General features: G+C 45.6%; 1 protein-coding gene and 1 non-coding gene across 3 annotated transcripts; one reads left to right on the top strand and one right to left on the bottom strand.

Moving 5' to 3' along the window:
• The first annotated feature begins 49,073 nt into the window (after positions 1–49,073).
• Positions 49,074–49,201, top strand: LOC144276316 (U6atac minor spliceosomal RNA). Its single transcript, XR_013348221.1, has one exon. It is a non-coding gene; the product is annotated as a U6atac minor spliceosomal RNA (small nuclear RNA).
• A 2,415-nt stretch (positions 49,202–51,616) lies between these two features.
• WDR5 (WD repeat domain 5) lies at positions 51,617–71,364 on the bottom strand. Of its 2 annotated transcripts, XM_077835699.1 has the most exons (15): positions 71,258–71,364; positions 69,709–69,866; positions 68,393–68,580; positions 66,762–66,870; positions 65,216–65,289; positions 63,714–63,803; positions 63,155–63,244; positions 62,106–62,189; positions 60,022–60,077; positions 59,773–59,819; positions 58,102–58,177; positions 56,829–56,862; positions 56,256–56,330; positions 54,991–55,078; positions 51,617–53,868 (listed from the first exon to the last, which is right to left on the bottom strand). In XM_077835699.1, exons 3-15 carry the CDS (start codon positions 68,471–68,473, stop codon positions 53,768–53,770), a joined length of 1,005 nt encoding a protein of 334 aa, XP_077691825.1. In that variant the 5' UTR covers positions 68,474–68,580; positions 69,709–69,866; positions 71,258–71,364; the 3' UTR covers positions 51,617–53,767. The 2 variants fall into 2 exon arrangements, with proteins under 2 accessions (XP_077691825.1, XP_077691826.1); XM_077835700.1 differs by lacking the exon at positions 69,709–69,866 and having other exon boundaries at positions 71,258–71,354.
• Between the last annotated feature and the right edge of the window lie 370 nt (positions 71,365–71,734).

The following is a 71,734-nucleotide window of genomic DNA, read 5'->3' as shown; positions in this document are numbered from 1 at the left end:
TTTGGTTTGGTGGCTATTCAGAAGAACAATAATAATAATTAATACAACTACTAGTTTCAGAGTAGCAGCCGTGTTAGTCTGTATTCGCAAAAAGAAAAGGAGTACTTGTGGCACTTTAGAGACTAACCAATTTATTTGAGCATGAGCTTTCATGAGCTACAGCTCACTTCATAGTTGTGAGTCATTATGATGTGAAAGCTTTTTGAAATTTTTGTTGAAACAAGAAGTTGAAAAAATAATTAGTTTTGGATGGAACAAAATGTTTCATTTGACCCAAAACAAATATTTGGGGTTTTTTTTCAGCATTTTGAAACTTTTAATGAAATTGAAGTAAATTTCAAAATGAAAAATTGTGTCAAAACAAAATGTTTCATTTTTTTCACAATTGTTTTTGGGGGTGGGGGGGGGAGAAAGCAGGAGTCAACCAAAATAATTCAGCAAAATCAACATGAATTCACGAAACATTTTGGTCAACCTGCATCTGAATTTTTCAGGAAAAAGAGCTTTGAACGAAAAATTTTACCCACTCTGCAACATTGCAATGGCTGTTGTTTCTCAAGACTGGTCCATCCAATTCCTTCAGGGCACCAGTTTGCTTGACAGCAAAACTTGCTGGAGTCTTCTCTTTCCAGCTCTTTTTCTTAATCTCTTTGAATAAACCTCTCTGGCTAGCAAGGAAAGCCCCTCTTTCCCACTCGGAATGTGAGAATCTCCTTTGGTGTCTGGCTATTTCCCTGGCTCACTGGCTAATTACAGTGGCTGCAAATAGCTCTGAGGCCTTATGTGTTGGGAAATGGAAGAAGTTCCACCCTTTGGAAGAGGCTGTGTCATTCATGGGGGCTTTTACTAGCCCCAGGATTGTGCTATGAGCTCTGTTAGCACCAAAGGACAAATTCTGAAGTCTCTAGGCTGGCAAAAGTCTCTATTGACTCCAAGGTCTTGAGTAATGACCATCGGATCAGATCTTACAATGGGATTGGGCCCTTTAAATTTATCTGCATTATTCATTAGTGCTGGAGAGAAACAAAGCTACACTGACTTTGATTTCTCACCCTACCATTCCCCTGACACCGGGGTGGCTAGTGGAGGGTTTGTCATTAATACGGGGGTGGGAAGAATGCATTGTTTAACATGTGATCATTGAAAAGGGAATGTTTTTGTTGCCAAGGAAGTATTTTTAATTGTAATGTAGATCCAGTTAGGACAATGACATAGCTGCTGTGTGAGAATAACAGGTTGTTTTTAGAATAAACTGGATTACTAGTCTCTAAAGTGCCACAAGTACTCCTTTTCTTTAAACCTTAAAGAGAAAGCTCCGGGCATATTCTATTCCCAGGTAGCCATGTGCAACCATCCTGACATGATCAGGTGTCAGTGAGTGAAATGTGGCCCTGTATCTGGATGCATACTAGGACAGTGGAAGTATATCCTTCTACAGCAATATTTGAAAAAGATGTGATCTAGTGGTCAGGAGGGCAGGGCTGAGAACCAGGAACTCCTCAAGTCTCATCCTGGCAATGATGCTGACACCTTTGAGGTAGTTGCTTCACCTCCCTAAAGGGGAGATTTTATGGGCTTAATAAAGTAATGACAAATCCATGTCCAACTATGCTGCACATCATGGCCAGTAGGGGTCGGTGAGGTTCTGTGGCCTGCAACGTGCAGGAGGTTAGACTAGATGATCACGATGGTCCCTCCTGAACTAAACGTCTATGAGCTTATGCAGGGCTACAACTCACATCCTTGTGTTCCATATATGCAGGATATTACCACATGAACTAGTGAAGAATCTCTGTTAGCAGAATGGGACCTATAACACACAGTTGAGCAATTCTGATTCCATCCAGTAGAGAGCAGCAGCACACGAGCCAATCCATCACAGTATTATTTATTTCCACCAGATCACTTAAAAAAAGAAGTGATGATAAATTTAATTTGAACAACGTGTGTTCATTTACCTGTTAGGGGACAATAATCTCCTCCACTGGAGGAATTACTGAGTGAAATCCTTTGGCCTGTGTTACACTGAAGAGATAATGCTGGCCCCATCTGGCCTTTAAAGTCTAGGAATTGTCTTCCATTGACTCCTTCAAGTGGGTAGATTATTTGTGACAGGAAAGTTAAGGGATTCTTGTTTATACATCTCGGGCCATGATCCAGCAGATTACACCTATGGCACCAGAGGAAATGACAGAGTTTTATATAGAATATACATTCCACGTACTATACGGCCTATAAATATGTGTGCAGGACATATTTGACACCACATATTCCTGTAAGTGATGTAATCTTTGGGAAGTTACTTAGCAACCATGGAAAATGTTTTGGAGGTTTTAATTTTTCAGGATGGGTATATTTATGCAGTTCAGCTAATCAGCTTGCTGGCAAGTCCGAGTCAATGATCTCATTTTCTTCATCATTATTTTATGTGAATTGGGCTTTTAGCACTAAAGAGACCACAAAGATTTAATTCAAAAAATGCGATTGCTTTATGTTCCCAGGGTATCGTTAACATGGCATCTACACTAATAACCATGGTAACAAACTGGTAATTAGTACATATATAGCACTTATTATTAATACAGAAACAGGATAAGTTCCAAATCAACACAGATTACAGTACATTATTACCATAGTAATTACCTACAGTAACACACACAAATTGAACTAAATGGCCAATTGAACTAGAGTGAATGGCTTTTTATTCCAGTCCCTAAATAATGTGCATTCTTGGCTGAATAGTTCAAGGTAAATAAAACTGTTTTTAATTTATTGCCAACTTCTTTTCTAGAGGGGAGGGGGCAGGAGTGACTAATTTTTAATTTAACTTTTAGCTAACTGCAGTATAATTACTGTATAGGCTCCACAGTGTAACTCTTCTGAAAGGACAAAAAGGCTAAAAGTTATTGGTTTTCCACTTTATTAGCAGGTTTATTTCTGTCATTCCAGCCATGAAGTAATATTGAACCTTTTTAAAGGGACAATGCCAAGTAATTTAGGCCCTAAATTCAGTCTTTTTCTTTTTCTTTTTTTTTTTTAAATAAAGGAGAGAGGGAGAATTTGTGTTTGGAGGGGTTTGAAAAAAGTATAGAACATGAATAAAAAAGCCATTGCGGTTGTATTAAAATCAGTAAAAACAGGGTCTTTTTTAACTGAACCATTCCCAGTTTTGGACACCAGCACAAAAGTATTGCACCAGTGCATTTGAAACAGGAAGTGAAATGGATTTTAAACAAAAAGTGAAACTGACCAGTCTAGTGACTTAGTTAAGTGAAGTGCAAAAAGTAAGCAAACTTCATAAAATTATATATAATTTTTAAATTATTTCTGTTTTAATAAGGTGTTACGTTATATTATGTTTCAGATCACAATCAAAATAAAATTTGGTGGCCTATATTTGTGGCAGGAGGGTAAAACTGAAACAATAAATAAATTAAAAATCTCAACCCCTACCACAGAGCCCCAGCACAGCCATCACTGCCCAGTCTTTGCTTGGCTATAGTCCAGGATTGAAATAGATGGATTGTTGATGTTCAGGACAATTGCTTGGCTGGTGGGCAGGGGGGACACTACTGATTATTATAAAGAATGCATTCATACGGTTACCTTGTCCTTCCCACCCATTTCCAAGCCTTATGTCTGTTTCTTCCATCCGCTGTGTCTTGTTATAACTCTAGACTATGAACTCTCTGGCAGAAGGAATGTCTTTTTGACCTGAAAAAGAGCTCTGTGGAGCTCAAAAGTTTGTCTTCCACCAACAGAAGCTGGTTCAATGAAAGATATTACCTCACCCACCTTGTCATCTTTTTGCTTGCACCTTGCACAATGCGGCCTTGAGAGGGCCTCTAGATTTTATCATCATGTAAATAAAAAGAATAGTGCTTTAGATTGTAAACTCTTCAGGGCAAGGACTTGTCTTTTACTGTGTGTATGTACAGCACTTAACACAATGGAGCCCTGATCTTCATGCAAAAAATAATCAAAATAAGTCTTGTCAGGTTGGAAGGGTCACAGCATTCCTCGGGAAACCTGCTGGCACTGGCAGAGCTGCACAGGTGTTGAGGAGGGACTGCATGACTTCTTCCTGCTATGTGTCTCCAGCGCTATTGCTTTCTTGCATTAGTCACTTTTAAGATTCAACAAATACCCAGCCAGGTTCTCAGCTAGGGTAAACCTAGCAAATGCTCGCTGAGAACCTTGCCCACATGCTTTAGAGATCAGTCCTGCCGCCTTTACTCATGTGAGTCTTCTCACGAAATGGAGCTGAGGCTGCTCTCAAACCACTGGTGTATGTGAAAGTGGAATCTCAACCCGGATGAGACTCCTCCCAGCAGACAGAACTATTAGCAGGAGTAAGGAGGGCCAGGCAGGGTAGGAACAAAGCAGCAGAGGAGAGCTTTAGAAACAGCAGCACGTCTGTTGTTGCACAAGGCAACGCTGCTGGCCATGTAAAATAGCCTCCTATCTCATTTGTCATGTCCAAGTATGTTTAGTTCTTATTTTATGGCTTGAAGACCTGTTGCCACTAGCAATGCAGTTAACATATCCAAGTCCTAATTCCTTTTAATAAAACGTGGGCAGCAAATAATTCTGCTGTGGGATTTTTTTCACAATGGGTAAAGTCCTACATATTCAGCATCAAGGAGGTTAAAAATAAAAACCACACACACACACACACACACACACACACACAAGCTTTTATCTTAAACAGAAGAACATTTATGGACTGATTTTTCCAACCAGTTTTGTACCTGGCCTTTTGTAAATTTGGGCATGCAGTTTTGCACACATAATCATTTGTGCACCCAAAATGCAATAACTAGATAGCTAGTATACTAATGCATGAGCAATGGGCTTCACACTCGCATGCTCTTTGTGCCCACTTGTGGGGTTCCGTGGGTAAAAATGTCAAGGTCTCTGTTAAAGTTTGCCTCTTAGAAATTATTATTCTGGGTTCTTTTGGTTTTGTATTATAGTCTCCTGGATTCTTCCTTCTTGGAAGGTATTTCTTAAATACTTTCTTTGACAGAAGAATGTAAGAATGGCCATACTGAATCAGACCAATGGTCCATATAGCCCGGTATCCTGTCTTCCAACTAACTCGTACCAGACCAGGGACCCTCTGAACAAATTTTTTTGTCATGGACCAAGTGGCTTTGTTCCCACTAAATGAAATGACCAAAGTTTCCTCTGAATAATAAAGAGGGAGAAGTGCAGAAGTTTTTTTGTTGTTTTACTGCCAGGGACAGAATAAAGATTGCACAGTTACTCAAAGCGCTTTTTCCCACTTTTCTCTAGATGAGCATTAGTATTTCAACTGGCTGTTGGTAATTCAGACAAGACTGCTTCTTGAGCCAATTAAGCGGTGCAGCACTGAAGTGTATATTGTGTTTCTGTGATAGGGACAAATGGCACACAAGGGACTATGGTGAAGTATGACTTTAGTTGCTAGCTCAGTGACCACAGAGGGCATAATCATTCTTTTTTAGCCTCACTGGGATTAGATAGATACACAGATAGACCTTTATGTGAGACCAGACAGACAGACCCTACTGCACAAAAATATTATTCTTTTTATTACTTTAAAAAAACCCAACAAGTCTTTAAAAGGCCTTGGCTCTTTATTAGTGTGTTTCCATTTGGCACACAGACTAAACTGTTCTTTTATCGGGGCCGTCTTTTATCGTGCGTTACCTTTTGATTTGCAGGAAAATTGTTATTTTAGCAGGCAAGCATTTAAATATGTCTCACGGTATTTGGTTTGGCTCTGGGAGCATGGAAAATATAATCCTTTAAAAAGCATTCATTTAACGTGGGTTTCAATAAAGCCAAATTGTCTGCAACTCAATTTTATGCAATCCCATCTGTATTCTCTATACAGCTCTTTCCAAATCCCAAACCCACCTAATATTGTTCCAGCGCTTTCTGGCTGGCCTGCCAGGCCAGAATTGTATGTGACTCCTTTTAGCATGCAACAGAAGCAGCAACACTTTCATTGCCATACAGTGCTGTCTGCTTAGGCCTTCCCACTCCATCCCTTCACTCCTGCTGCCTGACTCACATAGTGGATGCCACTTGAAATTAACAAGCATTAGGGCTTGCTTCTGCAGCCCTCTTCCCACACAGCTGCAGCCGATCATTACCTGGGTGCAAACTAAGCCTTTTGAACACTTGTTTGATGCTCAGTTTGTTGTTTCTTTCCCATTCATGTGGCTAAAAACATGACTTGCGGAGCAGGCGGTCATTACTTTGTGCTCCTTTAGTACCGTGCTGTGTGCTCTCGCTTCTTTCGAGCAGTTCTGCTTTTTTTTTTTAGTTTGATAACTCTCCTAAAAACACGCTCATCTGGTGCAAATACAAGTGCAAAGTATTATCCTTCTGGTCATAACGCTGCTGGAGAGAATGATTGTTCATTAGTGCTTAAGAATCTATTGTTATAATTAATTATGAACGTGTGTTTATTTATTAGGTGACTGTTAAGTAATTTTATCAGTAACGGCTGATGGAAACAAGTGATGGTCAGTGGAGTGGAGTAACAGAGATGCTTCAGCAGGTGTGATCCCTGCTCAACTGGAATGGCATACCTTGCACTGGGAGGGTAAAACAGCCTTTTTCATTATGGCAAACTTCACCACTTTGCAGATGAACTGGCCCATGCACCAATCAAGTCTCACTTAAGCACTACTTTGAGGGTTTACTTCGAATGTAATTGTATTGCATGGGGCTGGCCCCTCTGCAAAGAGGTGGGTTTCACCCTGACTCCTCATAGGGCTGATTGTCTCTCATTTGGTACTGCTGATCTCGCAGTTGCATTCCCAATTCTAGGGTCGCTTGGCTGGGAGTCGCAACCCTCTGGTTGGGCTGAGCATGAGTTTCACAAGCTATGTGCTGCAGCTTGGTTCAGAGAGGCTTGGAAAGCCGCCAACCCCTAGAGAGCCAATGGAGACAAACTCAAACAAATCAAGAGTGACCAACCTCAGCCAGATCCCCCCAAAATCCTCCAGCAAGCCCTGGGGACCACCATCATCACTACCAGAATTCTTACCTGGGAGGTCTTCAGGGACCAGCTTGAAACCTGTAGGGGGGATACTGGGTGCTGTAAGTAGGAGTGATAATTACAACGGAAGGGGCCGCTTGAAGATTACGATGCTCAGTGGCTTCCCAGCTATGAGGCCAAGCTCAGTTTATGTTCCATGAGGTCTCAAACACAGATCAAGTTAAAACCACGTCCAAGCATCTTTGTGGTTTGAGCTGAATATTTCAGACCGCTCCAACAGTAACACACGGCGGTCAGTGCGGTGAATCTCAGCTACAAGGACAGGGATTGCAGCTTTGCACTCTGAGCTGTGTGTTACGACACTTTCTAGGCTCGTTGGCTGTGGATTATAGAGCAGATCTTGGGCCAGATCCTCAGCTGGCTTCAATGGTGCTATGCTGATGCTGCTTAGCACATGGGCAACATGCCTCAGGTAGCACATGACCAGGATTCGTCGCCGAACTTGATCCGCTGGTTGGATCATTCGCTTTCCCGCCACAGGCCGGGTACTGACAGGGGGGCGACAGGAACGCTGCTGCATGCCTGCCGGTGCTATGCTGATGTACACCTACCAAGAGGCTGGTCCCTGATCTATCCATGAAGAATAAGAATGGTATTTGGGCGTGTGCACACGCGCACAGACTCACGGGACCTGGGGGGGGGGCGAAGATCAGAACAGATTCAGGAATCAGGAGTGTTCTGAGCTGTCCGTACTATTTTGTTATTTTAAATTCCAGAGGGGCTGCATTCCATGGTCCAATCTGTTCATTAAATCTACACAATACCCAGCTACTCAGGGGGTGGGCCTTGCCTGCATTATTGGTTCTCGAAAGACAATAAACCTTGGGATGTAATTGAAAACAGGATAACAAAGGAATTCATTATTATTTCTTTTCACTGATGTTGCAGCCTAGATGAGTGAGCATCGATCCCTCGGTGCTCTCATTCCATTTCCCTAATTGTTACGAGGATGAAGTAGTTTCAAGGTTACCTTGCTCCGAGAGAATGGAGGTACTGCAGAAGGGCTGAGTCATTCGGGCCTATACACGGAAACCAGTTACATGTTAGCTGCAGCTGTGCTGAAACGCAGCCACTGCTAGCAATTTGGGCGTCTGTCTGTACCACTTACGAACTCTGTGTCTTTACCAAACTGCAAATTCCATTCTGAATGTGGGGGCAAGTTGACCTCTCTGTTGTGCGTTTTACCTCCATGTTGGACTGAAATTCCAAGGCCTAGTCATACAGCAGTGACAAACAGAGAGTCATTAACTCCAGGTGTCAGAGTAACAGCTGTGTTAGTCTGTATTCGCCAAAAGAAAAGGAGGACTTGTGGCACCTTAGAGACGAACCAATTTATTTGAGCATAAGCTTTCGTGAGCTACAGCTCACTTCATCAGATGCAGGTGGTCCTCTCTACTCAGTTACAAACATCCTAGACAACAGACTGGCTCCCAGCCAGGAAAACTGGTTTGGGGCGGGGGGGAATACCTGGCAGTGAAGTCATCCGGTAGAGGTCTCGGATCACCTGAAAAGGCTGATCCAGGGATCATCTGACAGAACGACTGGAAAGGGCAGGAGTTAATCTGTTTTGAGGACTTCAGCCATTTTCACCACCTCAAGATGAGGGAGCCTGATGAGGTGGGGGACTATGCCTACTTACACTGAGATGGTCCAGGGCTCCCCAGGGAGGGTTGAGCTAGAGCGAGGGGCCTTGCATTCAGGATGTTTGTTTCTGTATGATTTGCATCCTGTGCTTTATCCATTCAGGAAAGAGAAATGTGTTAGAGTTCCGTGCATAGTGTCCGTGTGCGTAGGTGTTATCCCCTGGCACATGGGCCCTTGAAGACACAAACCAGAAGGCTCACCCCTTCTGCTGGGATTCTGGGAGAGGTGCTGTTGAAGCCTGGTTTCTCTGACCAGAGCAGACAGGGATTGTTTAGCTAAGTACTGCTGTGTAGATGCTAATACCCCTGATCAACATTGGCTCTCCCCTCTGCTCCAATCACATCACTCACCTGACTGACTCCTGCCACTCACTTCCTCTGCCTACATCCAGATATCAGTTCCTCGTTCTCGCCTTTAAGCACAGGCTTAATTTTAGGCACATCCCTAATAACAAAGCAATTAGGCCCGTGCTTAAATCCCAGCTGAAGTGCCTGCATGCTGCATCAGGGCCTCCGGCACCAAACAGCTCCACCCCTTCCTCCCTCGCATCTCTCTTCCTCCTGCACCCGCTCCAGATAATCAGCCATTAGGCTTCTCCCCTCACCACTCCCACTCTTGACTTTGTACCTCCCTTCACGCTGCCTGCTGTGCTTGGCTCATCTTCCTCCTTCCAGGGCTCCAAATTTCCTCCCCCTCCTCCTTCAAAGCCACTCCCTGCATCTGGCTTCCCATCACTGGCTGCAGATCTCTCTGCCACCCTTTTATTTTGTGTATTGCATCCATCCACTGTAAACTATCACCATCCAAGGCTAGGGTGACCAGACATCCCGATTTTATAGGGACAGTACCGATTTTGGGGGCCTTTTTTTAATATGGGCTCCTATTACCCCCCACCCTCTGTCCCGATTTTTCACACATGCTAGCTGGTCACCCTACCCAGGGCAGAGACCTTCGCTGGCACCCTCAGGTCCAGCTGAACTCTGCTTTGCACGGGGCCTCCTGCCGAGTTAAGGGGGGCAGTTTGTCCCTGTACCACAGTCCTGGAGCCAGCAAGTTGTACTCGCCATTTCTTTTAATCCGGCAAAACTCCCGCTGATTTCGACATTTGCCTCATTGTTCCTGTCTTCTCACACTCTGTGACGTTCGGGAAGAACGTCACAGAGTGTCCTTGGCAAGGACGTGAGACCATCAAGGCACACACCATGTCCATGGAGGTTCCAGTCCAGGCTTTACACAAGACCTGGAGCATGCTAGGACAAGAGTTTCACTTAGGGCTCTGTAGCTGGGCCAGTACAAAGTGGATGGTTCTTTGCATTATCACTGAGTCAATGTATTCATTCCAGGCTCCTGTAGATCTGGGGCACAAAACTCCACGTTACCTTAAAAAACCTTAAGTAACTGACCAAGACTTTTTTCCCCCCAGAGCCTCTTTGTTACTGTTTGTTTTGCAGCAGGTGCTGCTGTTGCCATGCGAGCGCCTTTTGTTGCTATGGTTTAATTTTTTATTTCTGATTTTTATGTATATGCTGGGAACACAATTGCTGACTTCAGCCTGCCCATGCTGCAGGCCTGATTCTGCCAGGTGACTGTGGCTTCCAAATTTTCACCCCATCTCACCCCCAGCCTCTCTACCTGCATGTGCAAATATGTGAACAAACATCCACCGGCATGCACACCAGGGAGTTAGGCCCGAACGGCCCACTGTGCACGTGTCTTTTAAGCAAAGGAGATCGATGTGAACATGTAACCCCACACCTTCTGGGGTGGTGTCTGTCCCATCTAGTGTCACCGAGACCACTTAGAGAGAGAGATAAAATGAGTCTGCCCAACTGCCTTAGCTAACAGGCAGTTGGCTTTTAGCTCATGCACTAGAGGCTCACACACTAAGCTCCCGAGGTCCCAGGTTCGATCCCGTCCACTGACGACCGGGATTTGTTGGCATTACAAACACATAATAGCTGGGCTCGTGTCCTCCCCTGGTTCCTGCTCTGCCTCAAGGGGGCACTTCAAGGAGCTCGTTCTCACCTAACCCTGAGGGTCTCACTCAGAGGCTGACTCCCCCTAGATCTGCCATAATGCTTTTGCTGTCTGTTCCCCCCACACACCCACAGGGCCTGGGGGCAGCAGGGTGTGTTTAGAGAAGGGTCCTTGACTCTGGAATTTGCTCCCACTTGATCCTCCAGAGCCTCAGCTGGGCAGATTTGGGGACTTACATATAGCATGTCAGTTGACATTACTGTGTAATAACTGAGAGAAGAATTGGCCCTTCTGTAGCCTTTTGCAGATTTGGAGGATACTTATCTTGTCACTGGATGAGGAAAGCAGATGCAGGGGAAGGTTTGATCTACGCCAGCTCTTGACAACAGTAGTTTGTTTTCATTTCTATAATAGGCCCCCAGACACCACTAAAAGGACGGAAGCAAGGTGAGTTTTTACACAAGCTCACTTGAGTTTTGCACATGCAAACCTCTGTGCGCTCATTTAAAGTGGACACCGCCAATGACAAGGAGGCCTTGTGTTTGTGTGAATCTCAGATGTAATATGAACTGTTTCAATCCATGAGTGTCAGAAGGAAGGCACAGGAATTTCTGCTCTACTCGGCACTGGTGGGGCCTCAGCCGAAGTCCTGCGTCCAGTTTTGGGCACCACGCTTCAGGAAAGAGGTGGACAAATTGGAGAGCGACCTGTGGAGAGCAACAAAATGAAAAGAGGTTTGGAAAACATGACCTCTGAGGAAAGACTGAAAGGACTGGGCAAGTTTTAGTCAGAGACAGCTGAGAGGAGACGCGATAGCAGTTTTCAAATGGGTAAAAGGTTGTTATGACGAGGATGGTGATCAGTTGTTCTCCACGCTCCCCCAAGCACAAGAAATAACTGGTTTACTGTGTAACATGAAGATTTAGGGTAAATATTAGGAAAAACTTTCTCGAATAGTTAAGCCCTGGACCAGGTTGTCTAAGGAGGTTGTGGAATCCCCATCACGGGAGGTTTTTAAGAACAGGTTAGACCAACACCTGGCAGGGACAGTTTAGGTATACTTAATCCTGCCTCAGTGCAGGGGACTGGCCTAGATCAGGGGTTCTCAATCTTTTTCTTTCTGAGCTGCACCCCCCACCAACATGCTATAGAAACTCCACGGCCCACCTGGGCCACAGTAACTGCCTTTCTGCACATAAAAGCCAGGGCCAGTGTTAGGGAGAAGCAAGCAGTGCAATTGCCTGGCGCCCAACACCACTGGGGCCCCTGTGAAGCTACATTTCTCAGGCTTCGGCTTCAGCCCCTGTGGCAGGGCTCAGGGCCCCAGGCTTCAGACCCATGCAGTGAGGCTTCGGCTTTCTGCCCTGGGCCCCAGCAAGTCTAATGCTGGTCCTGCTTGGCAGATCCCCTGAAACCTACTCGCAGCCCTCCAGGAGGCCCCGCCTGGACCCCTGGTTGAGAACCACCAGACTAGATGACCTCTTGAGAGCCGTATCAGCCCTCCATTTGTATGAAATACCAAAGGTGCCCCAATGCTATAGCACCATGTCCATTAAGGGGGCAGAGGAAGCGTACTTGGCCCCATTTCCCCCAATCGTATAACATCAATTAACTAGCCTGCAAAGTGTACAGCGACGGCCATTACAGTTGTTTCAATTACTACAATCCCCCCCCCTTGTTGCTGTAGGGATCACCGCGGACTCTGCGGTAACGTTAATTATTTGCAAACTGCACTGCTGCTGGAGGGCATTCAAGCAGTGGTTTGCCCACTGACGAAAGGATAACTTGTGCAGATTCCCTTTGCAAGCCTGTGCTCCTAGCTGTATGAACAACAGACAGGAGTCTTCTAGCGAGGGCTAGACATAGGGCCCTACCAAATTCACGGCTGTGAAAAACGTGTCACGGACCATGAAGTCTGGTGTCCCCTGTGAAATCTGGCTATTGTAGGGGGGCTGTGGAATAGCCATCCTTACTCCTGCCTTGCCTCAGAGCTGGGTGGCTGGGGAGGGGTGGCAGGGCAGAAATAAGTGTGGCAATACTCTGACCACCCTACAATAGCCTTGTGACCTCCCCCCCCCACCATGACCCTCTTTTGGGTTGGGACCCCCATGGTTACAACATTAAGATTTAAATATCTGAAATTGTGAAATTCCAGATTTTAAAAATGTGATGACCGTGAAATTTACCCACATGGGTTGTGAATTTGGTAGGGCCCTGGCTCTAGGCCAGCAGAGGGTCTCACACACACACACACATATGCTGGTGCTTCACTGGCCATTATGCAGGAGGCTACTGGGAGAACAAACCTGTTGACCAGCTCAGCTGCTTCCTCCCGGAATTCCAGCAGCTTCGAGGGAAAGGCTGTCTGGGGCGATGTGCTACTGCTCACAGCGATTTAGAATGACTGCAGCTTCTTCAAAAGCCTGAACCCCAGGCTAAACTCAACGCATTACTGTTATTATTAGAGGCCTGAAAGTTTTCATCTGTCTGAGCGGTCAAAGCTGCTCAGATGTAGAGTTTTGGTTCAAGCCCATCTCTGTTATTATTTAACAGCTGTCTGTATTATTCCCAGCATCCCTTTTTCCACCACCCAATGGCTTCCTTTCAGGCATTAATACAGATGGGACGGGTGCTTTAGGGGTTAGGACATGGAACTGAAACTCAGCAGAGCAGGGTTCAATTCCTGGCTCTACCAGGCCTTTGAGCAAGTCACATAATTGCTCTGTGCCTCAGTTTCCCCATCTGTGAAATGAGGATAACAGTCCTTCCTTTGCCCTGTCTTGTCTATTTACATTGTAAGGTATTTGGAATACAAATAACAAATATTAATTCAGGAATAAGCCTTTTCCTTTCTGTAATTACTTTTGGCTTCCTCCCGCTGGGTCACAGAGTGAATGATGCATAGAAAAATATGGCCCCAGTAGCTGTGAGTTCCTCAGCTTCTACACATCAGAGGAGTTTTGGTGACATGATGGATATCGTAGGACAATCATTAGAGTCCTGTGATGCATGTCTAGTCCTGTGTTTTGTTCTAGGTTGTATTAAGCACCCTGTCCATACTGGGATTCCAGCTGTGTTTTCAAATGCCTCTGGCTAATTTAGTTTCAGATATGGTTTTGTCAATGTGGACTGCACCAATCCATGTTAGAGTTGCCAACCCTCCCGGATTGTCCTGGAGTCTCCAGCAATTAAAGATTAATCTTTAAAGATTATGTCATGTGATGAAACCTCCAGGAATACGCCCAACCAAAATTGGCAACCCTAATCCATGTTCAAAACCTGTTTTAAAAATCCCATGGCAGCTGATTTCTGGACCACTGAAGCTTTCAAATGGGAGGAAAGAAGCAGCTGAATCTGTACACAAGAATACACAGTGGACAAACTACAGGAGGTAGCCTTTGCCTGCTGCTTAACAGTCAGCCAAGCTGCTCCTCAGCTCCCAAAATACAATTCATATGGGCAACTGACCCTCGTAGTTTCCAGAATCAACCACTAGGTGGGTCTTTCACTGAACCACGTTAACTTTAAAAGGATGCATATTCGGACATCTGTAGGAGCTTGGCCAAACAGCCTCACTTCTGGTGGGACAGGATGGCTGATGGAGTGGGCTATACAGACTTGACTTCTGGGTGAGTGGTCCAGATCTCGCCCAGCCTGTTAATAAGTGAAAGGTGTTACTGTCTGATAGTCCCCCAGTGGGCCATGTATCAAATGAGCTCAGTTCAAGCGCCAGTAGGTAAGGTGGTCCACGTCAGAGAAAACCACCACCATAGCTGTCACCAACTGATCAGAGTCTCAGAGAAACAAAGGAACAAATGGGCCAAGGAGACTAAACTCACCTTTTGTCCTCAGACATGGTCCCCTGGGCAAAATTTGGGAAGATTGGGCTGGGGAGGGCCGGAGGTAGGGGGAGGGACATAAGTCATCTTAAGTCTGTCTGATGAAATAAAGAGTTTGTTGCTGATTTGCAGCTGGTGTGTTCTTCAGTTAAGTGAGGGTCTAGCTGCATTTCAGACATACCATCCTGTAGCCTATCCACGACCAGACAACACTTCCTTTATCATGCATAGAGATTTATCCTTACTAAACTGGATTCCAATCAGACATGATTGATGGAAATAAACATTACTATAATTTATCACCTTCCACAACCCTTTTTTAAAGCTCCCTTCTGATTTTTTCCAAACCACTGACTGGCATGAACTGGCAAGATTTTCGGGCAGTTAAGAAAAAAGATTAAAAGTTCGATTTTACTTACACCAGCTGAGGATCTGTCACTAAAACTTATCACAGCTTCCAGCAGTATTGCCAACCATGATTTAAAAATCAAGCAATTGCAAGATTAGCCTAAAAATCAAGAGATTTAAAGGACAAAATATCCAGTAGGGTTGGGGTTCTTTATGTTTACCTTCCAGTGTAGGAGCTTTAAGGAATTCAGATTGTCAAGCTTTTCTCAACACTCATAAGGCTTTGAAGCTTCCGTTTTGGTTTTGAATGAAAGCTGAGTCTTACATAATCACATGACTCCAGGACCTGGGGCTTTAAAAGCAACCGTAAATATCTTAAGACTCGCACGTGCTGGCAATACTGTTGCAGTGTTTTCTGTTCTTCCAAAATGTCGCCTGTTTCCAGAATTTTCATTGCTCTTTAAATATCTGAGGAAAGGTTTAGTGCAACCTCCTCACCTTTATACATTCCATCTTTAAACCTATCTCATCCTCCTAGCACTCTTTCCCCCTCCCCGCCATGTGGGATCAATACAATCACGGATATATTGATCAAAGTTTTGACATCTGGCTTCTATGTCAGTGCAGGTTCCTTGCAATTTGATGAGGTACAACTTCAGAGAACATCTGATAAGAAAAGAAACTGAAACATTTTCTACAGTCATTTGCGGTTTTAAAAATTAAACTAGATCAGAATCATAGAAATATGGGGCTGGAAGGGACCTTGAGAGGCCTTCAAATCCAGCCCCCGGCATTGAAACCTAGACCATCCCTGACAGGTGTGTCCAACCTGTTCCCCATCCACCAGGACAGCAAAGCTGTCAGAGAAGGAAATTAGGTTATTCCAGCTTTGATTGTATGTCTGTTAAGTATATGTATTAGAGCCATGTGTTTTTGTGTCCTTTAAAGACAGGGTTCCTTTAAGTCCTATAAAAGTTCTCCTTGTCTTTGTGTAAATCAGGGATGATCGTTACATTTTGACACCATCACTAGCTTCCCTATCTATTGAACCTCACCCTTGGGTTAGACTCAACGCTCAGATGGAATGTACAAATTTTCAGTGCAGCAGCCTGAGAATTAACACAAACCTTGCGCTGCTAATGCTTTTCCTGGCGAGTCCCTTGACAGTACATGGGAGGACGGAGCTACCACGTCATCCCCGGTGCAACTCGATTGACTGAAGTGGAGTTACATCAGAAACAATATTTGGCCTGTTGTCTCTTGAGGGCTCTACAGGGCTAAAAAGCCATTTTTAACTTTCTGAGCATTTTGTCCAGGCTGTGTAAAAGGTTTGTTGTCAAGGCTCCAAAGAGAGAGGCAGTACGGGGCTGATTCAGACTGACCACAGAAGAAGGCTGTCCTCGGTTTAACACCTCTCTGCGTGGCTTTCCCTTCCAGCTCAGCTTTGTAAATCTTTGTCGCTTCCCCCACCCTATTCCTAGGCACAACTCCAGGTCCTGATGTACAAAAATGGAGATAAAAATCACACAGCAGCCTGTGTGTTCATGGAGGGGCTCTCTGAAAACCTAACCAACTGTCCTTTTTTTTAAAAGCAGATGAGCTATGAGAGAGCTGTATTCCATGGTGCTTGCAGCTTTCACTACCGTGCGCTTCAACCATCTGTTGCTGTTGACGCAGCCTCTCTAGCTGCAAAGAACTAAAGCTGGACAGACCAGTTCCTACAAATGTGACTGAGGGCTAAGAGCAGCTGGCATGAAAAGGAAGAGGTGGTCTTGTGGCTAGGGAACCAGGCCTGAGTATTAGAAAAACCAGTTCCTGGTTCTGCCACAGACTTCCTGTGTGACTGTGGGCAAGTTACTTAAATTATCTGTGCCTCAGTTCCCCATCTGCACAACTGTGTCAAGAAACACTTCCTGTCTTCCACACTTTGTCTGACTTGTCTATTTAGATCACAGGCTTGGGGGGGGCAGAGATTATTTCTTGCTATGTGTTTTGGACCCATGCCTAGCACAAAGGGGCCCTGATCTCGGCTGGGGATGCTCGGACCTACTTGCTGCTACTGATGACAGTGGTTTTCTATACAAGTTCTCATCCCTGGAGTGATGGAAGTGCTGTTTGCATATGGCATGGCTGGCAATTCTGTACTGGGCGACACAGCCCTTTCTGATATTTGCATGTGTCCCAGAATCAAAAGCAAGGAGGGACAGCTTCTGATGCAAGGATTCAAATCCAAACACTGCTCTTGAGTTTTTAAGACATGAGAGCTATGTACACACTATAGCTTACATCAGTATAAGTTATAACCAGTATAAGTTATGTCACTTAGGGGTGTGAATAAGCCACCCTCCACGGGACATAAGTTACACCGACCTAAGTGCCAGTGTAGACAGCTTCTCCCGCTGACATAGCTACTGCCACTTGCAGGGGCTGGAGGAATTAAGTCAACGGAAGTTTTGACATCCCGAGTTTAAACCCCATCTCTAGTTCTGTGAATTGGACATGGGTTCTTGTGTCAGTTTCACATGATCAGTTACAGTAATTCCCTTGAAATAAGCTCAAACAAATCTGTTCTCTCCCACCCTGCAGACCAGATCGTTTCCCCCTTTGCCTGGTGTGTGTCTGTGTGTCTCTGTGTGTGTTGGGTTACCCTGGTCTTGCTTTTTTTGTTTCCCCTTTTAAAACAGCACTAGAGAAAGCGTTAGATTGAGCAGTTGCTCCGCAAGGTAACAAATCTCCCATATTGTTCCCTCGCCTTTATTCACACGGAGTGCACAGTAGCAATTCAGTCTGGAAAAGTGCCGTGTTTTCAGAGGCGTGCAGCCCTGAAAATTGATGTTTGCTTTAATCAATCTCCGAGGAGCCCGTGGGTGCTATGAGAGGTGTGACACTGGAGATTTGTTCTATTGATTAATTGAATACCGAGATGAGGGGAGAATCAAACACTCTGAGTGGATAAAAGCCTTGTAGGTGAATAGGGCTATTGCTGGGGTTTGGTTTCCATGTTTCATTTTGTTTTTTCCTTTTCTTTTCCTACCTGCAGGGCTGTTAAGAAGCAGGATAACATTTCAGGTTCTGATATTTCTTTTCCCCACTTCAACTCCCCTTAATTATGGCAACGCCCATCATGTCTCCCTCCTTCACTGCCACAAATAAGATTTCAGGTTATTGGATCTGACAGTTCTAATTCCTTAGACATTTTCTCACTCCTTGCTTGTAGAGGGGATAGGGCAAATATCGCAGGTTTCAAAATCTGAGCTCCTTGGAAACTGTAATATGCATCATCTTATTGGGAAGGGGGAAAAATGTTCTGAATGGAGGAATTTGAGGGAAGGTGGATTTCAGCCAGCATGTGTCTGAAGAGAGTTCAATTTGTTTGAGCTAGCATTTGGGTTGGTCCACTAGAAAATGTTTCCAATTTTAAACCGATCGCATTAGTCTATAAGTGCAGCTGTTGAAAAAACGGTACGAAAAAATCATGGAGGGTTTGTTGTTTTTTTTTAAAATTTACTTTGTTATTATTTTTTAATTTCACTGACATGCTTCAATAGTTGAAAAAAAGCTGGTCAACAAATACAAACATTTTCTATGAACATTTTTAGTGGGGCTTTTCCCTCTCTCCTGGAAAATCCATTTTTTTATATAAAATTTCAGCAAAAATGGCTCTTTGAGTCAGGTACCGTCATCTTTTATGATTGTACCGCACCTAGCACAATGGGGCCCCAACTTGGTGGGCCTGTGGATGAAATACAAATCATTTCTGTTGCATTTATCTTCCTAGCACGTTTTCCATTGAGAGCCCTGTTCTTTTATCAGGGCCTTGTGGGGCTGATCAGCAAAGGAGAATTGTGGCATAACACAGAGCCAAATCCATCCTTGGTGTAATTCCATCTGCTTCTGTGAAGTTACACCAAAGATGAATTTGGCCTCTGGAGCCTTGCATTAGACTGCAGGTTCAAATCCAGGCCAGGTGAGTATTGCCGATCAGAAGGTGTCACCGTCTGGTTTCGGTGGCTTTTGTGAAACGAGATGAGGGGTGTCAGACTCGTTCCCATAAGAGAGGTATCCACAACACTAGAAACAGCAGGAACTGGGGGTCACAGCAGAGAGGTGAAGGACTGGATGGGCCGTGGAGCCTTAAAGAAGTGTCTTCTCCAGCGCAGCAGGGTAGAGGACACTTGCATTGCTGCACCTATGCTCTCTACCTATCTGTGGCTAAAGCATTTCAGACCCCCGGGGGGTCTGTCCAGCACTTTTACCAGGCACACACAGGATAAAGACACAGGATTCTATCTTGGCTGTTCTCAAGAGTACCTGAGCTCCAGCGTCACTCAACATATTTTCCATCTGCACCCTGTTGCTGCCCCTGGCTTTAATGCACAGAAAATGCACCCTTTGCTGTAGGCTGCTTAATGGCAAGTTTCAACATAACCCAGACATTATAATAATACAGGAAACCCCCGCGGTGGTGCAAAGCCCCTTTTCTACGTGTGCCTACTAACGAGCTTTCCGTCGTTAGCACCAGACATTTTTAATTTCCGTTCTCTACTGCTCTCCTGCACTCAGATTCACAAGATTTGGGGATGAGGTCATTCATCTCCTTCGATGTTACCATTTCCTCTCTCTTCTTGCAGAGCCAAGAACCCAGCGAGGGGCAAAATTCACTGTGGGTGTAGGCAGTCACAATTTCACTGGCTGCAATGGCATTGGATCCCTTTATGGCAGTGATTTAATCTGGCCTTCAGGGTCAGAAAGGGGTGCAGAGCCTTTATGGGATTTGCCTCCTTTCTCTGGAAGAGGAAAGGCTGGAGAAGCTAGAGCACTGAGTGGAGGAAATCCAAGTGGCTGCTGACAGGTAATAGCTTACCCTGACATCTGTTTATCTGACATCGTCACTGCAATAGGTAAAGCCGACTTGGACGTCTAGATGACATTGAACCAGTACATAAGCATCTTCCGAGCTATCTCTATACAGGTGCCTACACCCTTCTAAGCTCCATTGCTCCTTCAGAACATGGGTATAACTATAGCATGGCATGAGAACCTAGCACATTTTGCCTTCTCTTTAACCCGCTCATCACCCCATCTCAGGGCTTTGGATTGAAGCTATTGTCCTGCTGGCCAAAGAGAACTGGACAGATCCCTTTCCGTGTCCCTCAGTGCCACTCCTTAATCAGCTAGATCAGGGGTTCTCAACCTGTTTCTTTCTGAGCCCTCCCCCCACCCACACGCTATAAAAACTCCATGGCCCACCTGTGCCACAATAACTGGTTTTCTGCATATAAAAGCCAGGGCTGGTGTTAGGGGTAGCAAGCAGGGCAATTGCCTGGGGCCCCACACCACGGGCCCTGGCGACGCTACATTGCTCAGGCTTCAGGGTGGCGGGGCTCGGGGCCCTGGGCTTCAGACCCATGCGGTAGGGCTTCGGCTTTCTGCCCTGGGCCCCAGTGAGTCTAACGCTAGCCCTGCTTGCTGGACCTCCTGAAACCTGCTCACGGTCCCCCGGGGACCCTGGACCCCTGGTTGAGAACCAGTGAGCTAGATGATCATTCTGTGATAACATGGAGCACCCCCACTCCTAGGAACAAAGTTGTTCCCAGCTTCCTGGGGAGCAAAAGACCAGACTCCCATCTAAGGAGAGATCTAGGGAAAACCTTCTTACTTCATGGCATAAGACAACCACTAACTGCCCTGTGGCCAGATTATTCTATATCTGTTCATTACCCATTTTCTTGCACCTTCCTTGGAAGCGTGTGACATTGGCTATGGTCAGAGATAGGGTCAGTCCTACCCAGCATGGCAAAATGGGTACGAAGGGAATTCCTGTGTTTCTCTGGGAGCTCTCACCGGTATGGCTACACAGCAATACAAGACCTGTGGCACTGAGCTGACTCGGGCTTGCAGGGCTTGGGCCGTAGGGCTAAAAATAGCAGTGGAGACATTCGAGTTCGGGCTGGAGCCCAGGCTCTGAGACACGGCAAGGGGGGAGGGGCTCAGAGCCCAGGCTCCAGTCCGAGCCCAAACATCTACACTGCTATTTTTAGCCCTGCCGCCCAAGGCCAAGTCAGTTGACCCGGGCTCTGGAACTCACTGATGAAGGGTTGTTCTTGCTGTGTAAATGTGCCCTAAAGTGACTGGGCTGGGCCTTGGATACTTGGACAATCCATGTCCAAGAGAAACGATGGTACCTTCGTTAGCCTCATCTGTGCCCAGAGGTTTCCACCCAAGCTGCGTCTGTCTGACCCTCTGCACCAGTGCTGTACAGTCTGTTTATTCCAAGCGCTTTACCTGGTAAAGCTGTGCCCTTGCCTGGTACTGGAGGTTGAGCACTTAATTGATCAGATTATCCCTTGTTTACTAGTTAGCAGCCTTGTGCTCAGACCTCAGGAGCAGATGCCAGCCAAGTTTTCTCTTGTCACCTAAGGAGTTAGTGTTTGACGGCTGCAGAGACTCCATAGGCCCGACGAGCAATTTGTCGTATTTCATGTCAGTGGCATAAAACTGAAACTTGGCAGGAATCTTTCCTAGGAACCAACGGATGTAGATGAACAGCCCAGAACTGCCCGAAGGAGGCAATGCTAAGCTCTTCACCCGTCTACTAAGCTGTACCCTGATTTTATGCTCCATCAGGGTTAAACTGACCCGCTCCCCACTCTTTAACATTGTTCAGAGAATAGATACACTGATCAGCCTAGACCTTCAAGCGTGCCTTGAAGAATTAGCTGTTCAGATGAGCTGTCCAACAAGAGTATAACTTCCTGTTGGAAAGGAGATTCAACCCATGGCTAAAAAGGCAGACTCTGAGTGAAACTGCAAAAAATAATTCTCACGGAGAAAACGGACCAGACTCATGCTTCAGCTCGTGTCAATGGACGTCTCTCCTGTGAAATCAATGGTGTTTATGCCCGGGGAGAGTCTGTCCCTGCGTATTTCTGAGGACCAAATGCAAGGGGGCGTACGTTAATGATGCAGTGGGTCCGGTGTGTAGGGGAGCCCAGGGGGGCAAGAGACATGAAGCTGTTTTCAGGATGTACATTTGTAAGAGCTGGTTGGGCTTGTGGCTGTGTCAGTCACAACGGAAAAGCAATTAAAAATAAATTGGGTCTGTGCTTTAATGTCCTGGAACCGGGGGGAGGGTAAGGAACCATAGCCCCCTACTTTTAACAGTGTGAGGGCCATGCCCCTCACCTTTTTAACAAAAGAAACATGAGCTGAGAATTCATGTCCCCCGCAGATCACGTGCCAGTGGCTACTGTCGTGCCAGAAGAGAGAGCAACTGGCTCCCTGCCGGAGCAGCCAGCCACAGAGAGGGAGGGGGCACTTTTGCCTTGGCGCCCCCCCCCCCACTTCTACAAAGGTTCCGGCACCCTTGCCTTAAAGTGAAAAGTGTCAGTGTTCCAGTGTTAGAAGACGAACGGTCGGCTTTTCAGCCATTCACCTGTTAATCCAACAGCCCTGGGAGCCAGGTGCTGGATGTAATATTAATTTATTCACATTCCAGGTGGGGAAACTGAGCCACAGAGTGATGGATCCTGCTGTCAATTACATGGATTTAATCCTGAGTAACTCATTTGACTACAATGTAACTACTGCAGCTTTATGCTGGTGCAATTATCCCAGAGATGTCAAGGGGCAGATTGTGCCAGAGAGACACAGACCCTGGGGGACAGAGCTGCATAAAGATGGATCACATCTCAGAAGGCAGAATCCCAGGGATTCTCAGCAAGTAGGGTGAGCGCAAACAGGGTACAATCCCTTAAAATGGCCTGCTCCCTGCAGTGTACCGAGACAGCTCCCTGGGCTTGATCCCTTCTCCTCCAATGACCAGTGTCCCTGTGGGCAGTAAGAGGAAGCAGTGCAGGCTGGTGGGTGCTCTCACAATCCAGCCCGAAGTCACTTGCCATTGAGTCTTGGGATTGATGATGATGAGGCCAGTGGAGTAGGACCAGTTTATACTAGTGATCCATTTGGGCCTTAGTGTGAGAAATGGGATTGGAACCCAGGAGCTCCTGCTTCCCTTGGTTTAGCCCCACCGCCTCTACACTTAAGACTTGTGTACACCTGGAAGTTATTCCACAGGAAGGTAGGGTGTGAATTTAAAGCAGAGTGGCTATTCTGGAATATCTCCATGTAGACACGTCCAAAGTGGATTAAACTAATTTAGACCCTCTTGCTAGCAAAGCAATTCCTTTCAACCAACACAGAAGACAGTATGCCCTGCCTGCAAGATGCTTTTGCATGTCATCACCTGGTGTCTAGCTAGACAGGCAAAGCACATCCAGCTAATCAGGAACAAATATGTTCTAGGCTGAGCCCTGGGGTTGTTTTTGTATCTTTAATCTCCCTCTTCGCGAAGCTTGGTTGCTTTTTTCCACTCACTCGGCCCTCTCTGATCCTTTTGCTCCCCACAAAGTGGCTCAGATGGAGAGATTAGACTATTAGACATAATGGTATCATTATCAGCATGCTCCCTACCTGTACCATTCCTTGTTCTCCAGCCTGCATGTGCACAGATAGCTGACAAGTAACCACGTGCCAACTTGAAAGGTTAAATATTGTGCTCTTCTCTTCATTCCTTTTTATACCTCTAGTGGGCCCCGTTTTCTACCTTCCCTACCTCCCCTCGATGGCCCCTTCCTGTTGGACACACACACACACACAGCTCTAATTCAAACACCCCAGGCACCCTCGCTGTAATGATAGCTATAAAACTCACATGGGTAGGAGGTTAAATGATGTTAACAAACCCTCTTCCATGGATGGCCTCAGCGGTGTCTATTTTCTCTCCCATGTCCCTGCTCTGGGTCTTTGCTCACACTCCCAGCCTCTCCGAGCAGCCAGCTTCCCTGCCCTTTGTTTAACCCTTGGTGATCCATTAGGCTTCTGGATGAACTTTAAAAAGTAGTTCTCTTTTTTTCCTTCAGCCAGGTGCTAAATGCTAAACCAGATTACTTTCCTTTCTGCCCAGCCAGGAGATAACCAGCACCCTCACCTACTAACCAGGGGCACTAAATTCAGTGGCTTCATTTGTCCATGCAGACTTCCTATTGTCGTTTTGGTGGGTGATGCTGGCATCCCCGCCAGCACTCCTTCTCAGGACAAAACAGGTTTGACCGCCTCAAGGTAATGGGTGAGCTATTACGGGGCCCATAGTGTCATTGAACTACATGCCCTGCTTCGGTGCCTACCTCTGCTTTTCTTCTGCATCCCCACCAACCTTTGCCTGCCTGTTGTCCCCTACTCTTGCCCCTGGTTCATAAGCTAAACTGGTTCTTCCATTTTCCCCTCCTTGAGGTGTCCTGCTGAGAAAGCCAAGTGCTAAAGTGCAGTGACTCCAGTCTCATGAACGCATCACCTTCACCAGAGTTATTGTGATTTAAGTCCAGGGACCTGGATCGTCCACACCAAAGTGTGAGTGAAAGAACCTGGGTGGAACAATGTTTTGTGCAAGCCAGGAGAGCGACCCCTCTTATGGTCTCTTAATAAAGGTCTAGTGGTTCAATCTCTTTACTCTTGTCTTCTTTTGTGCTACAAGAAGGGGACATGTCTCTAATGATAAGCTACTCCAGACCCCGCAAACAGCCAGGGGGGCCCAGCGATGGTGTAGTCCAGCCCCACAGCAAGTGAAAAGGACTCCTTACGAACCACTGTTAGCAGCCATCACGGGATGAGGACATTGGGCCTGAATCTCCCTTCCCGTCAGTGTTACAGTGATATAACTCCGTCAGCCCCAGGGGAGTTCCTCCGGACTTACATCAGGGCAAGTGAAAAGAGAATCAGGACCATAGCATTACTGGGTGATTTAACAATACATCTCCTGTTCTCAACTGCGGGGAGGGAGGGGAAACCTTAAATTTTAATAGTATCAACCGCTGCTGTGTGTATGCTCTCCCTTCCTGTAGGAGCATGGCAGCTGCTTTACATTGCATTCCCTCCACCTCTGCGAGCGACCTTCACTGAAGGACAGAAGAGAGCAAACTGTGACATAAATATACATCCGTCCTCCTCAGCAGAATCTGTGAAGTCAGCCGCAGCGGCCCAAGGGTGTAAGATGCTAAAACAACAGGACGGAAGGAAAAGGTTTAACTGGGTTGTGCCACGCCGGATAAATTAGATAATTGAGCAAGAAGATGTTGTAATACACAGATGATCCATTAGCAGGTTCCTTAAGGAAGTATGAATCTAGCTTATGAGCGGAGGAGAATAACACCTTTTGACTTATTAGCAGCCAACCGACGCATGCATTATTTATAGGTCTCCCAAGAGAGAGCACAAATGAACGCCTTTTGTTATCGCAGGCCAATCACTGGAAAGCAAAGTCCACCACAGAGAACTTCCCAACAAACAGCAGTCCTCACGGTTTGAAGAATCCACACTCTTTACGCAGTACACAGGGACCAGGCGTGGACTCTTGGTGTCTCTAAATGGGAATATTAAGACGGGCCAAGCGGTATTGGTCAGATACGCTCTTCGATGAATGTAGCTGTTCTTTGTCAAATAGTGTAACCAATTAATCAAATTGTACCTGGTATCCAGACAGCTCTGCTTCTTATATCTGGGTTAGGCCAATTGATATCTTGGGTTTTGTATTATTATTTACTAAAGAGAAAAAGGTCTTTCCCCCCCACCCCTTCTTACTAACTTCAGCTTGAAATAAACTATGGGTTTGTGGCCATCTCTTGAGGCTGCTGTCCTCATATGTTCATGCAGGAGCATCACACTTTTGTGTCACAATGAATGGCACTTTGATTCCATTCCATGAGACTGGAGACTATATTTGCCCTGAACTGTCGGTCTGGTGAGAGCATCTTCCTATAGACGTTCCTCGAAATCACCATTTCTTCTTCTACCAGAAAGCACTCCTGCTTTGGGAGGAGAATGGGTTTCCTGACTGGAGAATGCTTTTCCGTCACTAATTTCTATGGCTCACCCCATCCCTTTTCTAATATGTAAAGGGAGGGGAGCAAATCAAAGGGGAAAGCTGTCTTGGGCCCACTGTAACAGAAGAGATATCTATGCTTAGGGTGACCAGATGTCCCGTTTTTATAGGGACCGTCCCATTTTGGGGGACTTTTTCTTATATAGGCACCTATTACCCCCGCCCCCCACTCCCTGTCCCAGTTTTTCACAGTTGCTATCTGGTCACCCTATCGAAGCTGGAATGCTCCCCAGCACCCACTGAAGATGTCTGCCTGCTCCACACCCCTGCTGGTCCTGCCTACTGCCAGAAAGAGGGGAGAACATGTGCGGTTTTCCCACCCTTTGTCCCCTCTGCTTGTTTTTATATGGAAAGAGAGCAGATGAGGCACCGATTCTCTAACCTTGGAATCCTCATCAATGCAGCTGTAACAAACCTAAAAGCATTGGGGATTAAACCCAGGCTCTTCAGCACCCAAAACACAGGCCTCTACTACTTGAGCTAAAGGAGTAACTCCTTTAGCTGGGGATAAGTAGTAGGCTGTTATAATTGCTGGGCCTACCCACAGGGGAAAAGACAAGATCACCTATGCTAAATCAAGCATCGTCGTTCATGAGAAGATGTTTTGTTCTTTGTCTATACAGCGCCTTGCGTAATCGGGTCCCAGTCCAGGTCTCGGATGTCAGGGTGCTACGATAATAAGCTATCGGAATTCTCATCAAGCACATATTCTGCAAACTTGTGCATCCACATTCTGCAAACTTATGAATAAACTGCTAATTACCCGCTTTTCCTGAACACTTCCCTGATTAGAAACGAATCAGCAAAACGTGACAACTGGCACAATCTGCTAGTCTAGAAAGATGACCAACTCTATTCTCTGCACTAGTCTGGATCCAACTCTCTCCTGGATGGATGGGATTTTTTATTTTTATTTATTTATTTATTTTTAAAGATCTGCTCTAAGAACTATTTCGGGGAAGTTCTCTGGCTTGGCTTATACAGGAGGTCAGACTAGGTGATCACAGTGTTCACATCTGGCTTTGGAATCTCTGAATCACGAGAACTTTTAGTTTTTTGCAAACCAAGACAGGGTGGGGAGTGAGAAAAATCAGGGGCCCTGCAAAATCACGTTCTTCTCCTTCTAAACAATGGCCCACACCTTCCAATGTGACGAGAGAGCTTTGGTGTCTCCACCTTTGGCTGCCCGGTTACAGACGTCTCAACGGGGCTTGATTTTCCAAGGGCTGGTTCTGAACACTTTCTGACTATCAGGACCCTTTAAGGAATCTCCAGGTGGGGCCCAAAAATTGAAGCATTTGGGGGTGTGCATGGGTGTAAAAAATCCCCCAAAGTCCGTAACATAATGAGAATCTGTTCTTTTGTCTGAAATTCAGAGTGGATCCACCCTGCTTTTTATTAGTTACTGAAATGAATGGCTATAAACAATGTGCACTTCCAGAGCATGAATTAAACAGCACGTCTGCAATGTGACTGTGTTTTAAGTGATGTTTATTTATCCTCGAGTTGCACAAGCATTTATTAAATTTTAACGTACATTGTTCCTGGGTAAATGGGAATCCTTTCTCCAACGTGAGCACTAAGAGCAGAGATAAGCAAATGTTAACGAGACCTCTCCAATGCATGCAATGTCTCAGGAAATCTCCCGGAGCTACAGCTAGGCAGTGATGATCCACTGGGGAACTACAACATAAGAATAAATAATACTGGAATTAAATCATTGCTGTGCCTCTGTGGATAGCATCAGAGCTGTCCACTGTGTGTCATAGGCCTTATACAGCTAACAGAGATTCTCCTTTAGCTAAGGTGATAGGAGGCTGTGCTTCTGGATCCAAGTTCTATCCCCACTGAGGCCATAAAGTTCCTAGAAGTCGTGGTTCTGCATCATAATGGCTGTGAAGTTCCTAGATGCTTTCAGATCTGTAACAGTACTTTGCATCTTTCTCCCAACAATCTCAATGTGCTTAACAAAGACTGGGAAGGGCTTGCCTACGCTGGGAATTTTACAGACCTATTTATACTGTCGTAGCCATGCCTAGTGTAGACAAGCCCTGAGTGGTGTTATCCTCGCTTCACAGAATTGGCAATGGAGGCCTTAAGAAGCTAAGTGGATTGTCCCTGATCCTATAGAACTGCTGTGATGGTGCTGGTGTTAGAACCCCCCATCTCCAAACGCCCAGTTTTGTGCTCTGTTTGGCAACCCTGCCTACCTTACACCCATAAGCACTATGAGCTGGACCAAGTTTATATGTGTTTGTGCCTCACTGGAAGGTCTGGCATGTGTTTTAGCCCCAAATTGGCCTCTGTTTCATAAACCAACCCCAAATAAGCTTTCTTCTCTAATCATTTTTCCTTGCTAGAGCGTCCTCACACACTACAAGGCCAGTGGCACACATTGTGGATTTGCAGGGCTAAGAGCTTTGCAAAGTAGCACAGTGGATTACTGTACTCAACTTCCCCTGCTTGGGTTCGCATGCCATAAATTAGGGCTTGGTCTACACTTAAAAGCCAGATTGACATAGTTAGGGTGCTCAGGGGTGTGAAAAACCCCTATGCTGACCTAACCCCAGTGTGGACGTGGCTTGTAGAGGTAGATTACCTATGGAAAATCAAATCCCTTTCCGTCAATGTAGGAAGCGTCTACACTCTGGCGCTACAGCATGATAGCACCCAGAGTGTAGACATGGCCTAGGTCACGAGCAAAATTTGTGGTGTTCTTCTTCCTAGTGGATGCATACCACAAAGTCAGCACACAGCTCAGAACGCCATGGCAGGAAGTGTTAGCCTGGTGAAGCCTCAAAGCAGAATGAATAGTCCAGGCCCAGAAAATCAGAACTGAGGGGAGGAAAAGAAACAGAAAGGAAGCTGGAGGTCCACAATGAGATGACGTGGCAGGGCTGAGCTCGGCTATCTGTCAAGGCTGAATTACATTGGCAGTGATGGTGGGGTGTGGGGGGCTAATAGGAGAAAAGCCAGGGGTGCTGCTGGTTAGAGCTACGGGGCAATAGCTGTGTGAAGGGAAATTGCAACCAGATAAGAGCCTACTGCTGTTTACAGCTGACAGTTGTCATTCCTTTAGCTCAAGTAGCAAAGGCTCATGCTTTTGACAGTGAAGATCTGTGGTGCAAACTCCCCCGGCAGCCCAAGCAGGGGAACCTTTACAGTTATTCTACCGTCCATCTAGAAACCCAGTTACTGCCACTGCCCAGCTGCTAGGAGAGACTGAAATTACTGAATGTCCCAGCATCCCCGGTTCAGGCGTCAGCCTGAGGGGATGGAATGATCCTTTGCAAGCCTGTATAACAGCCACAGAGAAGATCAGACATTATCCGGACCCGAGACAAGACAGCAAAGCCTTAGTAAGGCAAACTTTCTGTGCACTAATGGTTTTAATGCAGCTCACGGCTCCTCCATCTCTATCATCTGCTATTACAAGGAGGTGCAGTTCAGTCCAAACACCTCGCCGCTTTTCCGAGGTGTATCGGGAGAGTTTTCCCTGCACTTGGGAAGGGGGATGCAGTCACGGGAAGAGCATGGTTCTCCGAACAGAAAAAGGAGCAGTGTCTTGTAGAAACATTTCCGAACTCATGTTTGTTCCCTCTCTCTGGTCTGGGCAGAATGTCAAAGCCTGCTTTGAGCTGGAAATATTTTAAGACCAGCACTCACTAGAGACTAAAACAATGGCAATTCTTTAGCTACTGAGGCTTTCATAAAAGGGCTTTTGACACAGAAACTGCTTCCATTTTTTTCAAGAAAGGATTGTGCTAGCTGCCGTGTGTGTGTGTAAAATAATATATTGCAGTTCAGTTGGGCATTTCATCTGAAAGTATTATACAAACGTACAATGGAATCACTGAAATGCAGCCACCTCTGGGGGTACAGGAGAGAAACCACCAATCTCACCCTTCAACAATGGAGGAAGAAGACATTTTAGATAAGGAGACTAGGGCAAATCCCAGCTCTTAAATTAAAAAAGAAAGGGCAGGGGAGGGAGAGGGAGGCAGGAGGGTTTAATTCCCGTGCAGAGTAGAGACAGCCTCATTTTCAAGGGCTTATCCAAACGATCAACACGTGGAAAACTCTGTGGAAATCCATCTCTCTGTGTAAGAAGGCTGAAAAGGACACTGCTGGGATTTCAACCTAGGCTCCAGTGGAAAGTCTAGGTGCTAGTGTGTCAAACCTGCTAAAGGCCAATCAGCCTTCCTTTAGGAGCCACTCGATTCATATTTTCCTCTCCCGCTCTCTCTAGTCTATGAAATTCACATACGCATTAGGTAAGCGAGGCTAGGTAGCCTGCAGCCAAACCAACACAAACTGTGATCTTGTCAGATCTCATATAAACTAAGCAGACTGGGGGTTGAAAGCTGGGAAACTAACAAGGCTGTAGAATGTGGAGTTTGTGAAAAGGACTCACGAAAATCCCGGATGGCTCAAAAAAATTCTTTCATCGTCTCTCAGAAATCAACGAGGAGTCAGGGCCAGTGCGGAAGCAGTGGACATAAGGGGCTGGCTGCAGCCTTGCGTGTGAGCTCCCATTTGGGAAAAGCTTCAGGGCATAGCTTCATGCAAAGGGCTTTGCAATCCTCCTCCTTTGGGGTGACAAACATGTGGGGAACCAAGCTGCTGGGTTTCCATAGCCATCAGAGATACAAAGACCTAACCTGACTGTCTTGGCCTGATCCCCCAGTCCCAGCTAGTGCAGGATTCTTTCCCTCAAGGGGTGAAATCCCGGCTCTGCTGACATCAGTTCAAAACTCCCATTGATTTAATGGAGCAAGGATTTCTCCCTAGAGCTTTGCTCAGGCTAGTTTACTCCATTTTAATGTCTCCGGATTATTCCAGGCCTGATCTACCCTGGAGATTAGTCCTCATTACTCCCTAGCTGCAGGGATGTGAACCCCTTAGTGCAGGTAAGTGAAACCACTCTGGTGTAGATCATCCCTTCTAGAAACTGGGATGGACTGCACCTGTGCAAACACTGGCTCACTAGCAGCTTACCCTGGCGATGCTAGAAGTTTGCCCTGGCAGAGCTAAGTGGTTTGCCAACGACGGTTGCAATCAGAAACTCACCTCTGTAAGTCCGCCCTAGCCATCCTGTAGCCTACTTTTTCCTAGCCTCAATTTCTTCCCCTTGTTCCCCAGTTAAATCCCCTCGGACTGTCCTAAATACTTATTGGCTCTCCTTGTTGTTCAAAGCTTTGTCCACAATTATCACAGCCCCCTTCAGTCACCGTTTGTCCGGGTTATCTGGATTTAGATCTCTTCATCTTGCCTCCTTGAGTCAGTCCCCGCACTTGTGTGTGTGCACAGAAAGACAGATTGCCACTGCTTTCCAGTATAAATCAAAGCCCTCCCGACACTCCAAAGTAGCATTTTCAACCTCCGGGTGCTAATAGGATCCAGCGGGAGAAAGAAATGTCAGCTAAGGAGCTGCCCCTGTTTTGAGAGTGCAGTGGAGCTGATCCGCTACCCTGGGGCAAAAGGAGCAATCTCAGGGCAGAGGTTAAAGAGTTCAGGCACACTTCAGCCTACTTAACTGCAACAGGCCTCTTACACATTGCAAGATGGATGACTCAAGCTGGGGAAGGGGGGCAAAATTGGGTAAGCAGTGGCGCCACCTGGAGGAGCATGCAAAGCACGATGGAAAAAACCTGATGCTACTCAGGTACCACCTAGACATGAAGCGGAGGAAACTCCGTTTGCTTCACAGGAAGTCTGGAGCCTCATTATGATTTGGCATCAGCATCAAGTGGGGCTTTTCTGAGCCAGAACAACACTCAGAAACTCCTCAAAGAGAATCCAGATGCAAGCCCTTTATGTGGTTTTGCGGCAAAACTGAGTGAAGCCACCAAATTTTCACTGCAAAAGTATATTACCTAAACAAATAAATGATCGATCGTGATCATAATGATTACTGTGGCTCAGGAAATGTTTTTTGTGCCTGTGAAATTTTCAAGGAAAGTTGAAATGTTTGTTTTCATTCACATTTTTCTTAATTTGGGGGAGGGGTTGTCAAAAAAAACCTTAAAATCTAAAAAGTGAAAATGTTTTTGCCTGAACACCAAGCCACAAGCATTTTGGGGACTGGTCAACATTTTTCCGGGTTTGTTAGCTCGTTTGAACACCTCACGCTGTGTCTCTGTGCCTCAATTTCCCAATCTGTAAAATGGGGGCATTACTTCCCTCTGAGAGGTGCTGTGAGTATAGATATATTAATGAGGGAAGGCGAACATTACAGATGAGGAAGAGATAGTAATGGAGATGGAGGCCATAGAAGCACCTAGCCAGACCCCATTCAGCCATCTTTGTGTGATTGTGGCCTTCCACAGGGCTGGTCCTGGGAAAATCTCCTGGACCCTACTTCTGCTTCAGTGGGACATTTTTGCCATGGTACAGTGTTTGATCTGCATCTCCATGGACTGAGGATTGGTTGGGGAGTTCACCCATAAAGCAAGGAAACCTCGTAAGGGATTATAGGAATGACAGGAGAGGCTCCTTTAATGGATATGTTTGAAAATACAGCTCTCAGTGGGTCTGTGAGCCAGTCACTGATGCTGGAGAAGATGATGTTACAGGCTTCATGGTTCTTTAAGCTACCCCTGTTTCTTATTAACTTTTTTTTTTTTTTTTGGTAGGGGTGGGGGTGAGTTTTTCAGATCACATTGTGAATGGGGAGACTCTGGGAGATCCAAGGGCGCTCTCTGGTGGAAAGAATTGGCTGAGCTAGAAGAGATGTGTTGGTCAAAAGCCAGTGGCTAAAATTCTCTTCTGCAACCCACTGCATCCTTGGCAGAAATTTCAGGTGACAACGAAGTAGCTCTCAGACCAAAGAGATGGCTGGGTTAGTGTGCTGGTTCCTGGGGCTAAAATGGCCCTTTGGTAGAAAGCACGTGAGAGGGGTAGCAGGGTTCAGATGGAGCCTGCCAGCACAGAATAATAATAATAATATCGAGCTCAGACATCGTGCTTTGCCTCAGTAGCCCTCCAAGCACTTTACAGGCACAAAGGGCAAGCCAGGGGCAGGATATCTAAGTGCCAGGCACTGGCTAAGCAACTCATTCAGGTGTGTGGGACTACAGGGCACAGTGAGGGAGTAGAAATAAAGCAAGATAGGAACGCATCACTCTTGCCAGCGCTCTGGAATTATCAGGGCCCTCCCTGTGTGACCCAGCCCTCGCTGGGACTCATCTACTCCAACCCACAGCTGCCTGCTTGCCACCCCGCCCCAGGCTGCACTATCCCCTCATCCACCGTGCAGCTTCCGCTGACTCATTTATACAGCCTGGGATGCCACAAACAGAGCTGCAGGGCAACCTTCCACATGGAGCTTCAGGAATTCATGGCCGAGCACTGAGGAGCAGCTGGGACAGGCAGGATGAGCTTGGCCAGGAGCCTGGAAAACGGGGTCCTGGGTGGGCCTCTTGTTTAGTATGACCGGGGCTGGGTGAATGCAGGGGTTTCTCTTTGCAGGCCTCAGGCCCTGATCCTGGAACTCAGCCCCTTGCTTCACTGGGAACTTCAAACCCCAGGCTCTATAGATGAGCCCTGACCCAAGTTCCAGGTTGGCACCACGTCAGTAAGCCCCACAATCCAACAGGACTGAAACATCTCCAGGTGTCAGAACCCACCACTCGCCGTCGGAGCTGGCGCAGGGAGAGCAAAGGGCTAGTACTGGGGAGGAGGTGACTTAGCAATACCATCACATAAGGAATCAGGCCGCAGGTTCGCTACCCTTCTCGGGAGCGATTCCGAGGGTCGTCATTCAGCAGCCATGGAAGGAGCCCTGGGATCTGGAGAGTCGTGAGCTGGGGGGCGTGCGAGGCTGGAGAAGAAGCAGGCCCTTGCTGGCAGGGTATGTGCAGTAGCAGGAAGAGCAGTCCTCAAGCACGGGGCAGCTACTTTGGCTAGATGGCAGGAGGACAATTCAATGAAACCCTCGACAATAGGCCCAAGCTCTGGCTGTTGGTACCTACACACGGCTGCTCAAACACCCTCTGACGGAGCAATGGGCCAGAAGGAACAGCCCAAGTATGAGGCCTCAGGGGCTCACTGTGGCTCCGTGCCCCCTGTATCCTGTGCTGTGGAGCTGGCTGGGCTTGGGTCTCCTTTCCAGGCTTTGCAATGTCTGAGGCTGCAGCACGGCCCCGGTTTGGCCCCTCCCCCTGACTGTGGAGTTGTGAGCTGGCTCATGGGATTGCAGCGACACTCACTCAAATTTGGCCTACCTTGACTCCTGTCATCATGACGGCTGGGCCAAACCGGAGTGGCGCTGGGACCCCAGAGGCTGCAGTGCCTGGAGCTGGGAGGCGAGCCCAGGGACGGGAGCTTTGAACCCTTTGAAACATTCTGGCGACCCAGTTCTGGGTCCCGAGCCACAGGCTGAGGAACTCTGGTCTACACCATTATAACAGAGGGGTTTGCACCTCTTTCTTTCTGCTTCAGAAAATAACCCTTTCTTTCGCCCTGTGCTTAATGGGAACCTGCCGGACGCTATAAGCCTTAGCTGTCAAGCTTTCTACGACGCTTGCCTTCAAGCCCCAAGGCACCTGGCATGCTACCACTAAATCTGGTGCCCCAAAACACTCACAGGTGGAGAAATGACCGTGGATTGGATTGGAGTGAATAGGGGAATATCTTGTTGGATAAATGACCTTTCAAAAACCTCCTCTCTCAGATGATGCTCCTAAATCTAGTCTTGCTGTAAGGTTAAACTGTACACACCATGTCAACATAGGCCTTTCCTGGCCTCCCCTGCATCAGGGCAGTAAAATGCTGTCAAACAGGGTGTCCCCATGGATGGCTTATCATCCCAGTTAAGAGACGATGCTGCTTCGTACCTGGAATGATTCTTAAATTGCTTTGTTCTGCTTGTATCAGACTAACTAAAGCATTCGAGCTCATACAGCTATTTAGCACGTGTGCAGCACTTCATTTGTTCAAAGCTTAACTAATTCTCAACACCACATGCAGGGGGAAATATTGTCTCCTTGCTTTACTGGTGGGGAAACTGAGGCACGGAGCTCCAGGGTCACAACTGAATTTTGTGACAGAGCTGGGGAATAGAACCCAGGTATTTTGACTGCCAGCCTTTCCTAGCTGAGACCACACTGCCTCTCAGCACAGAAGAATCAGCTCGGCTGCTCTCAAAGTGTTTGTGGGATTTTCTCCTAAGCTGAGCTGCGGGGGGCGGGGGGCATGACAAATACTCTGAGTGTCCTGCATGGAAGGCACTATAAAATCTCAGAGGGCTTCGCACACATTTGTAAATGATGCTCGGGTAGTTAGTAAAGCATTAGTATGGCTTTTACAGATAGGGAAACTGACACACGCATAGATTAATTAACCAGCCCACGCTCAGACCGAAGGGCTTTGGCAGAGCTGGGAACAGAACTCCAGTGCCAGGCCGTTGGTTTAACCTTTAGATGGTGTTTTCTCTCTAAATGCACATGAGCTGAGGAACTACAATGCCAGCCTGTTTCCCATGGAACGCTATGACCTTGGGGACAGTTCAGTTGTTACTTCAAATCAGTCCTGCCTGGAGGCCCCAGCCAAGATCAGGATTCCATTGTGCTGGGCGCCACACAGTCCTTCACCCAGAGTGCTCACAGGCTAAACGGCAGCAGGATGGGAAGAGAAACCGAGGTGAAGCAAATTGCACATGGTCACCTAGTAGGTCAGTGGCAGAGCTGGCAGTAGGACTCCCACTCCAGTGCTACATGCCCCAGATGACATAGCCTGCACCTAAGGAGGTAATGTTACATCTTGAAACAACCTGCAAGTGCCCACTAAAGGAGTTTGGGGGATTTTTAGAGGCCTTGCAATGAGGGACAGAGCATCCCCAGCTTCTGAGTATTACAAAGCCCAGGCATCCCTAGCTCTCACTTAATCACATACTGTGACACACTCAACTAAACGGGCTTACCATCCTAAAGAAGCAGGTGTAATTGCCGTTATGTATCATTGAGCTTCATTTGTTTTCCTGGGAAACGTCCCAGTTCATAATATTTCCCACGTACGTGTGTCCAGATTAGCACAGGGTGCTGGCTGAGGCAGGATTCTGGTCGGGATGGATCAATGCTCTGATCTGGTATCCTATTTTGCATTTAGAGAGGGCTTTCCATCCAGAAAGATCCCAAACTCTGTTCTCATAGGAGGTAAAAGCATTAATTCAGAACACCCTGCATTACATCAGTGTCTAAGGAATCCACCCTCCCCTATATGGCTACTTCACTGCCACTCAAATGCCCCTAGTCCTCCAAGGCCTTCCCATGATTCCCCCCCACCCCATGTGCCCAGAAAGGCCAGCCCAGCCCCCCCCCCCCCCCACACACACAATTCATTGGGAAAGAATGTATAGTGCAGCTCAGCTTAGGCAGCACTAGGGACCATCAGAGGTGCTCCAGGAAGTCCCAGTGGTGCAAAGGAGGGAGTGCAGGGCCCATGTGGATACAGCAGCTAAAGGATCACTTTGCAGAGTGGCTGCTCTCACTCGAGCGAGGCTAACTCCAGAGCAGTAGGTCAAGTGGAGGTACCCAAGCTAACTCTGCAGTGAAGACTTCCCCCTACCTCTCCACCAAGTAAGCCCATGCAAATATGCTAGGAATTCTCCTCTCCGGGGGATGGCCTCCCCTTGGGAAGAACAAGGATATCCCCCCAAAACCAGCAGCTCCCAAGCCCTGGGGCAGCCAGAGCCAATGGCATGGTGGCTCCATGCTCCCACCAGCACCCCAGTGACATGCTCCACATAGGATCTGATGTCCCTAGGAATTTTCCTTGTGGCTCACTGCCCCCAGGCCCCTTCACCATTAACCTACCCGCTGAAGTCCTGCATGCTATAAAGAGCGGCTCACCTCTCTCTTCAGCTCCAGAGCCCACCCCCTCCTAGGGGAACTTCTGTAAAGGAAAAGCAAACATGCTGTGGCATCTCTCCTTTGCCCAGCCAATGGCCATCGTCTTGGCTCAGAGCAGGAATTGAACCAGGGACCGCCAGAGCTAAAGGCCACTGCTCTACAGCCGGCAGCTGTCACAGACTCTCATCCTCTGTGGGTCAGGCCCAGCAGCAGACACATAATACACTGACCAGTGGATTACACACAACCCCAGCCACAGGGTTTCGCTCCCAACTGCCTGCAACAATGGGGGACAACAAAACCCCTGTGCTCGAGTGGTGTATCCCACATTCAGGTGTGTGTGACTAAGCCTGGGGCCTTGCTGGGTCAGTTTGCTTGGTGTCTTTATTGAGAGAGAAGAGAAAAAGAACATGGGTTTTCTTTCAGATCTAACGTGTTAGAACCGTGAAGGGTTCGTGCCAGTCTGCAGATGCCTTCTCCCCATTGGCCCATGCTCAGTAGATGGCTGGCCCTGGGATCTCAGAGGAGGAAGAAGGCCACAATGACTGAGGACACCAGGAGGCAGCAGCTGGACAGGGTATAATGTGGGAGGGCAGATCTTGGGGAGCCATTGCACAGATCCGTGTCACAGCAATGGATCCGCACACCCGGCAGCTCCTGCTGTTGGCAGTGACGGGACGTGGCACAGCCACTGGTCAGCAGGATTCCCAGTACCACTGCAGAGCAAGCACAGAGCAGAGAGAACATCCCATCAGGGCAGAGGGACATAGCTGGTCCAAACAAAGTAAAACACAGTGCAATATAATCAGTGGTGGGTAATTCTCAGAGAGGGTGGTCCTGATCCTGGTCTTACTTACTCTGCTTGTACCCCACACTCACTCTAGTGAATTCACCTGGCGGACAACATGCTGAACAAGAACAAAATCAGCTAGTTTTACAACATTCTTGAGAGCTGCCTAACTCCTGTGGGACTCGCAGGCTTCTGAGTGCGGACACACGCTATTTCCAGGGTAAGCAAATGTGTCCTATGTCACTCTGTCCAAAGCCACACAAACAGGGTCCTGAGCTGCACTTTGGAAATGTAAGCAGATCTATTCAATATCAGGCCCAATTAAAGATGGTCTCTGCAAGTCAGGACCAGGCTCTTTGTAATGGTCTGGGGACTTCATTACCCAACGGGGAATGGCTTGATGACTTATGCTGCTCATACTAACTTCAAGGGCCTGATCCAAGGCCCAGTGCAGTCAATGGAAGCAGCTCCACTGTCTTCAAATGGGTGTTGGATCAGGACCATCTCAACACCCTTTGGTTGCTATACTCTGGCTTTCAGGCTGACTTACAGGTCACATGCTGCCCCCTGTAGGGCTGTAACAAAACAACAACAACATCATAGCCTGGCACCAGCAAAAATAAACGGATCTGCTTTTGCACAACAGCATTGCCGATTAGCGAACCCCCCTGGACAAGCGTTTAACTTGTGCGAAATGGAGGCAGACTTACCGCTTTCCGTTTTAATGCAGAACCGGTGTTTGAAGCCCTGGTGAGACTGGGAGCAGGTAATCACTTCTGGGTTGGAGCAGCCCATGTCAACGTACTTTGTGTCAACGATAATATTGCAGCCGTAGCACTGTAGACCAGAAGCTAAACAAGACCATTGGAAACATGACCAGATTCTTCCAAGGGCAAATACTTCAGTTCTTTTTAGAGATCCTTCAATAGAATGTTTGTGTTGCCCTTTACCTTGCCGAGCTGCATTAAGCTATGAATCACAAAGTCAACATTTGTGCAACCAAATGGGCCCAAGGAATATCCTCATACCATTATAACAATACCTCCTTTTGCCCACTAGAGGTCACTGTAAAACCAGAAAGATGAAAGAGAGCAGGGCCCAAGCCTGAATGAGCATAATTAGAAGCAGTTTTGTAAGCAGTAAAAGAAATGTTAATGCCACAGACCTCTCAGAGTCAACATTTAGGCTCAGATCCTCTAAGTTATTTAGGTGCCTAACTCTCATAAGACTTAAGAGCTTAAGTACCTTTGAGGATATGGATGTTGGTGACTTTAGGGGATATCTCTGTATATTGCACAGAATGTGTTCGGTTATGAATGTGATCATTATTATATAGGCCAACAAATGCATCAGGTAACTGGAAAATTAAACACAAAGCATTCAGCCCAAGTCTAGGATATTGTGCATCCATCTCACTTTAAAAAGAGGTTCTGCTCTAAAAAGCGGGTGCAAAAATGGCACCATGGGATTCTGCATTTATTCCCATGTTTTGAGTAGTGTTCGAATTGTGTTTCACTGATTCCAGATCAAATGTGCTCAGCATGCAAATCAAAATGTTTTTTTCCCTACATCACAGCCCTGCAAACACAACCTGTGATCTGAAAGCCAGACTGGTTTCTTTCCTTTTCACACATCATCACCAGTAATAAGGGTTCCATAGGCCTACTTCTGCCCTCAGTGACACTGGCAGAGCCCAAATTACACCTGTGTAGCCCCATTGCTAGGTAACTCATCAGTCCCGGAGCTGGAGCTCACAGAACCGTTCTGTTGATGACGCACAAGAGGGAATGTGGTCCAGCTCTTGTCCGTCAGCTGTACAGGGCTAACAGGACTAAAAAGTGGCACAAACTTATTTTAGCCATTAAAGTCAGCATCTCTGATGCCAAATGCACACAGGGGGTAGACAAGGTGCCACGGTAACTTATCAGGGCATACTTTTACTCTAACAACATATTCATCCTAGCAGGAGGATGGCACCCACCCATAGAGTAGTGATATCAGCCTGGTGAGAAATACGAGATTAATCAGGTGCTGTTTCCAAGTAGCAAAGACAATATACACCCTCCCACATACTGAAAGGTCCCATTCAAGTCTCTCTCTCTCTCTCTCTCCAGTCAAATAACTCTGCCTGTGAAACAGATCCTACAAATACATACTCCAAGAAGATATCATTAAGCAAACAGAAATCTAGACTATGATCTCTGAAGAGCCTAGAAAAATAATTTTGCCTTCATTTGCACATATATCATTGTCATTTGGATGCTTATTTTTTTCTATTAACGCCTTCCCTTTGTTAAACCCTGGTGTCTAGCAGAGCTGCAAACTGACAATGAAATATCAGATGGGGCAGGATGGAAAAGCAATTGTCTGTGACCTCTGGGACAGTGAGTCCCACCCAGTGTTTCAAGTCCCCTTATGGTACAAGGCTAGCACCTGTTTTCCCAGCTGGATTTAGTTGTGTTGTCTGAGAACTACCCATAGTCTAAGCCTGGATGGAAAATCAAGCCATCTCAAGTCCCTAAAACTCTGTGGTCATGGACAGAAAGGAGCAATAAGGATTTCCATGCAGTCATCATGGGCATTTTAAGGCAGACACAGCACCTGATGCCTGTATTGGACTCAATGAGCAGAGCAATAGAAGTTGGTAACGCCTTGACTCTCGCAGCATTGGATTTCCCACTGTTCCACTGCTCTCTGTGCAGCCCTCCAGTGCTGGAGACCTGACAATGCTTCCACATCCCACCCACGCACCTCCAAATAATACTACTTAGCCCTTCCGTAAGTCCTCTCAGCTTCAGCTCTCGAAGCATTTCACCGCATAGCTAGAGAAATGAAGCCTCAGAGGGTTTTCCCAAGGCCACCCAGTAAAGAGGGTCAGGAACAGAACCCAGGACTCCTGACTTATGCTAGACCCATGCTCCTCTTTATCTGCACCCCTCTTTTTATACAATATATGATTCTATTCATTCAGTTCTGACACCATGACTCAGCAGTGACTAAGTAGACCCTGGGTGGAAATGCCCTTAAATGCCCTCCAAACATAAATCACATTTTAGCAGCTAGGAGGTTGAAAAAGCAACTTCAAACAACCAGCTGGCACATTTATAACCTTGTAGATTGGAAGCACTTACCCACTGGAAGAACAAAAGCCACAGTCATCAGAGAGAGGATCCCATATGCAGCACCAAGCCTGTGTCTTAACAGCATGGGGATCAGTTCCAGGGATCCACTCTATGTTAAAAACAAAACAAATCAAATGCGTGTGTGCGAAGTGTAGACAGAACAGACCATCTAACCCGTGCAGCCATTCCTGCCCCTTGGCATGCCTGCTACAATCTCCAGGCATGTGCATCATTCTGCGCTACTTGAGAATCATCTTGTTATTCATTTAGAACCATGGAAACCTTCTTTAGAATCACATAATGAAACAGACAGAAAAAGGCAGTTCGTACGTATAAGGTCTTCTTCCAGTCGTCCCCTAAGTCTCTCAGTCACTGCAGTGTTGGGGTTTTTTGTTTTCCTCCTGAGAGAGTCCCCTGATTCTTTCGCTTCACGAACAGACGTGTGCGTGTGTATGTGTGACCCTCGGTTATTTCTGTCCTATTTCCTCTATCCATGATCGTTACCCATTAATACTATCATGCAGCAGCTCTTGGAGAGAAATTCTCCCTAATCAAGATTTAGTTCTAAATCCACTTGGAAATCCTCTAATTCAGTTGGATTAGACAGAAGGGTTGGGGGTTTTTTCCCCTTTTTTTTCTTTTTCCTCTTTGAGCTTTTTCATCTGGTTGAACTGACTTTGTATGACATACTTTGCTATTTAAAGAGGCCAAGAATAATTTTATTAAAGAGAAATGGACTGATTTTAAATCCCAAATTAAGATTTTTCGAACAAAAAATACCCCCAGGTGGGGGTGATGGTGTAAGAGCAAAATTGGATGCAGACAGAAATGGGTTTACAAATTTTTTATCATTTATTTAAAACAAAACAGTTTCTTTTTTAAACTAGAGAGAGGCCTGAAGTAAAATCCTAGATCTGAACGGTGCCTTGCGCCAACATTAGGGAGGGAAGATGGTCCAGTGATTAAGACACTGATTTAGGAGACCAGGGTTCAGTACCCTGCTCTGTTACAGATTTCCCGTGTGACTTTGATGAAGTCATGGAGTCTCTCTCTTCCTCCGTTTCCCATGTGTACAGTGTGGATAATAACCCTGCCCTGCCTCACAGATGTGTTGTAAGGTAATAATACCTAGCTCTTATAAAGCACTTTTCATCCATAAATCTCAAAGCACTTTACAAAAGGGCTCAGTACCATTATCCCCCTTTTACAGATGGGGAAACTGAGGCAGAAAGAGGGAAAGTGACTTCGCCCTGGGCACCCCCAACAGGCCAGAGGTAAAGCCAGGAACAGAATCTAGGTTCCACTGCAATGCTGTAGCCACCTGGCCACTTAGACTCTCAGTATAAGTGCCTATTGGCCACACACCAAGGTATTTGGATGTGCAATTTAGAGAGCTTTGGATGCTCAATTCCCATTAGTTTTAATGGGATTTGGGCATCTAAATACATTAGGCTGCTTTGAAAATCTCAGCCAAAATCTAGATCTGAATTTTGCAACTGCTCCCTTTCTTTATAACAGGATGAACCAGCCCCTGGACCCAACATCCCCTGTCCCCCAGGTTTGGAGCTGTGGAAAAACAGGCCTCAATCCTGGAACAACCTCCATCTCAGCCAGCTCCTTTGCCCCCTGGACTTCAAAGCGGTTCTGCGTGGGCACAGGGTACCCTGCCTGCATAGAGCTCCTTGCAGGATTGGAGCCCTCGTTCGATGTATTAGTCACAGAATTTAATGTCTTATGGAAGAAGTCTGTGCTTTCCTTTTGCCATATTGAGATGTCCTAGGAATACGTCCACCATCACGGTGGAATCACTAATTACTCTGTCATCTGCAGAGAGGTCACAAGGGGAGGTGGGATTTTTAAGCGGAATCATTTTCTTCAGTGGGAGAGAAATGCATGACTCAGGATAACACTTCCTAGTCTAGTTTTGTATCTTGGGTGAAAGTCACCCCATGAGCAGAAGGCCTATGCGGCATATACATCCTGCTCGCGCTGGCTCCTCTGCTCTGGGGGTGAATTTTAAATAATATCCACGCAGTGCCCTCGTTATCTGGGACAAAGAGTGGAAGAAAAGCTGAATCACTGGGCTGAGATCTGGGGTTTTTGACTCTCTGTGTCACCTTGAGTAGGGCACTTCATCTCCCTCTGTCCCAGCTGCGCATTTGTAAAATGGGGATATTTGCTTCCTCTAGGGTGACCAGACAGCAAGTGTGAAAAATTGGGATAAGGGGTGGGGGGGTAATAGAAGCCTATATAAGAAAAAGACCCAAAAATCGGGACTGTCCCTATAAAATCGGGACATCTGGTCACCAATGTTCCCTCTAATTTTTGACAGGCCATGTGCGCAAAAAATTTCTTCTGTGCAAATTTTTGACAGGCTGTGTGTGCCAAAATTTCTTCTGTGCAAATTTCTGTGCGTGCGGTGTTTCGCTGTGTGCACGGGGTTTAGGATCTGTCTGTGCGCACACATGCGCACAGCTTAGAGGGAACCGTGCTGGTCACCCTCGCTTCCTCCCGCCTGTGTCTGTTAGTCCTTGCTCCGAAGGAGTATTCAGTCTGACTTTCATTATGTGCATATACCCGGGCCTGCTGCAATGGGACGCTGATTTCAGCTGGCATCTCTAGAAGCTACTGCACCACGTGTAACAATGCTAAGAACAAAAACCAGCAGCCGAGCATGACAGAGGCAAGCCCATCCTCAAACACCTGTGTTCCAGCCTTTTACCCTGTGTTTTATTCCAGTCCCAGACTTTGTCCTGATGCCTTGTAATGTGTCCAACCCTCCTCCCCCGCACACACACGCACCCCGCCTCCTAGAGCACTGAGAGCAAGGACAAGAGGTACGCTCTCTTCAACGATTTGCTGGCCAGACTGGATTCAGAATTTGCAATTGCTGGTGGCAATGCCCCTGCAGCAGAGATGCAATGGCCAGATCAGAGCCTTATCACTGCTTCTCTCAGCCTTCCATACCCTCCAAGTTCTCGGCCATCGAATCGTTGGTGTCCCGAGTCTTGCCAGCTCCCCCACCTCCAAAGCCCAAGCTCTAAATGTAGCTAATTGGACTTGAAGAGCTAATGCTTACTGAGAAGAGAGAACAACCGAATGTATGGGATTAAAAAATTAAAATGGCAAAATAAGCAGCTTAGTTAGCATGGACATCAACCTCTCGTTAGCTGCGCTGGGGAAAGCAGTTTCTCTGGGTCCCGCCCTCTCACCCAGTGTCTGACTCATGCGGCTGGGGTCACAAGGAACAAATCGGCGAGTGAGGTGCTGGCTGCCTGAGGAAATCTCTCCATGTGTAAAGGGATTGGGGAGGGAGGAACCATAAGCAGAAAACTAGAAGCCTTGATCATTGTTACTTTCATTGCACACTGTGCCGAGGCTGCCATTCCGCATGAATAACACTTCCAACGGGGTAGGAGAAATGGGCTGGATCGGAGATGTTTTCTCTGCACACCGTAGCACTTCTGTAGCCCTTTTTACTCCATGGTATCAAAATGCTTTTCAAGGATGAGTATGACTATCCACATTTTCCAGAAGGGAAACTGAGGCACAGAGCAGTTAAGTGACTTGCCCAAGGCTGCATAGCCAGCAGTGGCAAAATTGGGAACAGCACCCAGATCTCCCAGTTCTGATCACATGTCACCCACTGGGTCAATGTATTACACATCCCCCTTTAGCAGCTGGTCCATCCAGGATAATAGCCTACTATTGCTACCTAATAATGGAATTTACTCATTTAGCTCAAGTGGTAGCTGCCAATGCTTTAAAGCTGAAAATCCCAGGTTCAAAGCCCAGTGGTGATTCACAAGGCAGCCAGTACATGTTACGTGTGTATGGTCCAGATCCACAAAAGTATTTAGGCTCCTCACTTCCATTGAAATCAATGGGAAAAGACTCTTCCCTGGCAGGAGGAGTGCTGGCTCACATCTTGCCGTCTGCTTCGCTAACAGAACTGAATGATTATGGTCTGGATTTGTCCTTGGGAAGTCTCCCCACTAATTAGGATGTATGGCTTGACTAGCAACTGGAAATTGAGCCTTATCTCCTTGTAGACCTATTCAGTAGCAAGTTTGGTCATTAATATTTCACTTGGAGGTAACACATACTTGTCTAAGTCAGGTGCAAGCATTCAGCATGGCCAATTAACGTTGAACCAAAGAAGCAGCGCATAGGAGAGCTGCCTAAATAATACAGACCATTTATTGAAATCGCAAAACCACCCCCAGCGTCTTGCCTCAAAACAATGTGAGTGTAACAAATGTCTACTGTGGTGAAGACCAAAAGCCTTGGGGAAGAGATCAAGTGAATACTTGGGATTAATGACATTCAGACATAAATCCTAGAATTCAACAAGCAGAGGAAACTAACTTTTAATCTTCAAAGAACTGCCTTGGTTTCTGAGTTGAGAGACCAACTGCTCTGAAAGAAGATCTGATGGCAGCGGGTACAAATCATCATAACCCTGTTGACCTGATGGAGCTACATGGATTTAGGGCCAGATATTCAACTAGTGTAAATGTGCACCAACCTTCAACCAAACCACCCACTTCCATGAACTTGTCCAAGTTTCATAAGGTAGGCCAGGTATTTTGGATGAGAGGCTCCCAACCTGGAAATCCCAGGGTGCCATGGAAAACCAGGCCACTGATTTCAATAGGCAGGACTCTTCTCTTTCAGTCAGGACTGAACTCACACCTTGATACATTGTGCTGCTGGAGGTGCCAACCTTTAATCAGCTATAACACCAAAGTCTTGACCACTTGCAGTCTTTTAAAGCTCATAAGCTCCCCCCCATAACAAAATCTCCACCCGTGTGAATCACCAGAAAGAGACATCACTCACAGAAGATCAGTGGTTCCCAAGCTATGCGTCACGCCCCCAAGTGGGGCTGCACCCTCAGCAGGTGAATATACAAACCAAATCCAAACACGTCCGGACCCACTCTACAAAATGGCATCCTCTGCGCAGTGTGACCTCGTGTGCACCTTACTTGCAAGGTCACACGGCCTGGAAGATGCCATTTTGTGGAACACGTAGTTCTGTTCGGGGTCCAGGCAGGTGCCGTATGCGGTTCAGTCTCCAGGAGTGAGTCTAGTGATGTAGTTATGGGGTCACAGGAATCAATAAGACTCAGAATGGGGTCATGCAGGCAAAAAGTTTGGGAACCACTGCAGTAGATGGTACAGACATTCATAATATGGTCATGGGGACACTTGGTTCAACTGGACTCCTGGATCCTGGCTCCCTCTTGGTGGGGCTTGCCTGTACCCAGGGCCGCTGCTGGATTCTTTGGACATAGCTGCTTCTCAATTAGGGTTAAGATAAGCAGTAGCGTCTCCAAATGCCCCCTGCTTAGGTCACCAAAATGAAACGTCACTGACGGTAAATTGTGCATATCTGTCTGACCCTTCCACTTCCTTCTCAGAGGAGGAATGGAAGCGTCAACAGTCCTGATATTTAAATTGTCACTGAGCATCTAACAAAGTTGAAATTTGGCCAGGAAATTTGACTCGTGTCCCTGTTTCTTACAAAAGCAATGGCCAAGGCATGATGCTGCTCCGCTCATGAGGTCACAATTTGAAGTGCTTCAATTTCTGATTTGCCTTGGCTTCCTGATTTCATTTCCTTTGGATCCCATTTGTTTAGAGCGTGTTTTTGGTGCTGTTGCCGTCTTTGGGATTAGCATAGACGTCCCTCATCGCGTCATTAGCCCTGATGTAATTTACAGAGCTTTATCAGCACTGGACAATTGGAATCAGCAAACTGCATTCCTCCCCTGACTGAGAAAAATTTGATTAACAAGTTCGTGGTACATTCATGTTCTCGCTTAAACCTTTGGGATACCCAGAAAGATGGATAAACTGAGCACAGATTAGATGGTTTTGCGGGTAAATCCTTCTTAGAGCTCATCCCCAACCAGAGACATAATTTATCACATGGCACTAATTTTCCCTTCTCAGTCAAATCCCCCCGCGAATGGGTCTCAGTCTGGGGCAGCTGGAACGCTAGTTTATTGTGAATGCTGCAGGCACAGAAACCAGCACGTTGCTTGTTTGCACCTGAAATATTTGTTGATTGTAAACACTGAATTTGCAGCTGCTCTTAGACACTCATTTTTCATTGAACTTTCTAAAGAGTCTATTTGGATGTGTTCAAAACATAAAAGAAGAAATAAACTAATGAAACATTGCACTTCCACCAGTGCATCTCAAAGATGTTAGTTAATTAACCTCCAGGAGGTCTGCATTATTGTATTCATTTTACCCACAGATTAAATGAGCCACAAAGAGGTTATGACTTGCCTCAGGTCACATACAAAAGTGTCCCTGGCAGAACCAGGGATAGATACCAGGAGGCAGAGCCACAGATGGTGTAAATTGCCAATGGAACGATAACAATTTACACCAGTTGAGGAGTTGCACCCAGAAGCACTGACCCCAGTCCTTTGTGCTGACCTTTAGAGGACACAGACTCCCCCCCCAGAATTCTGCACTCCATGGTTTTGGGACTAAGGAAACTGTTCTGGTTTTGTTCCATTCAGAATCTGTCGACTGGAATGGAGACAGAACTAAACTCTGGGGGATTTCACGGGGATTAGGAAACATTCACATGGGATTCAGAATTCAAGATGCTAATCCCCAAACCTCACCCACTTCTCAGCAGTTCATTCATGGGCCTCAAGCTTTTTAGACCTACAAAATGCCACTCAAACAGAAAATATCCCAACTTTTACATCAATTTGTGGCTCCGTATGCAAAGAAGGAACACACTCATTCATGTGCCTTTTATCCTCATCCCATACCCTTCCTATGGTCTCTCTCGCCTGAGTCACAGCTGAAATGGAGATTGTAGACGCCCTGAGGCAAGAGCTGTATCTTTCTAAGCCTTCTGTGGAGCACCCAGAGAGCTGAAAAATAATTAATAACAACAACAGCCACCCTGTCTGTGACACCATCCTGTGATGCACCTCACAGCACTTGTTTCTTTACAGAAGGCCTTACGTGCCCAGAGGTGCCTTAAAGAAAACTCTGGTAAAGACAGAGCTGTATCTCAGTTGGGCCGATGAGTTGGAAACAGGGATGGGGGTCGCTGGATCAGGGATGGTGGTTCAGTTCATTATATCAGCCCTAGAATCTGGCTCAGTGCTGTTCAAATACAGCAAGTTAAAAAATGCTGATAATTTTTCATGCAATTATCATGAAATTGCTGGTCAAAACCTGTTTGGCCAGCCACTCCAGCACTGCAGATGACTTCCCTTTCATGCAATGCAAGGAACTTCTTGAGGGCCTCCTGCATTCTTTGGGCGCTGTGCTCATATGGCAATATACAGACCAGCCCAATCTCTCCCCCACTCCCCGGTTCAATGTCTCAGGACCAGAGAGATGTGACACACAGAACAGGGGTTAAGACACCCCATGGGCCTGATTGGATCACCCTCATGCTGGAGCAAAGTATGAACAGCTCCACTGACATCCGTGTTAGCGGCGGGGATCAGGGAACCTGTGCAGTCCTCTATACCCCCACGCTCTGCCCCTTGGGAGTCCTTGAAGCCCCATTGTGCCCCCAGTGGCTGCCCCTTTGGGGTCCCAAGAATGCTAAATTGCCAGCCTTGCCTAAAGCCCTGAAATGAAAAAAAAAAAAAGAAAAAGAAAAGAAAAACAACTACAGTAAAAATTAGGGGTTTTTAAAAATCAGTTTTCTTCTAAAAAAGCAAAACAAAAAACCCCCTATCATTGAAAAAAATAATAATTAAATAGAAAAAAGTGTAAACGTGCTAAAAAGTTTTAAAGCGACAAAGTGGGGGCGGTAATCTCTTGTATTGGACCAGCTTCTGTTGGTGAAAGAGCAAAGCTTCCACCGAGCTCCTGTGCTGGTGTGGGGCTTTTATAAAAAAAAAAATGGGGGGGGGGGGGTTGGAGAACGATGAAGTTTCTGTCCCAGTTGGGATTCGAACCTATAATACAGGCTCTGCCCCGCCCCGCTGCGGCCGCCATCGTGGGTGAGGCGGATAGGCGCTGTGAGCGGCAGCTGCCACCTTCAAAATGGCCAGTAAATGTATCTGCTGTTTGGAGATCGCTGATTCTGCTAGTATGTTATGGGTTGTTAGCGTATGAGGGGCTTTTTCAGGCCAGTCCAACAGTTAGGATCGTCACAGCCGAAAGCAGGATCCTATCGTATTTTTAGGAGCTAAAATTCAGCACCCCCTTGTATCCGAATCTGCTGACTCCTTCATTCTGATTGGCTAAAAGGGATGAATATATTAGAGCATGACAGCCGGGCAACAGCCCAGCGTTATGCGCTTTATTGAATTATTTGGCTTCTGAATCAGAGTACCAAGGGACAAGCGCAGGTTAATTCAATACGTATTACTTTTATGAATCAGTTGAAATGTTATTATTTGACGCTTCATGCTATTTAATATCTTTTACATGGGATTTCTGTAGTCACCCTAACTGAGAAAGTTTTAAAGTTCTAGTGATTTAAAAGGCTAGGGCCTGCACCCCATACTTGTGTTGTATGAAAGGAGAGAAGGTTAGCACTCCCCTTGATAAGGATGGAAGAGGTCCTAGTGACCTTTACAACACGCATATGGTTAAGGCATTGCCACTTACTTCGTGGCATCTAACCAAGTTTTTTTTTTTTGCTCTGTCATAGGCCCGTCGAGCACAATAACCGTTGCAGTGGGCAAGGCTGCTTGACTTTATTGCTGCATTTCACAAATGATGCTTTCCTTTAAGTGGCAATATGGGATTATGCTAAAACCAAAGTATCATAAAAATACCCCAAGTAGAACTGCAGAGCATATTAGCACGGCAAGGCCATTTCCCCCAGCTGATTTTCAGTTCTGTCAAGTGTGGGTTTTATGCATTATCATGTCCAGGGTTTGAAAACAGAAATAAATGTTAATAATAGCTAGTTAAAAATCCCATTTTAACAGGGAAAACTGAGATTTTGCATCGAAGAAATTACTCTCTTTTTACAGTGCGATATAACCCACCCACCCCTTCATCCAGGTGATGCCCAAACACCTTAACTATATAGTCAGACTATAGTACAGTGGCTGGATGTGTGTGATGGGTTTAAAAAAAAAAGGGGGGGAAAAAATCATTGCAAAAATCATTTTATAGATCGATGGAGAAGTCCTGGTACACAATGGAGGGTATTTCACATTGCTCATAATATGCAATCAGCATTTGCTATGTATTAGACTATTTTGTCTCTTGTTATTTATAGTATGGTAGTGCCCATCAGGTGCTATGGCAAACATGAACAAAAGTGGCTGAAAAGCTTAAATATTTTTAAAAGACCTAAACCCCACTGGAAAACTCCAGTAGACTACACAATAATTTAACAGAGATTAGATCACTCATGGAGGAGTCTAGCTCATTCTAAATCAGGCTGGCTAGGATGCCAAAACCCAGGAGTTTTGATGAAAAACTAAGGAACAAAGCATTTTTGTTTTGGTCTCAGCAATCATGGCGGTGATGACACACATACAGCCTTGTCTTTCCAAGACCACAACTCTGTGCCCCACAAAACCTGTGGGGCATCCACGAATTTTCAAGCCAGTTTTCAGGATCAGCACAACGCAGCATTTATTACAGTGTGATGCACCATCATGTCATAATGCTGATTTGGATCTGACATGTCACTACAGCCATTTCTAGTCCAACGAGGCCAGATGTTGAAAACAGACACACAGCACTTCTGAAATGCTCTGTGCACTGAGGAGGGCAGTAGCCAGGTCAACTGAATGCTACACAATGGGTGTGGAGGGAGAAAATTTTCAGCAGAGGCTTGTCTCACATCACGACTTGGTTGAGATCCTGGATACTGCTTGTTCAGCCCCAAGCCCTATACGTATTGTCTCATTGTTTCTTTGTGTACCCCCATCTTTCTGTACCTATCTTGTCTTATACTTAGACCATTGTTTTTGTTCTGTTTGTACAGTGCCCAGCACAAAAGGCTCTTGGTCCATGATTGGGGCTACACTAATACAAACGGGCTCTAAACAATGTAGGACTTCCTTGCCCTTGACGCCAGCTGAATGATCCCTCTGTAATTCGCTTTTTGTAGTTTAGGAAGACATGCCAGGATATTAATTCTCCCATGTTGCATGGATTCAGAATCCTCTTTAACTGGATTATTTGCTGGTAACTGACTAACACCTACCTAGCTAGAACCTGTAAAAGTGGACAGCTCAACTCTGTCTCAGACTACTATCCAGGGAGGAGGACGTTATCCCTTTTATTACTTAGTTTAGCCACTCTAGGCTGGCAGCACTGGGCAGAATCCCACTGAATAAACAGAAGCCCTTGCTGGAGAAACTGCTTGTTGCATGTGAATCCCCTCACATGCAAACAATCGGCCAGCAAGCCATACACCCTGGCTGAATCAGTTGTCTTGAAACTAATAGGTATTTACGGTAGTGAGTTAAAAGACATTGACTCAACATTTGGAAATAGCGTTTAATGGTGTAGGTTTAGCAGATAGAATGCAAAAGGAACATGACAAGCCTTTTAGCCAGGCGTGGATGTTACTGTCCATAGCACAAAACCCAGGAGTTTTATTTCAAGAACCTTAAGAAATCACATTTGGCACCTTACAGGAACAGAATCTCACATGAGGATTCTTGTTACATGGTGTTACTGATACAAATGGCAATTCAAAAGTGGGCGGAAATCTAACTAGGGACCTAGTGCTCCCTCGTTGGCTGCAGTGAGAAAACAAACACAAAAGTAGTAAGGATGGTTTGGCAGCCAGTTTGGTACAGCCCAACTTGACCCCTATATTTATGCAGGAAAAAATATTGACCTTAAATGTCTCCTCATACTAGATGGTACAAATTAAAATATGTAGCTTCAATCTGAACAAGGAGTGGAGAAGCTAGTAAGCCACATGCCAACACCACCAAGTGTTTCAGATTCGGGCCCACTCTGCATCAGGTTGTTTCCACTGGTCCGCGGTGTGTTAGGTTCTTCACTGAAGCACCTGACTATTGAGAAAGCCTGTTAAAAAACTATTCCCACTTATTAAATAAAAAAGGACTACATAAAAAAAAATTGACAGATTTATTTTAGGGGTAGAGGCCCTGATTATTCAGAAAATTCCATTATTAGCAGACTCTCTTATAAACCTCATCAGTCAAGAGATTGTTCTGCAGCTGTTTTCTAAGAGTGTCATGCTTACACATGGGATTCACTTTATTTACCAGAAAGCCAGCTCATGTGTAGCTGAATTCTAAAGCAACTTTTGCAGGTGCACACTTTGTACTGGGAAGTTAATACACTTAAGGTGTTAAGCATCAGTTTCCACAGCTCTCTCCCCTTCAGATCATCCACACTTAGAGATAAGTTGCTTCATTCTATTTCTTTAAGTGCCCTGTACCCTCTTGCACTATTGCTTGGCAGAGGCAATCATCAATATGGTTAAAACTCTCTGCCTTTCACTACTAACTGAAAAATCCCTTCTCATGGAAAACACAAGGAGTTTGCACAACTTATTTGAAAGTTTAAGAATCGATGCAAAAATGGGGCTGCCAGAATTGGGCACTTTTGCCTCCACAAGAGCAGATAGTGCAAAGTCAGATGGAACACCCTAGGCAAAAGAAAAAAAAAAAACTCACATTTTCTGACCCACTAAGGTTTGGTTTCAGATGAGTCTTGTTTTATGGCAGTTGTTTGCCTGTTTTTGGCTACTAGGCTTTTTTGTTGCAAATGGTTAAGACTAACCTCCAGCTAGTTCTCAAAAGCCAACGCCGGTTGGAAGATGCAGTAATCCTTTAACCCAACAATTATTTAGCATTTGAGACTTTTGCTCCCCCTATAGATAGGACAGCAGACTGGCCAGAATTCTTTTCACCTAGGTAAGAGTCCAGTCCACTGTGATAGTTTACACGTGTTGCCTCAAGCTGAGGACTCCTTCCACATAACTGTCTGCTGGCTTCTTTAAAGTGCATCTGGACTGGAGTTATGCTCATCATCTCTTCCCTCCTCAAAATGGACTCTTACCAGATCACTGACCCCAGTATTTTATAAGAGGGGCTAAACTTCTACAGCAGAAGTGGGCTGCAAAAAAAAAAAAAAAAGTTGGTTTTGGAGGAAGCCTTGTGAGCGGAAGGGACGCGGACACTTCACATTAGTGCACTCTCACCACCAGCGTACATGTAAAATCCCACCTTTTTATTATGGCATATGGTTCTGGTTTGGATGTGTCAATACCACACAAGTGTGACAAAAAAGGGGAAAAGACATAGTGACGCTGAAATAGTTACAGAGTCATGCTATTAGCAACACAGGTTGATACGATGGATTTCCAAGATACAAAATTGTTGGGGGGGGAGGGGGTTCCTACACTGAAGTAACTTTACAATATTTTGTGAACTCACTTTTTTTTCCAGTAGAGAGAAAAAAAAAGGTAAAATATGCTGAGAACAACTACAAGCAGGAATCGCTTTAATGGTTAACAGGGAAAAGAAAAAAACGCTGCAACTTTGTTCTATGACAGCATCTATTAAACACACGTAATGAGGGGTCAGCAACTACACAGAAGTAAGAGCAGATATTTCACCACAGGAGTCTGGAGCTGGGGCAGGAAAGGGAACTCTGGAACTGGATGGTTTTATTTGGTCACAAAGTTGGAGCTGAGTGTTTAAAATGAGGCATCCTTAAAGATGCAGCACTCCTATTCAAAATAATAAAGAGACACTTCTGATAGACTAGAACCTACCGGTCTGCAATAAAAAAAATAAAAATTAGACATTTTAAAAAAAAAAACCCCAAGTATTTCTAGTATTATGACTTAACTTACTGGTACAAAACAAACCGACAGCTCCTTAAGCAGCAACAAGACAGCCAAGGAGCAGTGCCACCTTCACCACAAAGTACAGTATCTCTGGGGCTTCCAATTCAAGGCTGATACTCCTAATACGATGTTAGAAGGATCCGTTTGTCTGCCAAGGGATCAGGCACGAAAAGGAGAGACTGCTTGCTTTTTTCCACCACACTGCCCGGCTCTAACAACAAGCTAAGACATTCTCTTTGGGTCAAGACTAACAGAAACCGCTTTCTCAAATATTCTTCAGGTTTCCTGCCAACCTGGGTTTTATCTCATTATAATTCTCATGGGGGGTGGGGAGGGGGGATTTAAAAAAAACACAAACCCACAATTTTCCTGGCAGTCTCTAAAGTGATACTGAAAGTGTTTAACAGTCACTCTTCCACAGTTTAATTGTTTTGTCGTTTTCTAGTGCCGCTGATGCAATGATGTTTTCTGTCGGGTGACAAGCTGTTGAGATCACAACATCTAAATAAAAGGAGAGACACAGATATCATCATTTGTACCAGTCCAAGCTGCTTTGGTTCAGAGCAGGTATTTTCAGCTCAAATGTGCACAGCTGCCCCATCGTAAGACATGGCCAGGTTCTCCCGCTACAGCAGATACTGACAATTGAGTATGATGATTTATGAATACAAATGTTAGTGGGCCTACCCCAATTGTGAGTTTAATAGCTGGAAAGTAGGTGAAAGTTTATACAATATTACAACGGGCAGAACTTAGGGAACTATTTCACAGCAGTAATATAGGAAAGAACCAGAACCAGACCCAATGTTCTGACCACATTACACCAAGAAACCCTACGTATGCAAGTTAGGACAGATAAAAGCCCACCAAAGCAAAGGGCAGATAGTTGATTAAGCCACAAGTGCCCCAAACTCACGACTGAAAGCCCTGATCCTCCAAAGACTTACGCACTCATGCTTCACTTTACCGATTGCAAACAGTCCCATTCGATGGGCACACTCGGTGCACAGGGTTAAGCAGGTGCATAAATCTGCACGATTTGGCCCTAAGACACTGATCATGCAAACACTTAAGCACGTGCATAATTCTATTCACAGGGGTCATGCCCCTGACTACTCAGGTGAGTAAAACTGAGCATGTGCTTAAGCATTTGTAGGGGCAGGGGCTAAGTATTCAAAGCTCTTTGCAGATGGGGTCAGTGTCTCTAAAGATGCCTCAAGCTCACCCAGAACACATCCTTGGACAAGTGCAGCTTTGGGAGGAGCCAATGGCCAAGGTTTTCCCCAAAGTGACTAATGAGTCGGGGTGCCTAACATCACACGACACTTGTGAAAATCTTGGCCAATTTCTTTCCATATAATTCAAGGAAAGAAATGTCTCTGATAGGACAATAATTCCGGTAAAAATGACCATCAAGTGTCAGGGAAAACACACCATGGGTCCTAATCATGCCCCATTCAGACAGATTTTTATACTAATCTCATCTATCAAATTCTGAACAAAAACACTAAACAGACATTTTCCAATTCACAGCAACAAATTAACCTTAAACGCTATGTGCTCGTTATTTATTCAGTTAAGGAATGCTTAATCAAGATCAGTGTACCAAAAGCAGATTCACACCTGTGTGTCCCTGTAATTTCTGTACAATCTCTTTTGTTTGGAGGTTCCAAATATAAACCAGGTTGTCCTCTGAACCAGACACAATCCACTGGAAAAGATGCAGAGGGAAATAGTTATTGAAGTGCCATTCTAGTCTTTCCTGCCACCCAGCTTTAATTGCTATTTCCTCTATATAGGTTCATATACCACCCTCATCACCATAGCACTTGAGTGCCTTCCAGTTGTGCATTAAGCAACGTGGCTATCATCAGTCATGTGTGGTTCATTCTCCCTTCTCTCATTCACTCACACACCCCGGCGAGGAAAACTGTGGTGTGTCCAGTAGAGTGTTTTGTTTCGGTAGGCCTTGGGGTTTGTTTTCATATGTCCACGTTGTTCTGTCTTAATCATAATATCTAGCTCTTCTGCAGTGCTTTTCATAAGTGGTTCTCAAAGCACTTCACAGAGGTAGATATCATTATTCCCATTTTACAGACGGGGACATTGAGGCACAGAGCCAGGAGGAGAGGGAGGAGGATGTAACTTGCCCAAGATCACTCAGCAGGCCAGTGGCAGAGAGAGAAACAGAACCCAGGTCTCTTGAATCCTGGCCCAATGCTCCTTCCACTAGGCCATGCCAAAGGCCAGCAAGGCTAGTTGAAGAAGTGGCCTTAGCCCTCAAAGCAGAAGGGGGTGAGGGTTAAAGATGGATCTTAGTCCTTGAGGGAATCTCAGAGCGGCCCCTCAAGAAAGTTCCACCTCCTGCACAGGGATGCTGTGGTCCTAGAGCCTGCATCTCAACCAAGGCAACTCACAATCTGTAACAGGCAAGTGCTGGAGTAGGAACTAATAATATGGCTGCTCATCACTGAGGTTTTCCCTGTGTTACTGGGGTAGATGACACCTGGCACAGTTCGAGGCACTGAGTCTACACTGCCACCTGTGGCAAACAGGTACCCTGGAGCACCCACACAGCTGAATGGAGTTTCCTAAAACTTTCCCCAAAATGGTCCCTTTCGACCAAGCCCCCAGCAAGTAACGTTTCCAGGAGATTGAAACCTTGGGACCATTGCTTCTATTAGAATCCCTCCTCATTGCTTGGAAGTTTGCAACATTAACTGTAGCACTTGTTATACTGGGCTCCCCCCAGGGTGAAAACAGTTTTGCACTAAGGGCAAGTCAGCTATTTATAGGCCCAGAGAGATTTGCATCATCTCCTTAATTTTGATGAAAAATAAATCCTCAAATGCACCCACATCACTAAAAGCAGCTCAGTAATCACCAACCTTTCCACCAGTGACGGAGAAATTTGCAAAGATGCAGTATTTCTCATTCTTGTGACCTGTGTACGTCTTCAGGCACTGGAAGTGAAGAGCCAAAAGGCAAAAAACCATAAGCGCAGCTGGCAATGAGATATCTAGCAGTCAAGGACAAACTCCCTTTGCAGGGCAGACTAAATATATCTGTGCACATTTCCCACTCCGTCAACTTGTCCAAAGGATGCAGAGGGCATCTCTGCCCTAGAATGCTAAACAATCACTTCGCTGGGTGGGGGTGGGGGGGGCAAGGGGGGTGGCAAATGACCCCAATTTGTCACTTCCACCCACTGAAAGAACAAGGCAAGAACAATTTACCAGTTCAAGAAACACAGAATTCAGTGTCTCTGGGCATCACAAAAATGTAAAGGAACTTTTTAAATTATCCCATTTAGTCCACTACTCTAGAACAAGGGCTGTAACAAATATTATTTATAGTAATTATATTGTACAGATGACAGAACAAGTTTAACCTTATGTGAAACCATCCAAAGCAGGCTACAAACCTAGCTAGGACTTTATAGTAAGAGATTGTGACTGTACCTTTCCTTTGCTATAGTCCCAAAGTTTCAGTGTGCTAGAGAACAAAAAGGAGAACAAGGACTTTAGGCTTTTTGTTATTTCACCAGTCATGATTTCTTGGTACATAAAAGTTTTTCCATACTAGAGCTTCCCAGAGTCTACATTACTCATTCTAGTCCAGCTTGGGAATGCAGAGTTTCAGCTAACCCAACAAGAATTAGATTTTATTTATATGCCATTTGTATTCTCCTCTGTGAAAAAAATACGGAGCAAGTCTTTAAGAATGCATTTTGTCAAGTCCTTTTTTCTTCATACATGAAGAGATGCAATGATGAGGTATGTGACCAATAGAGTTGAGAATTGTCATTCAGTTCCTTTCGTCCCCCACATTTTGAGCTAACACATACTGCAAGATACAGATTTTGGACCAAGCAAAACCAAGCCAGAACCACACACTGTCCTGCATCTAGGTAGTTACAGGGATTGCATAATGGGATGACAGCTTTTAAATCAGTCAGTAGTAGGCAAGAAAGAGATAATGTTCAAATTCTATTTGGTAACCTAAATGAAATTAGCCACTGGTTTCAGACAGATGTGTGTCTTTCACACACACAAAAGAAAACACAAAAACCCCACCCATATTGAAGTACGAGGCAACAATGTTGACTCCCCTGCTCTGGCTTGCAAAATAGCCTTAATTTAAGGTTTCCTTGCATTCACCGTATGAAAAGAGAAGGAACAATCCTGTAATGTCTTTTATAAGACAACATTCATAGATAACTAGCTCATCACCCTGGGACTTAGGGATGGGAACGTCTCATTACAGCAGCAGCAATTAATACAAGGGTGGAGAAGGGAGAGTGGCTGGTTCTTGGTAGCAGTAGCACTGGAAATATTCCAGTTGGAGAACTCTCAATAGAACCAATCCCCCTGCATAGCTTTTCTGCTTTGTATGCACAGCTATTTGAGCACTGCTGCCTTTGAGAGAGAGAGGGAGACTCACAGCCTTTCATGGTGTTCCAACAAGAGAACCATTCGATCAAGGAACTACTTCATGATGAAGGCTCTGAAAAGACACAAAGCTAAGAGTGCACGGGGGTATGGCAACCTCAGTGCTAAGACTGCCAATAGCATAAACTTTGCTGACGTTCTGACCATATAATTCCCAGAAGACTCGATTATAGAAGTGTGACGGTAGGTATGAGTTTACCCATCGTAAGAATATTACAAAAGCAACCTTTTTTATGCTATTGAAGGTGATGAATGCACTTTAAATGTGTTTTTCAATACCTACTTGTCCAGAGTTGCTGCGAGTATGTATTTGCCATTTGGAGAGAATTTCACAAAAGACACAGGAGGGTTATCATCATCTGTGTTGGAAACACAAGGGTGTTATGCAGAATATGGTGAAATATTTCTCTCATGGACAAAGAATTTCTTGTGACAAAACAGACCTACCGCAGATTAGAAAGGGCAACTTCAAAATTAGTTTAGTTACGTTTTTGTTCAGCTACCATTTTATACTTCAAACAAACTGATGGGAGATACAGGAAAGTGGTAATGTGAAATAGTTCAAGAGGAAGAATATTTGGTTTACTAGCATTTTATTATTACATAATCATCCATTACCCAACCTTCCCACTCCTGCATCAACCCTCCCTATAGTCCAGAACGTGGCTGTAAAAGTTATAAGTAAGGCCCTACTTCATTTGTGATATTGCAGAACATGCAATATTGGGCTTCCACCACAGTTTTCGTTTTAATTAGCTTATTTTGCACAGTCCACAATTTTGCATGTGTTTTGAGTATGCAAATAGTACCGCACTAACATTTGATGCCTGTAAAATCTTAAAAGCTAAAATGATTGGATTCAATTTCTACAGCGTTTGTGTTAAGACTTTTAGTCTTCGGAATTTTAGTCACTGAATTTTTAGATCGTATCAGTCACTTTTTTAAAAAAAGGACTGTAATACTGTTGCAGCAAAATGTCTGGTTATCAAAAAAAATAACTGGCATAACATAATGCTTGAATGTTTATATCATTCCAGTCATTTTTTTTCTTAAATAAATAGGTCTTTTGCCAGAAGCAGGGAATGGGCGACAGGGGACGGATCACTCGATGATTCCCTGTTCTGTTCATTCCTTCTGAATCACCTGGTACTGGCCACTGTCAGAAGACAGGATACTGGGCTAGATGGACCCTTGGTCTGACCCAGTATGGCTATTCTTAAGTCTACTCTGGCTTTTCCAAATTACCACAATGAATAAAGGTCCATTATTACATTTCTGCAATTTTCTATGTCTTGTCCACAACTATTTGAAGATCATCCCACGATTAGGGTCTTAGTCATTAAACCATTTCACTGAGACACACCCTACTGCTAAAGTACCTCCACTGTGAACACGAGAAGGTGCAGTTTTGCCTGTCACTTCATGTTAACACTAGAGTCTGGTAATCAAAGGCATGACATGCACTGTTCAACAGGCTGCCCATTGTCTTAAGAAGGGCATCAGTTCTCAAATACCCACAACCCTAAATTGTAAACACATTTAGTCTTCTCCCACTGCCATGTGCTATTGCACTCGAGTATGTAGCTATCATTTCTGAAAGTGAAATAAGACTTACTTTTGCCACAGCAGTTCCAAGCCATTGCACAGCCGAACATTATACAACAATGACTAGTGGAAAACCCTGTAGTAAGGTACTTAGGTTTATTGTCAGCACACACTAGGCTATATTCCAAGCCTAAGAAGGTTTCCTACGCATGTGAGAGGCTATTTCCCCTAAAATCAACTGCAAGGATGGTTGTGTATAAAGAGGACAGTGTAAGGAGAAGGAAAAGAGAAATCAAAGCCAATAAGAAAACCACCTAACAGCAGTCAAAGTCATGCTGGGTATTTCATATGCTAAACGATAATACAGCAGAGAGAATCAAGAACAACATACACACATTTGCCTGCTTACCAATCAATGTTTTTAAGCACTGGCCTGATGCTGTATCCCAGATTCGACTATAACAAAAAAGAGACATGAGTCACTATTGTAGCTACGGAATGTATTATATCATCAACTTGTAAGTTTACATTTTAACCTCAAAGTCATGATATAAGAAGTGTAAAACTAAAAGAATCTATGTTTTTTAAGTTATTTTTATGTAAGGAGCCTAGAAGACTATGGCACATAATAAACGTTACTGAAGAAATAACCACTTACCAGAGACCGTCATAGCTACTTGACACTATCAGGGAACCATCACGATTAAAATGCACCTGTGGTTTTACATATGGGGGGAAAATAGCAGTATTCATGTTTCTGAAGAGCAAGCAGACACATTTGAAAATTATTTGTCTCCCAAGTAGTACGTTGGGGCCCCATTGTCACACAACGAGTACGCTGCGATTCATGCAGAGGGTATGGCAAGAATTCAACAACAACGTGATGATGGGCACAGAAAGTTCAGACATATCAGGATAAAAAAAGCACTCTGGGAATGTTACTGTCAGTCAGCATTGCAAAATTCTAATGCCTCATTTGCATCCACCTGGGTTTTTTTTCCCAGCTTGAATACAGACAGCTGCAGTTAATTCAGTTAGCAGGGTAATGGATGGGCAAATAGATTGAGACTAGCTGGTAAGCTTTCATAACAATTACAGTAACTCCTCACTTAACGTCCTCCAGCTTAAGTTATGTCGCTGCTCATTGAGGGAACATGCTCGTTTAAAGTTGTGCACTGCTCCCTTATAACATCGTATGGCTGCTTGCTCTGTCCACTGCATGTAAGATTTTTGTGGAAGAGCAGCAACTTTACAAGGGTGCATTGTACACGTTCCTCTTCTCCGCCGCCTCCCCCTCCCTCCCAGCACTTCCCCCACAGCTGTTTGGCGGCACTTAGAACTTTCTGAGAGGGAGGGGGAGGAGTGGGGAAGCGCTGTGTCTCCACTCCTCCCCCTCCCTCTCAGAAAGCCCTAAGCGGGCGGGCTTAGGGTTTTCTTGGGGGCGGGGAAGGAGCGGGGATGCGGAGTGCTCCAGAGAGGAGGTGGAGTGGGAGTGGGAAGAGGTGGGCCTGGAGTGGAGCAGGGACGGGAAGAGGCAGGCCTGGAGCATCCCTCCGTGAAGTCGGCGTCTGTTCTTCTCTGGGTAAGCTGCCAGTGCTGCTGCAAAGGTGCTTCCTAGTGTTCTTGCCTGCAGCGGGCTGTGTCTGTGTGGGGTAAGCCAGGGGCACTTCCCAACCACAGTACAGTACAGTATATAAATGCCTTTCGTCTGCCCCAAAAAAATTTCCTTGGAACCTAACCCCCCGCATTTATATTAAATTTTATGGGAAAATTGGATTCGTTTTACATCATTTCACTTAAAGTTGCATTTTTCAGGAACATAACTACAACGTTAAGTGAGGAGTTACTGTAATAGACTGTTTTAAGAGGCCTCTTAAAACATTAAGACCTGAACTGATTCACTGCTCCAGTGCCGTGAAGAACTTTGCTAACAGTAGCAAGACCACACTAGAAGAGTGCATTAGTTATATGCACGCCTCAGTCGGGTTTATTTATTTTCTTCAGTCACCCATGAGCTTCCCGCAAAACCCCAGTAAAGTGAATTTTAAATAGCAAATATTTAAACACACCCATGAGGGTTGTGAGGAGGGAGTTTGTAAGATCACACACATTTCTGGTAAGCATTGTGGACTATACTCCATTTTAATATCAGATCCATGTGTTCAGAGCAGCCACAGCTCAAAATGTCTGAAGCTTAGAATTCTCTCACCTCTGCTTTCATTTTATAACATTTCATCTCTGTTAAGAGCTGCACACCTTCTGTTTTCCTTACTGTGAATGGATTCTTTTTTTTTTTTTTTTTTTACGTTTTATTCATGTTCATCCACTAAATGGATGAGATTTTAAATGCAGTTTATTTTGAAGTTCTCTCATTCTACCTCCTGAAGTGGTTTAGAATAATGAGAAAGTTATGGAGAAACCCAGAGGTACAGCAAATTCAGATTTTCATTGAGCAGACTGGAGTAGCCCCACAACCTGAGCTTTTATAGCAGATGCTGCCTGTCATAATGCCCAGAGGCAGAATCCATTCTGGGATTCAAGTGGTAAGTATGGGTCACTGGCATCTCCATGTTCATTAATACCCTTACAAGTCATCACATGGCATTTATTACACTGTGTCCCTCACCAAGGGGCAGATAGAGAGTAACAGTGAGACACTGCTCCCTTCTTTGCAAAAGGGGAAAAAGCCCTGCTAGATGCAGGCAAACATGTCAGCATGTTAATGTATCTGAAGGCACTTACAGCTGAAACTGGGTCAGAATGCGCAGGCAGTGTCTTGAGGCACTTCCCTGTTTTCACATCCCATATCCGCACACTTTCATCAAACTGAAAATCAGAGGACAAATTCACACAGTGATTTTCAAATGCACTCACTCCCCAGCCGTACCGCCCAGCCCGCATGAATGGATTAACAGGTTTGATCAGGGAGGGGAGAGAAATATGCATGACTACATTCCTCAAGCATCCAGACTTATTTCTGCTTGGGAGCACCCAAGATTTTAATGGAATTCCTCTTCACTGCTAGTCACTGAGCACTGTTCACTTAGCATGGGGATCTTCAAAGGAGTTCAATCTTAACCTTCATGCTTTGCACTTCATGGACCTTTGATGCCAATTGCAAGGAGCTCTGTGAATTTTAAGCTCAAATATTCATGCAAGGAAGCTAGTATTTATCCCTAGCTTACAGAAAAGGTAATTCAGGTTTAATGACTTGCTCAAGGTGACACAGCGAGCTGGAAGAAACGTGAGAGGAGAACCCGAGAGTCCTATTCCCAGTCCCTTCACAAGCCACGTGCATAAGGCTTCCGAGCTGCAGAGCAAGCTGTTGAAATGGTCATGAAGCTACATTTCAGTGATGCCATGGTTTGCATGAAATAGTCAAATAATCCTTCAAAGAGATAAGGGTATCTTCCAGAGCAATCACAGAATCTGAACTATGAAGATACAAGGAGCTTCTATTTCCCAAGCTATTCATGCCGGAGCACCACTCAGTACTTAAGGAAGGCTTTGCAATGAAGTGAATGTAGATATGCTGACTGCTAGTGAAGCCAGAAAGAACATCTGGAGCTAGACCTATAGCCAGCGCTTAGGGTGCTATGGGTGAAGCCCCAAACTTCTAAAGCTGGACTGAGGGCTTTGACCTTGGCTCAGGAGCCAACATAGTAGTGATGCTACCAACTCTCCCCTTTAAGACTTCATTTAATTACATGTTATGCATGGTAGAATTCAGATGGTCTAGACCTCTGCAGGGTGTATGGGACTTGTACTCCATTGAGAGTGTGTTCACTTACTGAGCCTGAAACAATGAGGTTGGACTGGGGGTTGAAGTTGCAGCAGAAGACATAGTTACTGTGCCCCTTCAGTGTCTTCAAACACTTGCCCTGAAATCAGATTTAAAATATTGTTAGAGTCAAATATACACACAGTAGATTTACCAGTAACTTCCCACACCTTCAAAGTTCCCATGGTGACCTGAATTCAAGACTAGTCATACTGTGATAAAGGGACAACGTCAGGTTAAATTTCTACCCCAAATCTAGGCTTCTATTTAAAAAAAAAAAAAATCCTTCAAGTTTTTATGGGACAGGAACCATTAAGCAAAACAGAAACAACGTGTTTCCAACCCCAACCCTGTCCCATTTTCATAGTGCATGAGAACCTGGCGGTTAAACTGATTAGAAACAAAAGTGAAATGAACTAGCTTATTTTAATTGCTAATACAGAAGGCAAGCAAGCTGCATCACTGGTGAAAAGTTAATAACAAATGTTCCATGTCAAGTTAGTCTTCTTCATTTTAAGATACCCCGAGAGAGGACTGGGGAGAAGAGAAAACTCAAGCCCCGCCCTTACCGAGCTCACATCCCAAATTTTGAGAGTTTTGTCATCGGAGGCAGAGACAAGAAGGTTGGAATCTGATGACCATGCTACATCAGAGATACCCTGAAACAAAGGAAAGCAATTTAACACTGAGCTTTGCTTGCTCATTCACTCCAGAACAGGCAAAGCATAGACAGTTTCATATCTGAAGCCAGAAAGAGAGAAAAGCAGGGTTACCTTAACTTTGCAAAGTCAGGATAGAAATGGATCACAGCAACTTCAACACCTCTTCCTCTTAACACAGGACAGCCAATGACTCCAGGAAGCTTTTAGCTTTGCTGAGCCTCACATTGCAAGAGCATAGTGGTTTGTTCATCCAGAAGTTCTAGTTACTCTGGGACCTAGTCCTCTTTTTGAAGTTTATAAATAATAACTTATACATAGCTAGGTTAGATTCATTTCCTTCCCCCTCCCTGACGGGGGGCTTATCCCTACTGTCTGCCTGAAATGACCCAGAGTAAGATTTTCAAAAGCAGCCAAGTGACTTAGGAGCGTATGTCACATTTTCAAAAGTGATTTAGGCAGCTAGGTCCTATTGACTCTTAGTGAGATTTAGGAGCCTGAGTCTCAGTAGAAGTGAACGGGACACAGCCATCGTCTAAGTCACTTTTGAAAACTGGACTTCAATACTTTGGAACGTATTCTTCATTTCCAAACATTAGATCTTATTTCCTGAATTTCAATGGGTAAAGCCATGAGAAATGTCAGGTTCCCTTTTAAAAAAATTTTTTTAAAAAAGCACCATTCTGATCAAAATTTAAAGCAAATCATTACACTATGTAGTTTTCCTAGGTGGAAGCCCAGCTGTTCAAATAGGTAGTGTTAGTGCTCACGAAGGGAAAGACTTTCACACTAGCTAAGCATTGTGAATGTAGATGCTTTATCAACAATCCACAGGTTTCCGCCCATCTCTCTCAATCCTGACCTGAAACATCCCTGCTATTCCAGGCACGGGCCACCACCACCACCACCACCATCATCATACAGGGCTAGGACTATAACAGGGTTTAAAAAGAGAATTGGATAAATTCATGGAGGTTAAATTCATAAATTCATGGCTATTAGCCAGGATGGGTAAGGAATGGTGTCCCTAGCCTCTGTTTGTCAGAGGGTGGAGATGGATGGCAGGAGAGAGATCACTAGATCATTACCTGTTAGGTTCACTCCCTCTGGGGCACCTGGCATTGGCCACTGTCGGTGGACAGGATGCTGGGCTGGATGGACCTTTGGTCTGACCCACTATAGCCATTCTTATGTTGGGAGGGCGTTTGCCATAGGGACAAATAAACCCCACCTCCAGATTAGACCAAACAATTTGCTTTCATATGAATTAAACCAATATACAAAGGCTTCTGGAGGTGAAAGCTAGCAAGTTAACCCATTATGCAAGCCCCAGATGCAATACTGAATTGCAATTGCAATCTGAAAGGACAGATATTTAGACTGCAAAATATTCTTTAGAGTTCAGTACTTACCAGTTTGTGACCAGATATTGTTTTTTCAAACTTGCCATCATACGCTCCCCAAATTTTAATTAGTTTGTCAGCCGCTAAAAGAGAAAAGATTCCCAATTAGTAAACAAGCAGTACTAAAAATAGCTCCCTTAAGGAGCGAGAAGCGCATTGGCTACTTTTCTGCAAACACGTTACTGTTTTTACCCTCAAGCACAGACTTCAGTGCATAAGGTAGGGTGTAAACATTAAATGACAAAGTTTCACTGCAGGAGCTGAGATTACACATGCTGCCTTGAAAGTGAAGGGTCTCAAATAATTCAGTTCCAAAATTGGATCCACCGTAATTTATCTGACAAGCAGCGACCTTTGGTTTCTCATTTTTAAAACTAAAAATGTCAATGAGAAAAAAGTTTCCATGCCACACAAGCCACTGAAACACTTCTGCCTCAGAGAAAGCAAAACGGATCCATAAATTGGGCCGACATTACTGCTCGTGAGAAACAAACCTGCTACCCATTATCATGTTAGCTTGTGCTCTGTACGAGAGAAAGAGGTTGATATTTGCCAGATGTTAAAAGTTAGAGAACTGTCCAGGGAAGGAAGATAAATGAACTTCTAGAAGGTACTATGAAGAGTGAGAAGTTAATTTCTATGGAGAAAACTGCACACGTAAAGGCAGTCACAATAAAGTAAAAGACCAGAATCACTGCCCATTTCTAGAGGCCATGGTGATTTCAGTGGCCATCTCCATCACTTTCAGTCGTGTTCCTCTAAATTAATGCTTTCCTCTCCAATCCCCTTTGAATAACCAGTGCCCAAGTATGTGGTACTTGATTCAAAAGGAAGTTGTCAGGCAGTTGCAATGATCACCAAAGAAAAGGTTAAACGGATATCAAGGTGAGCTTTGAGTTCTAGGCAAAAAACTTGTCAAGTTCCTCCCTTCCCAAGTTTGTCAGTCTTGTACATTTCACTTGGCTACTTACAAGAAAGGAACAGGCAGACTCTCCAAGATGCTTTTATATTACAATGCCAATGGAGCGGAGGAAGAGCTGGGAGCCCTCTGGGTAAATCTCACCTCAATGCAGAGAATGCACACTGGTTGCTCATGCCAGGCAAGCCCCAATTTAAAGACTTAAGCCAAAGTTTAAGTGGTGCAAAGGGCTGCATGGGGCCCCTCTCTGCACGAGGATTAATTTCACATGTATCCACAATCAGTGTGTAACTCTGCACTGTTTTTTGTAAAGTGGCTCAGTAGCATAAGTTGAGCATCTCAAGCCCTTCAAGCCAGGCAGAGGAAGATTCAGCATATTGGACAACAGGACATAAAAGCAAACATTAAAGTGGGTCAAAAACTTTGGAACAACCAGCTTTGAGCGTCCCTTTAAAAAACAAGCCATGTGGTTATACTCCCCCACCTTTTGATCATAAAAAAACATAAAAAACAAGCCATGTGGTTATATTCCCCCACCTTTTGCATTAAGATTAGCCATCTACCTGTCTCCCAACAGGAGGTTCACATGTGCACATTTCAGATAACAGGAAGGAATTAACGAAGACTAATACTTACAGGAACTGGCCAGCCACTCTCCATTGGGACTAAACTTTACTGACGAAACCGCCTTAGTGTGTCCTGCTAATGTGAACTTTAGAGCGTAGTTTGGTTTTACAGGTGCCGGCTGTAAGAAAGAATCACATGAGTAAGATGACCAGAGCTTTAATTCAGTGTTTCAGTTGTAACTGGGGTATCAAACTGAGTCACTATGCAGTGCTCTGCACTTGGATGGCAATCCAGATTTGATCCTTTATTTTTAAAAAATTTAAGTTCCTAGCCCTTATGTTTACGAAGGAAACCTGAGCCAGTAATGTCTTCCTGAGCCAACATAGGAACATGCTCAAACAATGGGTTAAATTCATCCTTGGTGTAACTCCAGCCAAGTCTGCTTTACCAGGAATGAAGCTGGCCCAAGAACTCTGAGAAGTGTGAACTGAGCCAATGATCTCAATGGAGTTACCTGCAAAGGATTTTTAAAAATCGGGGTTATGCCTTTTTGCTTACAATTTAAAATGAAGACCTGAAAAGCTCCCCCATAATCACAACTTGTTTTCACCTTAACTATCAGCAATGTCAAATCCAACCTTCCCCGGTTTTCCTGAAAGACTTTTTGGGAAAGGAGTTTCAGAGGGGTGCTGCACATTCTCACACCCTTATTGGGATCATGGTCTTTAACAAAGACATCCTTTTTCTCCCAAATGTCCACAAGTATTGCAAGTGACTTCAAATTTTTCAATCTGTTCCTCTCTCTATTGAGATAACAAATTCACCAGTTCTCCAGTCACCCTAGAGCTGTCCCATGGCCTGAACTGCTCATGCAGAACGCAATAAAATATTTTCTTGATAAGACTCTTTTAGGGTTTTTTAAAATATCACAAAACAGAAAAGGATACAAGGCCACTTTTTTTTTTAACCTTTTGCAAGTCACCTTTACATTCCAGCACTGGCTATTTCACTGGTGATCTTTTTAGCAGAAATATTCGTCTACTCTGGGATTGTGGGAAGGCTTTGGTAGGATACCACAACATTCCCCCACAGTCTGACCCCAATTGTAGTGATTGTGGCAATCATACTTAGCTGTAGAAATAATTAAAGAAACCAAACTTCTGACAGATCTCATAATTCCCTCATGGCTAACTGGAAACGCTGTTTATTATTTCAAGAAACTCTGACAGTGTCTCCCCATTTCTCAGCAAAGATTTAATACTAGTGTCACACCAATGTTTTAGTACTGTGATTACATTAGTTACAAAATATACTATGCCAAATTTATGAATACTCTGAAGTGTTACCATAAAACAAAATTTACACATTTTGTGATATATTCCCTTTAATGAATTTTGCAAACTACCAAAATTCAATAAGCCATATTGGACCTCAGTTATGCATGTTACAAGTTACATTATCCACCGACATCAAAACTAAGCTCTTTAGAGTAATGGCAGGAATCTTGTCGTCTATCTTGTCCACAAAGCACTTAGCATATTCTTGGCTCTAAACAAAATTAGGGGAAATCCTAAACAATTCCTTTAATTCATGTAAGTTATTAAATACCCCAGTCCTATTTGTAAGTTTGTCAGTAAAAGATGCAAGTAACTTCCATGCGCACTGACAGGTGGAGATATCATTCTGAGATTTACACGCACCTTGGTCTGATTGGTTGAGGAGGAAGGAGTAGATTGTGTTTTGGTAGATTCTGCATCTGGTTTCTTCTCTTCTGTTGCCATGGTTCTCAAGCTAGCAAGTCAGATGTATGGTACTTGAAGCAATGAATGAATGTGCTGCTTCAAAAGGGAGCCTTTCACACCAAAAGAACTGCTCTAATAACACAAACCTATGAGAAAACAAAACTCCACTGTTAGCCATCAAGTAAATTATTTCAGCAGCTAGAAGAGAATTAACACAACAGTACGTCCTAACCATAATCCATGTCCCCAAATAACCAGTGAAAAGACAAAGTTTCATGCCCATGACTTTGTACCATATGTAATGCTCCTCTCAACTCCCCTTCTTATAAGCTAAACTATAGAGCCTTTTGCTAGCCACATTATGCTTGCTGTCCTTTTTCTCAGGTGCCAAACAACATTTAAACAGCTAAGCACATTACTGTTCCTGAGAGCTCTTTTCCGTGTAAACAATTGCTGTAGTTACCACAGGTTTGTTAGCCAGTGGCAAGGGAGGTGGTCCATGTGATGCGCTGAGAAGATGCGGTCTACAGAATACAAGTTTAAGAACCCCAGTTATGACTGATTACCACATTTTGCAAGGCTCCTCTGGCACCATATTCAGCAATCCCTAAGAATACAGCTGTGAGGATCTGGCAAGGGCAGTTTATTTCTCAGCACACTCCCTAAAATGCCATTAAAATTAAATAGTTCAAAAGCATAAGAGACAAAGATTTCAGTTCATGGAACAGATGCAAGCAATAGCCCTGGATGTCTTTCAGGCTGAATGACAGACACGATGCAAAACCTATGATAATGCGAAAAATGCAACAGGCATACCCAGAAATCAAAAACCTATTAGCTTCCTCTGCTCTCTTAATTCACCCTTTTCAACCAAGGGTTGCCTCCTTAACTGCATTTCAGAACAGCAAATCACACTCGTTTCTGCCGTATACTTGGAAGATGTTTCACCTGATTAAGAGCCAGCCTTGTAGTAGTCTCAACAGACTCGCCCTGTGAAACAAAACCTGTAACTGCTGTGCCAATGTTCTGCAATCAGGGCTTACACTGCAGAGGGAATAACCTCTACTGCAGCCCAAGTAGATTTCAGCCTGGCAATGGAAAATACCTCTGACACATACAGTAAGACTTTGTCTTTAGGAAAAAATTATTAGTGTAATTTCCCCACTGTTGCTACCACCAGTTCTGTTCTGCTGGTAGGAGCTGTATTTGAAGTGACTGGTAGTGTTTTAAGCATCATATCATCCTTGGGGGGGGGCCATGCAGCATGGTATTACCTGTGTCTTATCTACACTAGAGTTCTCTTCGGTGGAGATGAGCCACTGGTAAGAAATTTTGGAAGAGATCTTTGGAAACTGTACGTCAGCTTTTCAGTGCGTGGCTCTGTTTAGGGCAACGTTATGCATCATTCAGCACAGGAACAAGAGGCAGCTTTCTGCACCAAACAGTAGAAACAGCAATATTCAGTCCAGGTTTTCTGAATGGCAACTGGCCGATGACAATATGGCTAAGATTCAGCTCATGAAGAGACTTATTCCCAGCCCAAATCTTTAATGCTTAAAGCTTCAGCCTGCTGGAGAGGGTGTAAGCTCTACTTCCGTACTGGTGCCAGTCCAACATCCAGTCACCTACAGAAGCCTGGGCACCCAGGATGAGACACACCCACTGTTCTCCATGTCATGAATGGTAAGGGCCAGGATCAAGGGATGCAAGTAACATGGGCCACACAAGCAACCCAGAACCAGTGCACAGAAGGTGGGGAGGGGAGAAAGGAATAATGCATTCCCCCTATAGAGGCTATAAAGCATGTGAACCAAGGAGGGGAAAGGTTTGTGCATGCAAACAGATTATGGGAGCTAGAGAGGACAGCAGATCCATACACCCTGGGCACAGACTGATGCATGCCCCAGCCTAGCATAGAAGCGGAGGGGGCGGGAGGAAGAAGCATGGAGGGTGCGCGGGGACAGGCCCATGCATCCCTGGGCCTGGTTCTGATGCATGTGCTGGCCTGGCATAGGAACTAGAAAAAGCAGAGCAAGCCCATGCAACCCAGAAGCAGGGACTGGGGCATTCCCCCAACCCCTGCAAGCGAGCTAGGGAGGAGGCAGATCCATGCCCCCACACACATGGAAGCTAAAGAGGTGCAGATCCATACACCCTGGGCAGATCCAAGCACCCCCTAGGAGTCCTCAGGAGGGGGCAGGTCCATGCACCTCCCCCCAGGGGTGCTAGGGAGGGGCCAGGGCTGGGGCATGCCCCACACACATGGAAGCTAGGGAGGGGGCAGGTCCATGCAGCCCCCCCCAGGGGTGCTAGGGAGGGGCCAGGGCTGGGGCATGCCCCACACACGTGGAAGCTAGGGAGGGGGCAGGTCCATGCAGCCCCCCCCAGGGGTGCTAGGGAGGGGCCAGGGCTGGGGCATGCCCCACACACGTGGAAGCTAGGGAGGGGGCAGGTCCATGCACCTCCCCCCAGGGGTGCTAGGGAGGGGCCAGGGCTGGAGCATGCCCCACACACGTGGAAGCTAGGGAGGGGGCAGGTCCATGCAGCCCCCCCCCGGGGTGCTAGGGAGGGGCCAGGGCTGGGGCATGCCCCACACACGTGGAAGCTGGGGAGGGGGCAGGTCCATGCAGGGCGGGGGGCGGTGCACGCACACATACCTCCCCCCCCCGCGGGCAAGTCCCCGGGAGGAGGCAGAGCCCGGCGCATGCCCCGCGGGTCCGGGCGGGGAGGGGACCGCGGGGCCCGGGCCGCGAGGCGGCGGCTGGCGCGTGCCCGCCAGGAGCGGGCGGGGGGGAGGGGCCCCGGCCCCGTTCAGTCACTTACCGGGGGGGCGGGGCGCCGCCTCCTCCTCGGCAGGGAGCAGGGCCGGGGAGGGGGGAAGCGGCGGCACCTCCGTAGCCGCCAGGCGGGGGAATGTGCGGTGGCGCATGCGCGAAGGGCGGGGGGGACGGGACAGCACAATGCCGCTCTCTCCTGGGGACGCTACGGCGAGGCAGAAGGGACAGAAACAGGGGCAGGCCGGGTCGAGTGGCAACGCCTTAAAGGGCCAGAAGCCTTGTCTGGGTGAATAGTTGGCGGCGGGGGACTAGGTGTGGCTGGGTGGAAACCTGCTCGTTGGGGGCCCCCAGACCACGCACGGGGGCACAGCCAGGGTTCCTCCCGGGACCCCAGCTGGGCTCTGCCATGCACCAGAGGCCCCCCATGCTGCCCACGTGTGCGATTCCCATTGAAGTCACTGAGCACTAGACCAAAGACCAGCCTAAAACTTCCCACGCAGGAGCCCTCAAGGCCTGACTCTTC

The sequence above is a fragment of the Eretmochelys imbricata genome, chromosome 16 (genome assembly GCF_965152235.1).
Source record: "Eretmochelys imbricata isolate rEreImb1 chromosome 16, rEreImb1.hap1, whole genome shotgun sequence".
Taxonomy (NCBI): Eukaryota; Metazoa; Chordata; order Testudines; family Cheloniidae; genus Eretmochelys; species Eretmochelys imbricata.
Note: the sequence above shows the minus strand (reverse complement) of the source record. Positions and strands in the feature narration are given on the sequence as shown.

What these genes read in the sequence shown, in the direction of transcription:
- WDR5 (XM_077835699.1), bottom strand. Translation starts at nt 68,473, where the DNA reads ATGGCAACAGAAGAGAAGAAACCAGATGCAGAATCTACCAAAACACAA. An exon ending in CAATATCTGGTCACAAACTG is followed by an intron (nt 63,804 to 65,215) that starts GTAAGTACTGAA and finishes CCTTTGTTTCAG; the next exon opens with GGTATCTCTGATGTAGCATG. An exon ending in ACCTCATTGTTTCAGGCTCA is followed by an intron (nt 62,190 to 63,154) that starts GTAAGTGAACAC and finishes TCTGATTTTCAG; the next exon opens with TTTGATGAAAGTGTGCGGAT.